The sequence below is a fragment of the Phyllostomus discolor genome, chromosome 14 (genome assembly GCF_004126475.2).
Source record: "Phyllostomus discolor isolate MPI-MPIP mPhyDis1 chromosome 14, mPhyDis1.pri.v3, whole genome shotgun sequence".
In the NCBI taxonomy this organism is placed as follows: domain Eukaryota; kingdom Metazoa; phylum Chordata; class Mammalia; order Chiroptera; family Phyllostomidae; genus Phyllostomus; species Phyllostomus discolor.
Genome location: NC_040916.2, coordinates 27,659,983 through 27,720,930, shown reverse-complemented (window position 1 = coordinate 27,720,930; position 60,948 = coordinate 27,659,983). Strand labels below are relative to the sequence as shown.

Genomic DNA, 60,948 nt, shown 5'->3' with positions numbered 1-60,948 from the left:
AAAAAAGAAGGGATAAATAGAAGGAAACATCGATGTGTGGTTGCCTGTCATGAATCCCCTTCTGGGACCTGGCCGGCAACTCAGGCCTGTGCCCTGACTGGGAATCAAACTGGCGACCTTTGGTTCGCAGGCTGGCACTCAAATGCGCTGAGCCACACCAGCCAGGGCCCACTTACAAATTTTTAACATATTCATTTAATCCTACTTAGGAAAGCAATTTTGTAGGGGAAAATGTGATTTCCTAAATTAAATAGTTTTAAAAACTGATCTCCTTTTGTAACTCAATGGGCCTTCCTTCGGCAGGTTTAAAGAGGATCAACCCTGGAGTTAGAAAATCATTGTAAATGCGATACACCAAAGAGCAGCATTGCTCTGTTGTTTAACCATTCATATAGTCTATAGAATAAGTTGGAGATCGTTTTCCAACCCATCGTTCTGTAAATGGAAGCCCAAAGAGGTCATGCGGCTTGGACGGGGTCACCCATTAGGTTGACGGTAATGAAACCCAGGGTTCCAGGGGCTTTGCCCGCTGAGAGGGAGCCTCCGGCGTCCTGGAGCGGACCGCCGAGAGCCCAGGCCGGGATTCCCGGACGTCGCCCCTCCAGGCGACTGCGGGCCCCTGTGGTTCGTCTCCTCTGACCTCCAAGAACCGGTGAGTCCACTCGCGCTCCCTTCTGCTAGGGTTTGGTGGCTCCCTTCTGCGGGTCCCCTCGACCTGCCCTACCCCCCACCCCGCCTCTCCCACGCGCCTGCCAGTCGCCCGCCCCTGGCCGCCCCCGGCCGCGCGACTCCCGAGACCCCGAGACCCCGAGACTCCCCTGGCGGCAGCGGCGCGGTCCTGCCGCGTGGAGGCCCGGCAGCTGAGGGGTACCTGGAGGTCGTCTGGAGGTGCTCTCGAGGCACTGATTTCGCCTCAGTGGAAAAAGCGTAGCTGAATGCTTTACTCACGAAAGCACCTTTCTTTTGGTGTCTGGCATTTTCTCCCGCTTCAACCTTTTTCTTCTGAAAAGATCACAGCACATGTCCCTCTTTCTTCTTGATAGTTTTTCTTTGAAATGAAAAATGGTACCTCAGCCCTGGCGCGGGGTTGGAGCGTCGTGGGGCACACCGCAGGGTCGCGCGCCCATGCTCAGCGGGGCGCGCGCGGGGGGGGGGGGGGGGGCCGACCGACTGATGTTTGTCTCTCGCGTCCGTATTTCCCTCTGTCCCTTCCTCTGCCTCTAAAAGCAATTGACATATCCTCGGGTGAGGACTTTAAAATTTTTAAATCAAAGGTGCCTGATAACAGCCCAGCTTTAAGATCATTTATTCAGAAAAAAATATATTTATTCTTTGTAGTTGCCTGAAGTCCATACCAGCAGTTCGGGGCTGTGAGGGGAATATTTTGGGGAAGAGAAGGGCACCTTGGAGCAAGGACAGGGGAGGGTAATTCAGCGTGGCCAGCCACCGACCAGAGGGGTTCTGCTGGGACTGGCAGGTGTCTCCCGAAGTGTCGGTGGAAATGGGTCATCTGGTAAGCCTTGGAGGGTGCAAGGTCCATGGGACAACAGACAGACCCACAACTGATTGTGGGGAACCTTCCCCACCCATCCACCTAGAGCAACAAATCAGAGGCATAAAAAAATGCATGTTGTATACAGAAATTGGAAAAACACAAGAAACTAAGACAAGTGATTATCTGTGGGGGTGGTAAATTGAAGGGGGATCAGAGAAGGAACAAGACATCCATCTGTGTCTTCATAGAGTGTTTGACTTTTTAATAAAAACCTTGGACAAATTTTTAAATAAAATGTTTAGTTTCTATACAAAAATGAAAGCATATTTCTACAATTGTCAACCAAAAAAGTTCCCAGGAAAATAGTCATTATGAAACATTTCTGTAGTAGCAACTCCACTTGAAATATATGAAATAGCTACTACATGTACAAAGCTGACTGAGAAAGTTTCCTCCGTTGAATTCTTCAGAGCCAAATTTGGCTGTCATGAGTAAAAACAAAACAAAAGGGAGTGTAGAGACAAGTAGATACGTTTAGTTTATGTAGTGGGTAAAGTTCTCATTATGAACAATCAAGATGGAACCACACATGATTTGGGACCTCATCACACTGTCAACACTGTCAAACACAGGACACTTGTTAAAGGTAGTCTTTATTATTAAACAGTCGTCACCCCAACATATAGGAGTTTTGACTAACAAAGTCATCTCCATTCCTCAACAGTGTCAAGATTTTCAGGTCATTTTCACAGCATGTACTTGTCTAAGCAGATCCTCAAACCCTGTGAACTATGCTGTCATGCCTCCTATCTTTTTTCCACTAAAATTCCTAAAACAGTTTTAAAAGGCATGAAAAGTGGGATTTTTTCCACTTGATATACTGCTTATAGCTCAACTAAGCAGCTTGTTTTACTGGATCTAATTTCATCTGAACATATACATATTTTTTTGCCCTCCTTTTAAATAGACTAGAGTTAAACTCATTTTAAAATTCACTTATTAATAAACATAACTTTGTTTTACACACAAGGGACACATCTAAGACTAGCAGCAAATTAATTATTTTATTTGAATTACACAATACTGACAGTTTTTTAGATAACATTTTCATCATAAGATGTCAGGGTGCTTACTGAATAAAATTTAAACTCCTTACTCTGGCACTGAAGGGTTCTACAATGTACCCACCTCTTCAAACTTGCCTTATTTACTAAATTTGAGAAACTCCTTCAGTCTTTTCAGCTAACATGTCACCTGTCCATGGAATAAACACAGATCAGAGCCAGAAGTGACCTTTCCCTCCTCTGAATTTCCACAGCTCGCCTGCCATTGTTTACCACTCACGTCATTTGTCGGCACTGCCTCATTTACTGCCTCACAGTGTCTTAGCACCGTGACCATACAGAAAGCCTAAGCTCCAGTGTGAGTGTGTGGGTGTGCATGTGCATGCACTTTACCCCTTTCATTGTCAGGAAAGCTGGTACTCAAAATTTTTCTACAACACTTCCCTTCTCTACAGAGAAGTGTTTTGTGCACAGAAGGGGCAGAAAGAATAAAATGAGGCACAGAGGTCCTTTGTTAACCTCAGTAAGTTATACTTGTATATTCCTTTCTGGTTTGTAAAAGGCTTTCACATATATCTTCACATAATATAAGAAATAAACACCAAAGAAAAATGAACAGTGTTTAAGATCAAAGCCATTAGCAAATATTTAGGAAAAATAAGGAGTTAAAAGGAAATGACTACTTTGTGAAGGTAACAAAAAAATGAAATTAAAAGGAAATTTTTAAAGGCTAGGAATGATTAAATGGGGAAAATCTATAGGGTTGTGAGAGGTAATGGTTCAAGTTGGACTGCAGGAAGGGGACTGAAGGCAAAGGTGGTAGGAATGGCAGAGAGAGAGCCTTGTGGTTTGCAAAGTCCCTGGTCAACCTGTGCTCTGGCAGAGCAGGAATCCAGGAAGGCAGCCGAACAAGACGTGGTCAGGGTTTCGTCAGAAGCTGAATCCATGCCTGGCAGAGCTGGTTGTAGCTGGAAGCAGGTGATAGGCACCCAAGCACCTAGGAGAAGACAGGAGTCTTTGAAGAACTCACAGAAGGTGATTGGGGTGAAAACAGGGATATCACAAAATTCTTACTGTGAGTAATCGCAGCATAGTCTTGACTTCACACATTGGCACCTGGATCCTGTGGAATGGATTTGGGCAGTCACAGTTCCCAGCGTGCTTCTCTGCTGCCCTCAGCCAGGTCCTGCCATTGGCTGTCTCCAGATCCATCTTCCTCTCCTCAACCACAGGACAGTTTTGAAAACATGAATGATACTGGTTATAAGTATTTGGTGCAAATCCTCTGACCTGGAGGAAGCTTAAGCTCAGCTGCCATAAGCTGTGGCACACCAATGGCTCCTATTTGGGAGGGAGGGATGCGGACAGTGTCCTGACACTTGGTTATGCACATGAAAAGCAAAGGCTGAGAAACATGCTGTTGAACATCATAGTTTGTGTCAAATTCATAGTTGTTTTGATCTGACTTGATAAATTGATCTTTATTTATCTGATTATGAACAGTTGCCCCCTAAAGAGCAACAAAATTAATGTGAACTAAGGTGACTGACATTGACTACAGAACAGAGTTCTGTGGCTAGAACAGCCTCACAATGTCTTAATGATAAAGAAGCTCTTTTAGACATTCTTGACTGTAAGTGAAGAGTATGCTGGTGAAGAAACATGGATTCCTCCTACCCAACTCTGATGATCCTACGTACTTGAAATAAATACATTAGATTGACCTCCAAATCTAGAACCTCAAAGATGTCGACACAAACACAGATGGCCATAGTAAGCAATTCCTCAGAATTCTAGACCTCAGACTTCCAGAGAAGCAAACATCATTTCACATGTAGCACCTACAGGCAAGGCACCATGGGGGGACAGGACGTCAGTGAGCCAACCGAGGCAGAACGAGTAGGCACGGCAGCTGCCCCTCAGTCAGAACCACCGACCCAGGGGAGGTGGTGGCCGAGGGGATGAGCCAGGCTGGAAGCCCCACAAGTCCAGTGAGTGGGGACAAATGTGTCAGGTCCTGCGTCTCCCAAACAACAATCCAGAGCCTCCTTTCAAATGAGGTTTTTGCAAAAAAATACCAGTCACCCTCTAGAAAGTGGAAGATCTAACACCTGCCTGAGGACGTGTGGTACACAAAGCCCCCGCCCACAGTTTCTGTGGTCAGGAAGGGCTCCAGGGAGGCTCCCTTCAACAAGGAAGGAGCAGAGACTTGAGCACCCAAGACACGGGTCACCGGACACAATTTTTTTCACAATGTGGCTTCTTTGATGTTGAACGAGGTATGAAGTTCGGCTGAAGCCTTTCCCACATGCATCACACTCGTGGGGTTTCTCACCAGTGTGGATTTTCTGATGCTCAATAAGGCTTCTGTTCCTCGTGAAACTTCTGTCACACTCACGACATTTATAAGACATGGGAGCCTGGACATCCCCCTCCTGGCTCACCAGCTTCCTGTGACTCTCCCGAATCTCTCTCCGCTCAGGATCCTGGACATCTCCATCGCCGTGGACCCTCTGATGTCTCAGGAGATGGGAATTCCTCCTGAAGGCTTTGCCACATATGCCACACTGGTACGGCTTCTCCCCGGTGTGGATTCTGTGATGCTCAAGGAGGCTGCAGCTCTGGCTAAAGGTCTTGCCACAGTCCTCACACTCGTAGGGCTTCTCCCCAGTGTGTGTTCTTTGGTGCTTGATAAGGTTGGAGCTGTGACTGAAGACCTTGCCGCATTCTTCACACGCATAGGGTTTCTCCCCAGTGTGGACTCTCTGGTGAATGACGAGGGCCGAGCTGCCGATGAAGGACTTGCCGCAGTCTTCACATGCGTACGGTTTCTCCCCAGTGTGGATTCTCCTGTGCTTAGTCAGACCTGAACTCTGAGCAAAGCTCTTTCCACACTCGTGGCAAATGTGCCGCCTTCTCCCACTGGTGTTTTTCTGCTTTCTCAGTGATCTGTCCTCCTGGCCACCGGCCTCTGAGTGCCGGGGTGACTGGGCAATGGCTTCACCCAGGTGGCACCGCATCTGCCCTGGCCCCTGTTCCGTCTGCTCCTCGGCTAGAGGCAAGTCTCTGGTCTTCGTCTGTATTTCACCACCTGAAATAACAAAAGGCCAGCAACTGTCAGTCACGCCCTGCCTCAGAGGAAAGCTCCCTGCTAGTCCCAGGGAGGCAAGAACAACAGCAGTCTGGCTCTGATGTGGACGAGGATTTAGGTACGAGAATCGGGATGGAGGCTCAGAGGGAGAACAGGGGTGCTGGGGGGAAGGAGACCTGGGCACAGGGATGGGTCCATCAGAAGAAGGGTACAGACTGAGAGTGGAGGGAAGGGGTGAGGCCCATGCTGGGCCCTAAGTTGTGGTGATGGTCAGGCAGGGCCTTGCACCCTGGACAGGAGAATAAAGGACTGGGCAGGATTGTATGCAAGGCAAGTGAACGGTCTTCAGAGCGTTCGGTACAAATCAGAGTAAGGAGCTCAGGAAAGCACAGTCCCGTCTGCTCGTCCCAGGCAGAGTTGGGGTCCCCACACAACTGGCCTCTGCACTGGGGAATCTGGGTTGGAGCAACACGGGAACTCAGAAGCCCCGCCTCCTGTGAGCCCCTGGGTCCTCATCTCTGAGTCAGGTTCCCTAGTGGTCACTAAGTGGCTTCTACCTGTGTGCCCTGGTCCCGTGGCCTGTGTCCTGAAGAGACCCTTCAGCTCTCCCCTCTCTGGGCTAAGCCACAGGAAAGGAATCAACTTGGACTGAGTGTCGGCTCCAAGCCAGACCTGTCCTGCCTCTTCATGCCAATCCACCTGACTAGAACACAGGATGATTAAGGTGCTAGTGGATGACAAGGGTTAGACACCGTGATTCCAAACCCAAACACAGCGGGTCCCAGTGGCTTCTAACAGCCCAGCTGGCTCTAAGGCACCAAGGAAGCCAGGAAACCTCATGAGCCACCGGTGCCCATCTTACCCAGGGAGGTCAGAGCGCCACAGGCCTCCTGCCAGTCATCTCTGCACAGGTTCTCCTGAGGTGACTCCAGCTCTGTCCATGCTGGGGAGACAGTCACAGCCACTCCTTCCATTTTCAGCAGCCCCTGAAACAACAGGTAACCCCCTAGCTCCTCTGCTCGGGATGGTCCCAGAGCTGGGCACATACAGGAATGCACATTCCTCTTTTACCAACTTAATCCTCGCTCTCATTGCATGTTTGTCAAGGAAACAACCGCTAAAGAAGGAAATATCTCACATTAGGGGAAGTGCTTTCCTTTAATCCTAAACAATCCAGGATGTGAAAAGGTTCAACAAGGGCCAGCACACTGAAAGCAGAGAAGCTGTATCCATACCTTTTCGGCTACAGGGTTTGGGGACCAAAAATACGCAGTATGTGAAATCCTCTCACACAGGCCCCTGCACTTGGCCCTGTGGAGGGCAGGCTTCCCTCCAGACATTTGTACCTAAGTTAGTTTCCAAGTTACCTTCTCAGGTGCAGCTCAGGTTTACCCACATCCACCACTGCCCTCCCACCCTCACCTACAGAGAAACTGCTCCTTGGTTCTGCCTGGGGGAAAGTGTGGTTCACATCTGGGAGAGCCCAGGAGCTGTTCTTAGTTCAGTGTCACTTATTTGGCCAGAGGGGAGTGAGGAGCCGCCCAGTGACCGCACTGCATCGCGCGCTCGTGGGCTGGATGGAAGTTTTGCTGTGCTCCGTTGAAGGTGCCATTTAAAATTTTATTTGTTATACGTCTTTTCTTATGAACTTAAGCTCTGTAATTTACACTTGGAATGTTAGGATCTGCACGGCCAGCGTCCGGCCAACCTGCCTGGTGGGGTTAACCCCTTGTCTTTTCAACTAATTTTTTAAAATATTGTATTTATTTATTTATGTTTAGACGGAGGAGGGAAACATCAAAATGTGGTGGCTTCTGGAGCGCCCCCTACTGGGGACCTGGCCCCGCAATGTGCCCTGATAGAGCAATTTTTATGTTTAAAAAAAAAAAAAAGGAAAAAAAACACATTAAAAAGTAAAGGAATAAAGAGCCTGAAGATGAGCAACTTGAAATGATTTCACTGTTAGAGCGCCGGGGAGCACTCCCTCCCAAATATTCTTACAGTTAAATGGGGGGCGGGGAAGTATTTATATATTTTTTCGCTAGCCTCTAGCAGAGATTTAGCATTTCCTTCCCTTATAAATGGAAGTAACAAAGCCAAGTGGCATAAGCACATCCGGGTATTTGCGAGAGAAATTGCAGGTGTTTTCGCGTCACGTTTCAACCCGGCAAATGTTCTCGCCGTCACTGAGGCTTGTAACCCTTTGAAATGACCAGTGATTAGGCCCGTCCCTGGACCTTGCTATTCAGTACATTCACTTAGAGAAGCGCGTACATAGCTTTGTCACACACTTACATATGCCCTGCAACTGCATTTCCACGTAAATGAGCTCTTCCGTGATCCGTAACAAGTTTAAAGATGTTATTGTGGGAGGGGCCCGGGGCTTCGCCTGCCCGCCAAGGAGGCTCCGCGCACACTGACTGCGGTTCTGGCGGGAACGCCCCCGCTCGGCGCGCGAGTGTCCGGCTCTCGGTCCCCGCGCCCACCCTCTACCTGCGGCTCGGGCTCCGCCAGCGGCCCCTGCAGATCCTCCAGCAGCGCCACGGCCTCCTCGCCACTCTGCGGGCGCCGCTCCCGCACCCGGGCGCGCAGCCCCGCGGGCAGGATGCGCAGGAACTGCTCCAGCACCAGCAGCTCCAGCATCTGCTCCTTGCTGTGCGTCTCGGGCCGCAGCCACAGCCGGCAGAGCTCGCGGAGCCGGCGCAGCGCGCGGCGGGGACCCCCTGCCTCGGGGTAGCGGAAGCCGCGGAAGCGCTGCCGCGAGCGCTCGGGGCCCGGGACCTCCTCTTCCTCAGCCTTCACGGCCAGGATCCCGGCCCCATCCTCGGCCGCCCGGGCGTCCAGGGCCGCGCTCTCCCCCGACTCTCTGGCCATCCTGGGCCCGGGCCACACTCGGGCCTCCCTGTACAGCAGCTGTTTCCGCAGAAGATTCCCGGTGGTGGGAGGTCGTCGTCCGCCTGTCACACGGCAGGGACACCCCTGGGCGCAGCTGCTGGGGTTTCTCCCGCAGCCGCGCCTCTGCAGCGCTGTCCTCTGCGCCCCACCCCGAATCCCGAGGATGCGCGCTGAAGTTGGAGCAACACCGGCTTGCGGGGAGATTGCCTTCCCGGGCTCTCTAGGAAAAGCCTCTCGGTGGCTGTTCCCAGATTAACCCCTTTGCTTCGTGGCCTCACCTCCACTCCGGGAGGAAGGGGGGGGGGGGCGGGGGCGGGAGAAAGAGTGACGAGTTCTGTATCACGAGAAACCCTCTGTAAGGATCCTGCTGGGTCCCCAGTGCTCGGACCTAAGCGTGAGTAAAGAGCTGGCACAAACTCGATACAAATTAAGAAGAAAGCAGAGCTTCCTCGGGGCTCCTGGCGTTCTGGGCCGGAGAACCTTCCTTCCCCCGAGAAACCGCACCAGGCAGTTGCTGTGAGGGAGTAGGGGTAGCCCCGAGGCCTTGCCCCTCCAGCCGCCTTTGTCTCTCCTCCCCTTGGAGGCCAAACTGCTTGAAAGAAAGCACACTCACCTGACTGTAGTCCTCACCTTCCACGTACCCTTAACACACCGTAGGCCACAAACTGCCAACAAAGCCATTGACACTGCTCCCTCAAAAGCAACGGTAGATCCCTCCACCCCCACCCCCAGCCGCGACCAGCTAGCTACCACTTTCTATTTCCCGTGCTTCTTTACAGGCTTCCCGCTTCCCGAAGCTCTACTCCCTGGCTTCAAGGACCTATTTTCCTGCCCCCTTTCTTCTGGTTTTTCTCAGACCTCATTCACAGTCTAACATTGCGGTTAGATCCAAAGACTCTCAAGCCAAGTTACCTGGGTTCATAAACCTGGTTTTACCACATTCTAGCTGGGTGACCTTAGTAAATTACTTAACCTCTTCCTGCCTGACTTGCTCAACCTATAGTAAAAGGGAATAGTGATAGCAGACAAAGATGTTGTGAGCAGCAGCTGGTTTTTTAATGTAAAGTGTTTAGAACAATGGCTGGCCTATAGTAAGTTAGGCCTACCCTAAAATGCAAGGAAGCCCTGAGATTTCTTTGAACCAGATGGGACTAGATTTTAAGCCACAGGTGACTCCAGTTATTTTGCGGGACCAGATATCAGTAAGTCGCCTTTCCACCCTATGGAATGAACTTCAAAAGAAGTTTTAAGTGGAAGAATACCATGCTGACAAGTTCCTGAGTTTTTTTTATTTTATTTTTCAATTACAGTTGACATTCAATATTATTCAGTTTCAGGTGTACAGCATAGTGGTTAGACAATCATATATAATACTTTGCAAACTGTTTCTCCTGATATTTTTAGTCCCCACCTGGCACCATTGTTATTACAATATTATTGACAATGTTTCCTATGCTGTATTTTACCTCCCTGTGACTGCTTTGTAACTACCAATCTGTACTGCTTAATCCCTTCATCTTTTTTCTCCCAGTCCCCCAACACCCCTCCCCCCCTGGCAAACACCAGTCTGCTCTTTGTGTCTATGAGTCTGTTTCTGTTTGGTTTGTTCATTTGTCTTATTCTTTAGATTCCACACATAAGTATTTTCATATGATACAAAATTTGTCTTTCTCTGACTCACTTCACTGAGCATTATACCCTCTAGGTCCACCCATGTTGTAGCAAATGGTAAGATTCTTTTTTATTGCCAAATAATATTCCATTGTATATACGTACCACAGCCTCTTTATACAATCATCTATTGATAGGCACTTGGGTTGCTTCCATACCTTGGTTATTATAATGCTGCAATGATTCCTGAGTTTTTATTCCTCAGTCTATCCCTCTGCAGTTCAAAGAATAACAGGAAGAGATAGAATTTAAGAAAATGAAAGGTCACACAGGCTGTCACAAATGAAAACTGTTAGAAAATATTTTTCTCTTGATGAACTACCACAGGTGGTAGCAGAGCACTACCCTGAAGTACTGATGGCGTAATAAGAGAGCATGAATCTAATTTAGTTTCTAGATACTAATGTCTGTGTATTGGTGACATACAGAAGCAAGTTAGCAGTTTCTAATAGTTACAGGACATAAGAATCGTTGGGGAGCTTTTTAAAACATCCTGAGCCCTGGCTGGTTTGTTTCATTGGGTTGGGCATTATCTTGCAAACCAAAAGGTTACTGGTTCAATTCCAGGTCAGGGCATATGTCTGGGTTGTGGGCCAGGCCCTCAGTTGCAAGAAGTAACTGATCAACCCTTCTCTTCCTCTATTTATCCCTCCCCACTCCTCTCTCTAAAATTAAATAATTTTAAAAAACCATCCTGATACGTTGGCTATAACCAAGATCAATTAAATCAGAATGTCAGAAGATAGGTGGGACTCATATGTGAATAACTTTAAAATTCCCTGGGTGATTTCAATATGCAGGTGAATTTGAGAATTAATGAGTTATATAATACTTAAAAGAAGTAATCAACCATTCCAAAATGTGGGACATTTTACAGGACAAAAGAGTTAGGTTCTTCATCAAATAAATGACATCTTTTTAAAAGGCAACAGAGGAAGGTGAACTATCATAAATTAAAAGAGACTGAATAGCTATATCAAACAAGTGCAACAGTAAACCTTGTTTGGTCCTGATCAGAACAAAGCAACTATAAAAAAGATGTATTTGAAAAACTAGAACACAATGACAGTAAATAATTACTGTGAATGTAGTTGCCCTATGATAACATGGTTAAGACAAGTCTTCATTTGTTGGAAATTCATAATGAAGTATTTGAGGGTGACATGACATAGTGTGTGGATTTGCTTTGAAATATTGTGAAAAAACTAGAGACACAAAAAAAATGGTACAAAAATGATTGTTGAAGTTGGATAAGAGGCATGATGGAGTCATTGTAATTTTCTCTTTACTTGCTTATGTTTGAAATTCTCCATAGTAATTTTTTCATTAAATAAAAAATTTGCCTTCCATTCGGCTTCAGTCCCAAAGCCTTCAGGTGGAGCCAGAGGAAGTGGGGGAGGAGGCAGCAGCCCAGCCCAGTGAGTCTGAAGCCCAAGTGGAATGAGGAGAGTGTGTTCACAGACGGGGGAGGGATGCTGCGGCAGTAAAACGACACTGAGACATCACCGTCATGTACTCCGCAGACCCCGTCCAAGTGTCACCAACCTTTGATTTGAGATGTCAGCCCACCCGAGCCCAGCCTTTTATCTGAGGTCTGAGCAAGAAGACATACAAGAAGGAGCCATGAATTAGGTAAATGTACTTAACATATTAGGGACCATAGTAGTGAACAAAGTGTGTAGGGAAAGTTTTTCCAAAACCACACTGTTTCTGAAAAAAATTAGCGATAGAGACATCTACAAGACGCAGTTGGATGCTTCCCTGATTCTGGGTAGAAAGTCTGTGAATTTAAGAATAAAATCATGACTCTGGCCCTAACTAAGCTAAGAGGTTGAGTTCAAATTTTGATTCCAAAAGAAGTCCTGGGGGAGCGAGGGGGGTCGGGAGTCGTTCCTGAACCGAAGTCCGCCGCGCGGCTGGCGCGCACGCTCCTCTCGGCGGCCGCCCGAGGCGAAGGGCCGGAAGTGGCTACGCGAGGAGCTAAGGGTGGGTTACAGAGGGGAGAGGGCGAAAATCTAAGAGGGATGTTCCCACACGGAGGGGCTCATTGGTGTGAATTCGCCTTCTTGGGTTCCCGCGAGGCTCGGGTTGGGCGACGTAAACCCCAAACACAGGCGCGGCCGCGCCGTGCCCTCCTCGAGGAAAAAAAACCCTCCGACTGCCTCGGCCCACAACCGGTCGGGACTTCGCCTGGGAAGCGGCCGGAAGCGGCCGGAAGCGGAAGCGGGACTGCGGCTGGAGCGCCTGCGCGAGCGGGAGTCATCGCCCGCCACGTTCCTTGTGATAACGGCCCCGCGTTGACCAGTTGGTCACCTGTGAAAGCGCGGCCCATGGCGCCAGTGTCCCGGTCTCGCTCTCCCGAGGACACCCCGGGCTCCCAGAGACGGCGACGCAGCTCGCCGGGAAGCAGCCGTTCCCTCTCTCAGACCCGCGGCCGTGAGATCCTCGGGCCTCCGTGCGGTAGGTCGGCCGGCGCTCCTTACCTCCGCCGTGACTCTGGGTCTCGAGAGCCCCCTGTGCTGCACAACTACGCTTTCTCGTCCGCTTCCTCCACGTACTGCGGAGGACACCGGTACCATCACCACAATTACGCGGGCGACCGGCAGTGGGCGGAGCACTACGACGTGAAGGAGAGCTACCGGCAGAGGCGGCTGAAAGAGAGGGAAAGGATCGGGGAGCTGGGAGCTCCTGAGGTGTGGGGCCTGTCTCCGAAGTACCCAGAGCCGGATTCTGATGAACACAGCCCAGTTGAAGGTGAAGATGTGAAAACTCAGAAGGTCAGCAGCAGTTCAGATTCCAGCTCCGAAGAAAAAAGGAAAAAGAAGGCCAGTCATTCAAAAAACAAGAAAAGAAAGAAAAAGTCCAAAAGAAAATATAAGAAATATTATGGTAATGGTGACAGTAATTCAGACTCTGACACTAATTGTAGCTCTGATGAAGGGAAAAAGAGAGCCAAGAAAGCCAAGAACAAAGAAAAGAAAAAGAAACACAGAGGCGGAAATTGCAAGAAAAAGAAGAGTAAAAAGACTGGAAAAGAACCGAATGACTCAAGTTATAAAGATTGTGAAGGGGAGTTGCCAGAAGATAACTGGATTGAGCACTCAGATATTACAGATACCATGGATCTCATCGGTCCAGAAGCACCTGCAATTCACACCTCGCAAGAAGAGAAGCCTTTGAACTATGGCCATGCGCTGCTCCCAGGTGAAGGCGCAGCCATGGCAGAGTATGTGAAAGCTGGAAAGCGGATCCCACGAAGAGGTGAAATTGGGCTGACGAGTGAAGAAATTGCTTCATTTGAATGCTCAGGCTATGTTATGAGTGGCAGCAGGCATCGCAGAATGGAGGCTGTACGACTGCGTAAAGAGAACCAGATCTACAGTGCAGATGAGAAGAGGGCCCTCGCATCCTTTAACCAAGAAGAGAGGCGTAAGAGAGAGAATAATATTCTGGCCAGTTTCAGAGAGATGGTGTACAGAAAGACAAAAGGGAAAGATGACAAATAAGGACTTTTGTTCTATAGCAAGACTTTGAACAACAATTTTCTATGACCAAAGTAGTATTTAAAGGCTTTATGGTGCTACTGTACCTATGTTAATAAATTGTTGAAGAAAAACCTGCTTTTTGAGGTCTCTAGCAATTTTTTATTTCAATTTAAAAAGTATTATGTGACCATGGTTTTAAACATATTCAAACACTACAGGAGAGTCAGTAAAATGTGTCTTCACTGAAGTCCCTGATCCTTCTCTCAAAAGTAACCAATCTCTCAATCTCTCCCTCCCGCCCCCCTCGGTGTATTCTATATCTGTCCATGAGTTCTTTGTACATACAGGCATAATGTTGCAGAAAAAAGATTGGAGCTAATAACCCAAAGGGGGTTTGTTTCTCTTGTTGCCCTGACTGCTGTCTGTGAAGATTTCATTTATTTGCCCCAAGGGGAACCAGAAAAACTCCACAAAGAAGAAAGGATTCAATCAATTGTATATTTTTAGTTGCATTTAACAGACTGAGTTTTTAAAAATAGAGGTCTGCTGACATACAACCGAAGTGTGGCAGGACAGTTTTCCTGCATGGCTATAATAGGACATTGGCTTCTTTCCTCTTTGTTCTCTATGAATCATTTCCCTCTTCAAGCTGGTTTCTCTCAGAAGAAAAGGTCAGCAAAAGCTCCTCAGTTAGGTTATATATTTCCTGGTCCACCTCTAAAAAGATAAAACATTTTTTTGTTTTAGCATTGCAAACAATCCTGAGATTCATCCTAATTGGATTAGGTTAGGTCACATGCCCATCATAAAAAAAATGTTGCTGCCAGGGAAATAGAATAGCTTACTTCTGGAGCTGTTGGTTTCATCTGTTTATGGGCTATGTGGGGAAGGAAAGGATTCCTAAATGAAAATCAGGGTAACATTGGGAAGGGGGATAGGCAACCAATAAGTGCCCACTACAATTTTGAATGATTTCTAAATATATTTTATTGGTTATGCTATTATAGTCCCATTTTTTATCTCCCTTGTGCCCCTCTGCCCTGCATCCCCCCTCCCACCAGCATTCCTTCCCCTTAGTTTATGTCCATGGATCATACATATCAGGTCTTTGCCTTCTCCATTTCCTATACTATTTTTTAAAAATATTTTATTGACTATACTATTACAGTTGTCCTGATTTTTTTCTCCCTTTTATTCTCTTCTGCCCTGCACCCTCTGTCCCACCAGCATCACCCCCCCCCCCTGCCCTTAGCTCATATTCGTGGGTCATACAAATAAGTTCTTTGGCTTCTCCACTTCCCAAACTATTCTTAACCCCCCTGCCTATTTTGTACCTATCATTTATGCTTTTTATTCTCTGTACCTTTCCCCCTATTCTCTCCCTCTAATAGCCCTCCATGTGATCTCCATTTCTGTGATTCTGTTCCTGTTCTAGTTGTTTGCTTAGTTTCTTTTTGGTTTTGTGTTTAGTTTCAGTTGTTGATAGTTGTTAGTTTGTTGTCATTTTACTGTTCATAATTTTAATCATTTCCTTTTTCTTAGATAAGTCCCTTTAACATTTCATATAGTAAGGGCTTGGTGATGATGAACTCCTTTAACTTGACCTTATTTGGGAAGCACTGTATCTGCCCTCCTGTTCTAAATGATGGCTTTGCTGGATAGAGTAATCTCGGATGTAGGTCCTTGCCTTTCATGACTTGGAATACTTTCCAGCCACTTCTTGCCTGTAAGGTTTCTTTTGAGAAATCAGCTGATAGTCTTATGAGAACTCCTTTGTGGGTAACTGTCTCCTTTTCTCTTGCTGCTTTTAATTCTCTCCTTATCTTTAATCTTTGATAACTTAATGATGGTGTGCCTTGGTGTGTGCTTCCTTGGGTCTAACTTCTTTGGAACTCTGAACCTCCTGGACTTCTGCAAGTGTATTTCCTTTGCCAGATAAGGGAAGTTCTTCATTATTCTTTCAAATAAGTTTTCAATTTCTTGCTCTTCCCCTTCTCCTTCTGGCACTCCTATGATTCAGATGTTGGAACGTTTAAAGTTGCCCCGTAGTTTCCTAAGCCTCTCCTCATTTTTTTGAATTCTTGTTTCTTCATTCTGTTCTGATTGAATGTTTATTTCTTCCTTCTGCTCCAAACTGTTGATTCGAGTCCTGGTTTCCTTCACATCACTGTTGGTTCCCTGTACATTTTCCTTTATTTCACTTTGCATAGCCTTCATTTCTTCCTCCATTTTGCGACCATGCTCAACCATTTCTGTGAGCATCCTGATTACCAGTGTTTTGAACTGTGCATCTGATAGGTTGGCTATCTCTTCATTGCCTAGTTCTATTTTTTGAACTTTGATTTGCTCTTTCACTTGGGCCATATTTCTTTGTCTTGGCAAAGAAATTGCCATTATAAGGTGCAGAGCCTTAGGTATTTGCCACGGTGGGACAACCCACCTCAATGCATTTTGGTGCTGTATGTGGGGAAGGGTTCCAGAGGGAACGATGCCACTTTCTCAGCTCTCCACTGGCTTTCAGTCACTTCTCTGCTACCTACAAGCAAATCGGGCCTTTCTGGTGCTGACTCAAAGGTAGGTAGGTGGGTTTGTGTACATTCTAGGACCCTAGGGGTCTCTCCAATGAACTCTCCTGTGAGGCTGGAAGTTTCTCCTGCTGCTGCAACCCCTGCAAGTTTTTTCAGTCAGAGGTTTTGAGACTTTATTTCCCCTCTCTGGAACCCTGGGTTGCTTGGTCTGTCTGACTCCCCAGTTGTTCCTTCTGGTTCGTCTGCATGCAAATGTGGGACCACCCACTCCACTAGCCACCACCTCACCCAGTCTGCCAGCTGACACCTCGTCCACCCCAGTCCTCCAGCTGCCACCTTGCCATGAGTCCTCTCCATCCCAGCTGCCTCTCTCTGCCCCTCCTACCAGTCTGGATGGATGCTCCTTCTTTAACTCCTTGGTTTTCAGACTTTCATACAGTTTGATTTTCTGGTAGTTCTGGTTATTTTTTATTTTTAAATTTGTTGTCCTTCTTTTGGTTGTGTGAGGAGGCAAAGTATATCTACTTATGCCTCCATCTTGGCCAGAAGTCTTGAATGTTTTTTTTTAATAGAATACAGTACATGTGCTGAATGCCAAAATTTTCCTGCTGATTTGCTTTGACTATTAGAAGCCAGATAACATGATTGAAGGGGGCAAAGGGTTTATCCATAAAAATAGATATGGAAGAGATAACATGAAGAATTAGAGTGTTTGTGTCTTCCAAAGAATAGATTAGGTGCCACCTAAAGAAGAAAAGAAAGGGGAAAAAGAGAGATGGTATATCTCTAGCTGGTGTGGCTTAATGGACTGAGCACCAGCCTGCAAATCAAGTTAGCTGGTTCAATTCCCAGTTAGGGAACATGCCTATGTTGCAGGCCAGGTCACCAGTTGGGGGCACTCAAGAGGCAACTGTGTGAGAGGCAACCAGCAGTGTATCTTGCGCATCAAAGTTTCTCTCCCTCTTTTTCTCCCTCTCTTCCTCTCTCTAAAAATAAATAAATAAAATCTCAGAAGGCAGTTGGTAGAGCTCATGAAAAGAGGACCAGGTCTTGAGGGACCACATGGATAAGACAGTTAGGTTTGAGATGCTGGCTCACACCAGTGCTGGGGAAGACTTTGGAGTGAATTTCACTTATATATAATCAATGATAAGGTCTTTGTTGTCACCCAGTGACATTTGCCTTAACACTTGAGATTTCATTTGAATAATCAATTTTGCAAGGCTCGAGGTCCTAGTAAGCCCATAGTGCTGAAGGTGATGGGGGTGGTGTTCTAGAATTTGTCAGGGCAGAACTATGTGAAAAGGCAACTTTACCCCAAAATGTGACTTAACTTACCTGTGACCACACTAGCTTCATATTTCCCCCCCAAAATTGTTGGGGAACACTGGTGAAAGCCACCTTGTTACATATGTATATTTCCGTTTTTAGAAAGAAACTATACCACACTATACACATGAATATGCACCTTGTTTTGCTTTTTAAGATTTATTTATTTATTTTTAGAGAGAAGGAAGGGAGGGAGAAAGAGAGGGAGAGAAACACTAATGTATGGCTGCCTCTCACATGCCCCCACTGGAGACCTGGCCCACAACCCAGGCATGTGCCCCAACCGGGAATCAAACTGGTGGTCCATTGGTTCGCAGTCCACACTCAATCCACTGAGCCACACCAGCCAGGGCTACACCTTGTTTTTTTCACTGAACAATACGTCTTGGAGATGTTTTATATCAATGCATATAAATCTACTTTGTTCTTTGTAGTGACTTTATCATATTCTATTGTATGGAAGGACCATATTTTATATTGGATGTTTGTTTTCTATATTTTGTGATTACACGATACTGTATTGAAAATCTCTGTGTGTGTATAAGTGTAGTATCTGTAGTATATTCATCTAGAAATAGAATTATTGGGTCAGAAAGAACTCTTGGGTGGAGGGGCTGGAACGGGAGTGGGGGGAGAAAACTGTACTTGAACAATGATTGAAATAAAAATAAATAAATAAATAAATAAATAAAAAGTAAAAAATAAAAAAAAGAAAGAACTCTTTGAGTATCTAATAATGGCCACCTAAAAGTGCAATCATGTAATCAAAAGGAAGATATTTCTATGGGCTAAGAACTAGGGCAGGTATTGGAGAGAAACCAAAGAACAACTTAGGCTTGATTCCTGCCATTATAGGATTTTACATATACTTTAAAAAGTGAGCAGACAACTATAAACTGTAGTGTATTATGAAGAAAGTAAGGAGCTGAAGACAGTAATAGGGGACATTTTTTGATAGGGTGGTCAGAAAAGTGTAGGAATGTCACAATCCAGCTGTATGTGCTTTTACATTTTAATAGATCTGCAATACTGCCTTCCAAATAAGATGAACCAGTTTATTTGCCTACAAAATTGTTCTTCTAAAACCTTTTGATATATGCCAATCTGATAGGTGAAAATGGCATTTCATTTTTAATTTAATTTTTTAAATTAAAAGTAGTTGATATATGAATGTTTTGTAATTCTTTTTTGTGTATATGTAAACTACCCTCATTATAACCTTTGTCCATTTTCTTACTGGGTTGTTGATCTCTTCTTACTGGTCCGAAGAACTTTTCACATAATACATTAGACCTTTATCACATATCATGCATATATTCCCCCTCCTGTTTGACTTTTGAATTGCTTTTTCTGGGAGGCACTTGATCATATTGCTATTTAAGGCCTAAAAATATTCCCTAACACTAGCCATACAATTCAATATATTTGTCTTTCTCACTTGGGAAAAAGCTGCAGCTAAGGAACCATGGCTTCTAAGTCAGCCAGGTTAAGGTTGGCAGGTTTCTTTTTCAAAAAGACAGAAGTTCTCATGGCAACATTTTGTGCTGCCATGATGGTTTAACTTGCTGTTTAATGTTGTTGTTAGGACATTGGCCAGTAAATCTGCCTTAAGAGAAATGTGAAAGTTGGAATTTGTGGATCGCTTTGTCTCAAGAGAGCTAATAAGAGTTAGAACTACTTTTTTAAAAAAAGTAGTTTTGCCCAGAGTGCATGGCTATATGGGTTGTGGACTACAAAATAGCACAACAAAAATTTTGTGTTATGTTTAGTTTTCAGGAAACCATCAAAATCACTTTTTTACTAAATTCTGCTCAAGGAGGAAATTGAACAGAATAGTTTTTCTTAACCACAAAAGTTACACTGATCTTTAGTCAGTGCTGAGAAACAGCCCAAGAAAACAAACTATTGAGGCTACTGCTAATTAATTTAAAATTGAAAAATTTTATAAAACACCATTAAAATACTTATTTCATGACTTTATGGAGTCATCTTTGATAGTATTTCACAAAATATAAAACTCCCCCACAGGTGTAAGGGATCCAATGGGCATTTTCACGGTACTTTTTAAAAAGGTCTGTAACACAGGGAAGGTATTTCTTATAACTCTTAGGGAGTGAGCAGCTTAGCTTAGGAAGTGAGAAATATATTTGGCAATATTGCTATCATTTTATTTTTAACAAATTCAGCTGGATTTTTATAAGAACACTTGTAAGAATTTCACCATCAAGCGTCAGGGACGCTTTTGGTTTCAGATGTATTTCTTTCTTTCCTGCCATATAAAGGGAGTGTCCATCTATTTCTATTTTATTAGGATTTTCCCCTTTTTAATCAGAAATGCATGTTGAATTTTATCAAATGACTTTTTAGCATTTGTGGAAATAATATGATTTTTATTAGCCTACTAATATGATGATTTAAAGTACAGATTTCTTAATATTAAACTATGGTTTAAGTTTATTAGATTTATTTGGGGCTTTTGATTAATTAGAATAATCACTGGTCACATCATTTTTCTATTTCAAAAATCAGAATAATGTATAAGGTCTTCCTGTATGAACGGAATTGGAGAGAATGGCAGAAAGCGTCGTTACAAAACGATAACTAACTCTGCATAACCACAGGGTAGCGTGAGTTGCATTGCTATAGTGCCTCTACTTAAATGCAGAAAAGAAAGCCTATGTTTTGAGTATCACCGTTTTGTTTATTAAAAATGGGAATACTCCTAAAATATGAAAACCTCCACTTTCAAAATTGATTTGTATTAGTAGTGATATTTGCTCTGTCCTGGCAAAAATGGTAATTTGATCTATTTTCACCTTATCTAACCCTATGCCTTCCAAAAGACACAGACTATTTAAATTAAATTTGCACACTTTGAATTGTTTTTAAAAACCCCTCTTTGTTAAACTGTATTAAGTGTTTTTATTTTCATGGGATACCCAATGCAATGCAAATAAATCAAAGCCTTCATAATACGAATGACATTTAAGACACCAGCCATGGCACAGACTTTGAAAAGGGAAGAAAATAAATTAGTATAGATTTACTTCCTTTTTAAATTAAATTTTATGTTTATCTCATATATTTTTGGGAGAGATGTCCTTCTTTAGAAAAAAAGAAAATCAGATATTTTTCCCTTCAAGACAGAATATTAAATTCTAATTAGTAAAATATTTGCATTGACTGGGTTTGTTAGCCTAAGGAAAAGTTTTAAAGTAAATATACTTAACCCTTACTTTTAAAATATATTTTCAAACTTTAAAATGTGAAAATGAAAAAGATAACTTTCCTTGTGATGACAAAATATTATTTGTGTTATTGTGGGGGGCACCACCCCTCCTGCCCCCAACTGCCATGGATGAGAATACGTCTACCAAGACAGGACCTGCTTAGGGAGGAAAGGTGGCCCATCTCTCAAAGGAGAAGGGCCAGGAGCCTATTCCTCAATGGGCTTTTATTGGGTTCAATTTGCACGGGAATACAGGTAAAGCTCATCAATCATTGTCAGACAGTAAGGATCAAACAATAGATAACATACAAAGAACTATCAAGGCTTATTCTGAGTCAGGGTCAGTTAGCTAAAAGGCTATAAACTCTGGGAAACAAACTCACCTCATGCTTGGAGCCTTATCAGAAAATTGAGGTCATTCTTAGCAAAGCAGGTTCTACAGGATTTTAAGAATTCTTTCTTAGGACTGATCTCAGGAAACCTCCTGTTCCTGCCCAGGGCTGCACCACCCTCCGCCCTCTGTCTTTGTTTCAGGGTTAAGTCAGGCGGGGGAAGTAAGGCAGCCAAGAGATTAGGAGACTTCTTGCAGACACAATGAGGACTCAGGCTATGTCAAAGCTGAGGGGTGAGGGTCCATCACCCCCTTTTTCTATAGCCCCTCCAAGTCCTTCCCTTGGCAACCTTGCCTGTCTTAGGTAGTCCCTCCCTTGAGGAATCTTACCTGTCATTGGCTAACCACTCATCTGCCTGGGGCCCAGCAGGGTTAAGTAAAAGGGGGGCAGAGGTGGTGCCCCAGCCAGAAAGATAAGCTTTGTCTCCTTAGTGACTTATGGTTCCAAGGTCTCTTTACTCAGCCTTAGCCATGGGGGGTTTACAGCTTCTGAAACTAGGCAGGGTGGTTCCCAACATGTTATCATTTCAATGCTTGAAATACTGGATAAATTACATGATAAAATGGTTAGTATGATATTTAATGAGGTTTCAAAACTGTTAAACAAAGTTTGTTCATATTTTTAAAGTATTTATTCTGTTCAAAGACTATAAAAATACAGTTTGTCATAAGGTAGGCAAAAGAGGAAATACTTGTTTTCTTCAAATTTTTGGAGAGAACTTATTTTGGCAAATTGATTATTTGATGCTTATCCTCCCTCCTCCAAGCAACATTCATTGCAAAGTATTGATTATTCTCTCCCACAGTAATGTTATTACCTTAAACTTTTTCAATACAAACGTATGCTCATTGTTCAATGTAATCTTCAAAATACTTTGACAGTTATTTTTGCCACTGGGTTTGGTGGCTTTTTAAACTGGGGAGAAATGGTAAACCACGTGTCTGTGTTTTAATAACGTGAGTGAGCGGATGCTGGGCTGTTTGTGATAATAATAAACTAGCTGGCTTGATTTTACATGAATAAAATAAATTTCGGCTTGAAAATGAAAACTCACCTAAGGCCGCGTCTACACGCGCGTTCCAACCTCTCCGCCTCCCCCTCCCACCCGCCCGGCGCGCTCAGTGCCCCCAGCTCCCGCGGCAGCCGCAGCGCCCGCAGCGCCCGCAGCGCCCGCAGCCCTCCGCTGACGCAGGACACCAACGAGCCACAGTCCTCCTGCGTTCCTAGAGGGGCGTTCCGAGAACACCGCTGTCCTGAATCTCAGATGGTCTGGTTGAGTGTTCGACTCCTCCGGGGCGTCGCTGCCGGGTAGCAGGCGACCCTGCTCCAGGCTGGGGAGGAACCGCGGGCCGGGGCGTGCGAGCAGCGCGTTCCCTACGGGCGCTGAGAAGCCTTCGTGACGGAGGGGCCGTGCGGACCGGTCGTCCGGGGCCTGTAAGGCGGTGGAGCTGTGGATGTTGTTCAGTGGACGCCGTGGTCGGCTGCAGCTTTCCGGGAGTTGAGTGCGATTTCACACGGGTTAAGGTAAGCCATAGAAGGTAATATTTGAGCAGAAACCTGAAGGAGCTGAGAAGACCTACGTGGCTTTTGGGCGTCGCAGCTTTCTGGGCAGAGGGAACGCCCAGGGCTAAGGCTCCAAAGCGGGAGCCTGGTTGACACATTCGAGGAAGTGTAGGGAGACCGGAGCGACCAGGGCGAGGTTTTCGGAGGATGGATGCAGAGATCGGGGGTGCGGGGAGGCATTGTATTGGGCCTTTCTTGGTGTGAAAAGAATTTTTGGAAAATTTTGAGCAGAGGAGAAACACCTGATTTATCTTTTAAAGACTCTATAGCTGGACAAAAGTGGAATCAGGGGAACTGAAAAGTTAGGAGATCATTGCAAGTAATTCAGGTGGGAGTAAAAGGTGTCCTGGACTAGTATTGTGGAAGACGCGGCTGGAAGTGCTCAGAGGAATGATCTACTTTGAAGGTAGAGCCAGCAGGGTTTGCTTTTGGATCAGATGTGGGTCGTGTGAGTATGACAGAAGACAGAGATAAATTTCAGGTTTTCAGCCTGTGGCTGCAAGAGATATTGGAGGAAAGACCTGAGGTTCAGCTTTGAGACCTTGATTATGTCATTTAAGTCTTCAACTCTCACTGTCTGGGTTTTCTTCTCTCTACAGTGAAGGTAGTAATAGTGTCTTCGTGATAGGGTTGCATTAATGCATGTAAAGCACATATACAGTTTTCCTGGCTTATTGTTTTACTATCCTGAGACATGAAGAGTCAACTAATAAGAAGAAAATTGGAAGGTTGGAGATGTTCCAGGCAGAGGAGTGAGAGTGGAAAGGACCCAAGAGCAGGAAAGGGTATTGCAAGTTTGAGAGACTGAAAGTTCATTACATCACAAGGAAATTTTAATCCTATTAGATGTTTTGAACTTGATCCTGAGAGTAATGAGCCATTAAATGTAATATGCACAGCAAAGACCTAATCGTATTTTCCCTTTAGGAAGATCACTGACTGCATTGAGAAAGCCATTTGCAGTAGTCGGGTAGGAGAAGATCGTGGCAAAAAGGATGAAGAGAAGTGGGTGGTTTGGGAGATGTTAAGTAGACTCAGTAGAACTTGATTGCCCCAATATATGATATATGAAAGGGGGCTGGAAAGGTCAGTTTTCAAATCGTCTATTATACATTATGTTAGACATATGTAATCACATCATAGAAACAAGCCACCACTAATTCACTATTCTACACTGCATATCTCTGTTACCCAGGTTCTCTAGAGAAGCAGAGCCAATAGCAATATATAGATATAGAAATACACATAGAAGAAGATTTATTGTAAGGGACTGGCTCACACAGTGATGGAGGCTGGCAAGTTCCAAGGTCTGCAAAGTGAGTCGGCAAGCTGCAGACTCAGGAGAGCTGGTGATTAAGTTCCTGGCTGAGTCCAAAGGCCTGAGAACCCGGAGATTCAATGATGTAGTTACAGTCGGAAGGCCAGCAGATTCAAGACCCAGGAAGCGCCGATGTTTCTGGTCAAGTTCAAAGGCAGAAAGAAAGCTGATGTTCCAGTTTGAATCTTGTCAGGCAGGAAGAAATCTCTCTTACTTGGGGGAGAGTCTGCTGGTTGTTTTTTTTTTTTTTTTTTACTTCTTTTTTTCATTCAGATCTTCAACTGATTAGATTGAGGGTGCCCACATTATGGAGGATAATCTGCTTCCGTCAGTTGACTGATTTAAATATTAATCTCATTCAGAAACTCCCAGAAAAATGTCTGGACCCCGTGGCCTAGTAAAGTTTTTAGATAAAAGTAACCATCACAATATCAAACTTTTATTTCTGGCTAATAACTATCACTCATCACTTTCTTGGACTTTTTCACTTCCATTTAGAATAGTAGTATTTGGCAGGGGGAAGAATAGTAGGATTTAGCTTTTTAAATTTTAAGTTCATTTTTGACACAGAAAAGCATACACCAACTGGGAGTGTTTGTATGTGCACATCCAGGAGTGTACAACCACAAGCTGCATTCAGAGCCTAGCCAGGCACAGCCACTAACTGAGTAAGCCCCCGTGCATGCTGATTCAAAGGCAAGTGTCAGCTGCCGGCACATGCGACTCCACAAATCCTTCCAGTCACTTTAGGAGAACTCCAGATCAAGAATGCAAAGACCCCATACACCAACAGCTTGCTCCAAAGGACAATGGTGACACATTGGGTTTGAGAAGCTTCTACAAGGTATCCAGGTGCCAGGTGACCAGAAGAAAATTTGAATGTGGCACTCTTGAGTTACCTGGGCTGGACAATAAGGAAATCTTTGGATAAAGATAGTAATCAAGTTACAAACACACCTGTCCTCTCCATTCCCCCTTCCCAGCTTCTGCCCTATTTTATCCTTCCATAAAATGTCATATTTTTTTGAAAAAGCAATTTTTGCCCATTGTTTTCATGTTCCCATTTTCCTGTGGCAGGCTGACTGCTCAGCCTAACCCACAACCTGAATTGCCTTCTCAGAAGTCAGTGACCTCTGTGTTTTTGTTGTTGTTTGTGTTTTGTTTTTTTTAAACTGCTTTATTAATTTCATAATATGTAATGAGCATCTTTCCATGCCATAGGTAAAACTTACCTTCTGACAGAAACTTACAAATTGGTCCAGATGCAGTATTTAGCTAGAAGCTGGTAATGGGAGATTCAGAGGAAACAAGTAACACCAGAAGGTTTACAAGGCACATCATGAACATGTCAAGTTTAGGGAGCAGGTGTGTCTCCCTGTTAACTTTAGGGAAAACATCAGGATTCAAGGCTCAAGGCGGAACTTGCGATGGTCGTGGTGAGGGGGATCAGTGCTGACTGCCTGTAGACTCTGCTCTCCCTCAGAGTTTCAGTCAGCTGTCTCATCCCCCCACCCTTACCACTGCTCTTGTCTCGTCCTTGCCTGTGGCCGCCTTACATGGAACCACCTACGAAGTCCTCCAGGCTCACAACATTCACCAGCTTCCAAACAGAGGGACCACGGCTCTCCTTCATTAGCATCTGGCTCCTTTTCATCCATTTTTTTCCTGGCATTTTCCATGTTGAGATTTTTTACTGCTTGTTCCTCTTTGGATGCCATTGCTCCTACCCCTATCCTTGCTGTCTGCTACTCCCGATTCTCGCCACAAGTGCACCGCCACAATACTTGAACCCAAAGATCTGCTCCCCTTCCCCTCCTCCTCCTACTGTTGGGCCACCACCTCCTACTCAGGGCCACTGCAAGCAGGAACTGAGAAGGGTGCAAGTGACCACTGGGCCTGATTTGTGTTTTTTAATTGATTGCATGTGTCAGATCCTAGACTCATCTACCTTCCTGTGACATTTCACACTCCTGAGCACTGTGTTGTCATAGAACCCCAGTTACAAATCAGTGAATTTGTGTCCTTTACAATTATCATCTCGTTCACCTCAAAACATCTCTGAACTAGGTGTTACCTTCATCTTTCAGGTGAGTAAACTAAGTCTCCAAGAGGATAAGGAACTTGTCCCAGGTCACTGCTGGCAAGTGACAGGGCTGGATCGGAACATGTACAGAAATGGCTCCCCCTGGCCTTTTAGACACTGTTCCTTCTCACCTCTCTTCTGTGTCGTCGGAGTTTCCTGGGTTCCAGCCACCACTAATTGTTGCATCGCCCTGAGTCTGCCAGGCTTTCTTTCCCCAACAGCTCTGTGCTCAGCCTTGGCTCTGACTGAAAAACCCATTCTCTGTTTTCTTGTCTGCTTCACTTTCACTTGTCTTTTAGGACTCAGAAGGACCTGCCTCCAGGAAGGAGCCTCACCACCGTGCCCCACTGATACCCTGTGCATCCCTGCGCTGTAGCCCAGCGTGCGCTGCTTTGTGGCCTCTTGAGAAGCAGAGAACAGAGGAGGCAGGGAGCTGGGTCCCTCTCTGTGTTTCTGGCCACTGAGGGTCTAGTGCATAGTAGACAGTCAGCAAGGGAGGTGAGCTGTGAAGACCATATCCTTGTAGTTAATCCTGATATTGGCTTTAATGAACATGTAAGCAGTTTTGTTTTGTGTCTTTTGTCCCTTAATGTTTTGAGACTTTTCAAATCTACAGAACAGTTGAGAGAACAGCGCAGTTGGTACTGTGGCCCCTCGTGCAGCAGCCGTGGTGAACTGCCCGCTGTGTGTGCTCGCTCACTGTGCACACGAACACACACTGCCCTCCTGTAACACCTGAAAGTAAGTTTCAGCATCATCTCCTGAGAATAAGGATACGTGACCATAAAACATTCATCTCAACTGAGCAAATTTTCAGTCGACACCTCGAAACTTTTTCTGTAAAGGGCCCATCAGTAAATGTTTTCAGCATTGCAGGTGAGATGATCTCTGTGGAAGCCACTTAGTCCTGCCAGTGTTGCGCAAATGCAGCCGGAACGAGACTGGAACAAGTGGGCGAGTGGGCGTGGAATTCCAGTAAAGCCTCGGGCCAACAACAGGCTCTGGGCTCCATTTGGTTCTTTGGGCTGTAGTTTGCTTATTTAGGCTTCTGAGTTCTTCAAACCATAATGTTGGTATCTTTTTAAAACTCCAGCCAGTTTTATACATTGCATTTTGCTATGTTGCTTTAATCTAGACCAGGGGTGTCAAACTCATTTTCACCAAGAGCCACATCAGCCTCGTGATTGCCTTCAAAGGACCGAATGTGGTTTTAGGACTGTATAAATGTAACTACCCTTTAACTAGGGGCAAGGAGCTCCTCGCTGCCGCTGGGTAGAAACAAAGTGGAGGCCCGGATTCAGCCTGCAGGCTTTGTGTTTGCTACCTGTGATCTAGACCCACACCTTGCTCTTTTCGTGAAATTGATTGTTTTGAAGAGCTAATGCCTGTTATAGATGAACTGCGTTCTGGATTCCCCTGAAAGTTGACTCATTATTAGGTTCACATTAAACATTTTCAGTGATGATACTATGCAGGTGGGAAGGTATAAGGTCAGTTGTCTTACTGTTGGAGCTGCTAGATTCTATCACTACCTTGAGTGTGTGATGTCTCCATTTTTCCTTTTGTCATTAATAAGTGGTAAATATGGAAGGTCATTGAGACTGAAAATGCACCTCACCCCCACCCCCGCAGCCCTCCTCTGCTTTCACCCAGTGACTCTACCCATTTGTGGTCCTTATGGAATCAATTATTTCACCAAGAGCTACAAAATGGGGAATTTTCAAATGTATTTTTCCTATGTCAGCTGGAAGTCTTGTGTAAAACAGAGTTTTTTCATTTTGTCTGTGTTCCTTTTTTAGGAATTAAAAAAAATTAAAGATTTTTTAATTTATTTTTAGAGAGAGGGGAAGGGAGGGAGAAAGGCCAGGAGATAAACATCAATGTGTGGCCACCTCTCAAGCACCCCATGATGGGGACCTGGCCCGCATGCCTTGACTGGGAATCAACCGGCCACCCTTTGGTTCCCAGGCCAGCACTAAATCCACTGAGCCACACCAGCCAGGGCTAGGGAATTTTTTCCAGCGGGAACAAAATGGATAGTAATTGTTGAAAATGTACCCACCCGACACAGGGGTGTTGCTATTGCTCTTGTTCTCGTTGCTACTGCTATTACTATTTCTGTGATTCTTGTTATTAAATTTCCAGGACTGTCCCTGAGGAGATAGTCCAAAAGAAAGTTCTCCAAGACAGAGAGCAGTCTAAAGCTGGAGATGACATCAGTATCGGTTGGTGCTCCTTCCCTGGCTCCTCTGAATCTGAAGAAGGATCCAGGAAGGCCAGTGAAGGACGATCACCACGCTGCTAGGGAGCAGGGATTCAGACGCCCAGGAAACGGCACCGGCCTTGAACGGGAGCCGCTGTGCAGACAGTTCAGGCAGTTGCGGTATGAAGAGACCGCAGGACCTCGGGAGGCGTTGCGCCGGCTCCACGAGCTCTGCCGGCTGTGGCTGCGGCCCGAGACGCACAGCAAGGAGGAGATGCTGGAGCTGCTGGTGCTGGAGCAGTTCCTGCGCATCCTGCCCGCGGGGCTGCGCGCCCGGGTGCGGGAGCGGCGCCCGCAGAGCGGAGAAGAGGCTGTGGTTGTACTGGAGGACCTGCATCCAGAGCTGCGGGAAACTGGACAGCAGGTGGAAAAGGTAAGATGAGTGCTCTTTTTCAGGAAGGCTGGATTGGAGACCAGCTGGAGAGGTGGAAAGGAGCTGAGTAGTGTGGCATGAGAATTGCCGAGTCCCCTCAGTTTTCCTGTCAGTTGGGCTGTTCGTTGCTGCAGGTTTCACCTTTTCTGTGCTGAGAGGAAACATGCTTTTTGTTGCCCCTGTGCAGTTTCTCTTTGCTCTCTTTTCTAATGTTGGAGTACTCTTCTGAACAGCAGTTCTCTCCTGTACCCGCTTGTACCCAATTGTCCCTAGCACCTAGGACAGGCAGAGCAACAGCACGTGTGTGTGGAAGACACAGTGGCTCTGAATGCTGCGCAGGCCCAGCAGGTCAGACCTGAGCGAGCAGACCCGAAGCCTGAAACAGAACAAGGTAAGAAACAGACCGTCTTCCTGGGTGTGAGAAGCCTGCACAGCACCCCTGGCATTTTGTTCTTTGTTTTTGTTTGGAGTCAGGTTTATTGAGGTATAGTGTACAGACTGCAGACCCACTCTTTGTAAGTGTAGAGTTCAGTGGGTTTCTCACACAGGAAGTAATTACAGTTGTCTAATCACCACCATAATGAAGACGTGAGATTCTGTCACCCCAGATCTTTCACTTTGGTCCATTAACGCTGAAGCCTCCTGTGAGAGGGCTGCTTCCTCCCCACGGCACAGAACCCCAGCCCCGCGCTGCGGGGCTCATTTCCTCTCACTGCCTTCCTGCCGCTGTGAGAGGCTTCTGTCTTTGATTTCTAAATGTCACCTGGATTGGGGGGTGTTGTTGTTGTTGTTTTGCTCTGCTCTGTTTTCTTTGGCTCTGAAATAGATCTTTCTAATTTTTGTCCCTTTCATTTTCTTCTTTCCAGTCTGATACAAGCCCTGCTTGTCATCTCGGTGCCTCTGTGGGAGCACCGTCTGCCCTTTCAACACATTCATTAATGTTGCTCCCTCCTTAAGTCCCTTCAGTTAGTGAGTGATGTTATTCTTTCAACCTTTTTTTTTTGATGTTTGAAAAATTCTGTAATGAAGAGTAAAATCAAGAAAAAAACCACCACTTTCAGTACCTTCCAATGGCTGTTAACAAAGGCGTCATATGCATATTCCAGCATCTGCTGACCTCACAGCCAAGTAATGTCAACTAACAACCAGCGTGCTCCACTCTGCTGGGCTTCGAGCACCGACTGTCCTGTGTTTTGGGAAAACCCCTGTCCCCAGGCAGATTGGGACAGTGAGTCACCCTCTGTCCCATCCTGCCCAGCTGCATTTTGTTTCTCCCTGAGTCTTCCATCTGGAATGGCTGTTCCTCACTCTCCCTAAGCCCTACCCACCCTCGGGACCTGGCCAAGACGCCACTTTCTCGGTCATTTCCTGCCTCCTCCAAGTCTGGGTGAGGTTCCCCACCAGGTGTTCTCCTACCACAGAGTTGATCCCATTATAGTGTAGTTGCTGGTCGGCGCCTCCTTTTTTCCTGCCAGAAAAATCGGCAGGGCCTTTCTTTTATTTCCTGAGCCTGTTACAGTTCCTGGCTTAGAGCTGGCAGTCAGTAAGTGTCTCCTTGGTGAATGGCTGGTATTGATTCTGAAGTCCTTCTTACCCACTGCCTCCTCTTTCAGTTTTGGATGTTGCTGCAAAGGTGTGCCTCTTCTGGAAAGTTTGAGGCATAATTTACATTTCTACACTTACGCAGCTAGTAAAATAAACATTTACTCAACATTAAAATCGGCACCACATCCACTTTTCTTCATTTTCAGTTAAAAGGCCATCGCTTTCTTATTGGCCCAGGGTCCTCAGTGGACCTTTCTTTTCCATTTTCCATGTGACAAGCCGTTTTCAAGAATACAGCCATTCTGTTTGAGACAGTCTGCCAGCGTGTGTGTGTGTGTGAGTGTGTATGTGAGTGTGTGTGATACAATAAAATTCAAACCATGCGAGTAGGCCACTTCCCACCACCACCCGCTCTCTCCCCCAAAGGCAGCCACTGTTAACAGTTTCTTCTGTGTCATTCCACATGTAATCTATACAAACACAAACAACCACAATATTTCCACTTTGCACACATGGCTGGATTTAAAATTTTTCCTACTAATTACAGATTTCTTTCCCCAGGCACCAAAAAACAAATCATTGTTGGCATATGTTTGATATTTCAGGTGAAGAGACAGCAACTGAAAATGAGATGTCAGCTACAGAGACAGACCCTTGCGGAGGATCAGAATCGACTGGGAGAGTACCTGAGCCCGGGGAGCCGCATCGTGAGGGCTCTCACTTGGAAAGGCAGCAGGCCAAGCCCAAGGGAAAAGCCGACCATAACCGCTCAGCGGGTGGGGAGAGATTCCTCCAGTGCTCAGACCCGGTTGGACATGAAGGTATGCACAGCGCAGGAAGGCTCTGTGGATCCAGTCCTCCCGGGCATCAGAAAATCCGCTCTAGAGAGAAAAGCCATCAGTGTCATGAGTGTGGGAAAGCCTTTCAGAGAAGCTCACACCTTGTCAGACATCAGAAAATCCATCTTGGTGAGAAGCCTTATCAGTGCAAGGAGTGTGGGAAAGTGTTTAGCCAGAACGCAGGCCTTTTGGAGCATCATAGAATCCATACTGGAGAGAAACCTTTTCTCTGTATCCACTGTGGGAAGAGCTTCAGGCGCAGCTCTCACCTGAACCGGCACCAGAGGATTCACAGTCAGGAGGAGCCCTGTGAGTGCAGGGAGTGTGGGAAGACCTTTAGCCAGGCCCTGCTCCTCACCCACCATCAGAGAACCCACAGCCACGCCCGGGGCCACCAGTGTCACGCATGCGGGAAGGCCTTCAGCTTAACCTCAGACCTTATTCGACATCACAGGATTCACACTGGAGAAAAACCTTTCACGTGCAACATATGCCAGAAAGCCTTCCGACTCAACTCCCACCTTGCTCAGCACATGCGGATCCACAATGAAGAAAAACCCTATGAGTGCAGTGAGTGCGGGGAAGCCTTCAGGCAGAGGTCAGGCCTTTCTCAACATCGGAGATACCACCACAAAGACAGACCAGCTCACTGAAGTGCCCTCCCGTCATGGGGTGTCTGGGATAGAACATGAACAAGCACGCCGCATTTTAGTAGAATTCCCTCTAGCCAGTCCTGGCATCAGAGGATCCTTGGGGTTGGCGGGGGGTAGACTTGGAGGCTATCTGCCCCCACTCTTCCTCCTTTCTTTTCCTTGAAGTCAGCTTTGTGCTGACTGACCAAGATGGCACTGGGGGGTCAGAGTGGAAAGCCTCTTTGACGGCAGGGCTCCTCAGAGCCTTGACCTGGTGCAGACGTGGTGATGCATCTCCAGGTAGCAGGGAACCTCATGACTGAGTGAGGGCTTTGAAGCTAGCAGCAATTCAGGTATCCACAGATGTACAGGCTGAAGCAGAACAAGAGCAGATGGATATTTTTTTGCATATGCTACAGCAAGAGACTCCTATAAAATAAAACAGGTGTCTTACAGTGCGAGTTCATGGTGACTGTGCCCCCCAGTGGCTTTACTAACCCCCACGCCTCCCACCCCCAACCAGCAGAGGCATTTTGGAAAGTCAAGATCCCCTAATTTTGCCATTCCACACCCCCATCCCTGCCATGACATCTCATTAGTTTAAGTTAGAAATTAAACTGCAGAAAAGATTCCTGAGTGATTTGAATGAACCATGTTGAATTCATGTAGTTGCTGTCCCTCTTCATAACTCCAGTGCAGGGTAGCAACTGCCGCCTAGACAATTTAGTAAATGTCCGATGCAATTTTTAAGTTTTGCTTGTTCTGGAAGTCTTTGAAAGTCAAATAATAAAAAGTTGGCTTGGAGATTATGATCTCTATGTTGTGAACACAACAACGTCATCGTCACGATGAAGAGCATTACACGTAGGGACTCCACTTCCAGACACATCACTTGTTGAGTAATAGCAGCTGCCTGAGCTCTGCTGTCTGGAAGGGGCTTCACACTCTGCCATGGAGTGGGAAGATTGGTTAAGCATCATGGTTTTCTAAGGATTTGGTTCTGCATATGGTTGAAAGACAAAAAGAGTAGGAGTGAGCTCTGGATAGTGTGGCTCAGTGGACTGGGTGCCAGCCTGGGAAGCAGGGGGTCACTGGTTCAATCCCTGGCCAGGGCACAGCCTGGGGTGCGGGCTGGGTCCCCAGTGGCGGGCACGTGGGAGGCAACACATTGGTGTTTTTCTCTCTCCCTTTCTCCCTTCCCCTCTAAAAACGAGTAAATAAAATATTTTTAAAAAGGTAGGAGTGACTTAATCAAAGTCTGTTTTTCTCCTAAATAAGAGAGGCTGGAGACGAGCAGTCCAGGATGGCAAGGTGGTTCAGTGATGTTACTGGGGCCCCTGGCCTCTGCTTTCCTGCACCGCCATCCTGGTACATGCTGTGGATCCTTACAGTCATCACATGACCCTCAGTGGCTGCTCTAGCTCCAGCCATCACATACAAAACGTGGACACAAGGCAGAAGGACAAAAAGAAGTGCCTCCAAAATCTGCCAGCTCCCTGTGAGCAGCCTTCCCACAGACACTGCCTCACTATGTCATAGGCCAAAACGTGGGACAGGGAGGATGGGAAGTGTGCGCGCAGCTGAAAAGTGGGCTTCTGTCACTCATGGTAAAGGGGGTGCATGCTGGAGTAAGCACTGAGCGGTCTGACCCACTCCTGTTCCTTCCCACTCAGGTGGGACTGGTGAGAGCCGCCAGGCCACCACAGTGACAGTTGACCGAATCTGTAGGAGAAGCAGCTGTAGCAGAAATGGAAGGAATTGCATAGAAAGTCAGCCACATTCCACTGCTTGGTTAGTCATAAAGCTATGTGGTTTTCATCCTGCCTTTATGAGTAAAGTTGATACCAAGTCCCCCCCCCACAGTGTTTGGGGGCCTGTGCAGTGGTCAGCACCCAAACATGTAGCTGTGCCTCATAGTTTAAACTTGTTTCTGTTCGGTTTAAGAAAGAACATGGAATATCTTCCTTCTCAGTAAAAAGCAAAGACATGACCCCGTCAGTGTGGCTCAGCTGTTAGGCATCGTCCTGGCTGGGTTGTCGGTTCTCTCCCTGGTTGGGGTGCACAAGGAAGGCAACCAATGGCCCTTTCCCTCTCTTTCTCCCTCCCTCTGTGTCCAAAATTAAAAAAAAAAAAAAAGCAATGACAAAAGATTCCAAGTGTGAAGAATTAAATGAATATATCCTTAAATGTCTGGAAAATTGATCTTGGCTTTTTCTCATGATTCTATAATACAGGTATTGTATGTATTCTAAATTAATTGACACCTCAGTACCCTGAGGGCAGACCCCTAACCACTTGGCACAAGCGTTGCATACAGGTATATGTAAAATAATATGTTTTTCTTATACCTATAAATCATAAAAACCTGAACAAAAGACGTCATACGAGATCTCAGTTAGTTTTGCTTGCATGTGTGACTCCATGGACACCCTAAAAGGTGAGTTACAAGTCTACTAAGGCAGAAACCCGGAGAAGATGAACTATTGCAACAGCACCTTCTGAGCAGGGTTCTGTGGGCTCACAAAACGTGAACAATGACTAAGAGTGAGCCGCTCCGCGTCACAGTCTGTGCAGCTGGAGTTCCTCTGCATGTATACTCTGTATGTTTAACTTAAAAAACAACACGCCGTTTGCTGTATTGTAATAGTTTATTCATTTGTTCTCCCACCCCTCCACCGCAGCAGCCTGAGACCCTGAAGACAGACTCAGTTTCGCCCTTTCCCTTTTTGGTTTCAAATGCAACGGTTTACACAATTGAGGGCCCTGCGGGGTCTGGGCGGGTGAGGGTCTTCCCGACACACCAGAGAGACGCGCTGCCGCGTCCTAGAGAGGCCCGGCACCGGGTGCGCAGGCTGCCCCCTCCCGCCCGGCGCCCCGACCACCCGCCCAGCCCCGCGGGCTCCTCTGCGCTCCCGGAACCGGTCGGAGGCCGGTCAGGTCCGGTCCTCGCAGCTCGCGGTCGCCCCGCCTTCCGCCCACTGGAGCGCCGGAGCCCGTCGCTGCGCTGCGGGCGACCGAAGGGAGGGTCGGAGGGACCGGCGCTCCCCGTACCGCCCGCCAGCGCCCCGGGCTCACCGAGACGTCCAGGTGCGCTGGGGCCCGGTAGGCGGGGGGCGCGGCGCTGGGGTGTGGTCTGGACCCACCGGGACACCCGCCACCCCGTGCGGCCTGGAGGACAGACTTTCCTGTCTGTTCGTGCGGGGTTTGGGGCGGCCTTGGCGCCGGGCCGTGGGCGGTGGCTGGGCTGCAGGGAGTCCCAGCCTGAGAGACCCGGCGCGCGGAGAGGTTTGCGCGGCGGGACGCGAGCCCCGCCACGCTCTCTCGGAGGTCGGGACTGTGGGTTGTGTTCGTTCACGGCTAGTGCGGTGCCCCCAGATACTGACGTGCCCAGTAAATGCCTGTTGAGTGACACACGCACCAGCAAAACCCAGCAGGGTCGGACCCGGCGGGGTTTGGATGTAGTTCAAGGAGCAGCGACTGAACCCCGGTGTTCGGGAGGGGAGTGTGTGGACTGTGGGCCCGGCTGTGCCGAAGGGAACAATGCGGGGGGCGGGGGGAGCAGCAGAGAAAATGGTCGCAGCGATGATTTTAGGTGGCGATGGCGGAGGGATCGTGCCGGGGCCTGCAGAGGTGCAGGGACAGCGAGCGCGGCTCCGAGCGGCTCTGGCGCCCGTGGGGCCGCCGGGTTGCGGTGCGGGCGGGGCGGCCCGGAGGTGTCCAGTGCAGGGTCCGGGTCTGCAACGGGAAAGGCAGGTTCACGAGGTCTTGGGATGGAGACACGGTGTAATTGCGAAGAATGAGATCACAGAAGAGGGAGGGGGACAAAATAACTTGAAGCTTGTCTGCTGTTTCACTGATCTATTGCTACATTAAAAAAAAACTGAATGAAAATCTCAGCTTTAGTGGGGAAACCTCCGCTGATTGCTTGTTGCGGCTGTGTGGGCTGCCTGAGCAGCCCTGCCCGCCTGGCCCGAGTGACTCCGCCTGAGTGACCCGGTGGCAGCGCCGGCCGAGCCTCCCTGGGCTTTGGCACCTCGTTCTCATCGCCTCAGCTGCCAGCTCCGGCCCCACAGGGCAGCGCAGCCCCTGGCCGCCCAGAGCTGCAGGATCACTGCCTCTTAGCGTGCTTTCTAATGTGTTCTGTCCTTCAAAGCTATCCCCCCTCCCTCTGGGCGCAGGTCGCCGGCACTGCGGACAAGCCGCCCACCCCTGCAGTGAGGGCAGAACATGCGTGTGTGGTCCGTGGCGTCCTGACACGCCTGCCACTTTCATGTTATGATCAATACCTGAAGCGTCGGTCACAGCTGAGTGAACCTGTTCTTAGCCTTCTTTGGTATGTTGTGTGTATTATCTACTACGCTCTTAAATAAAGTAAGCTAGAGAAAAGAAATGTTAGCAAAATTATAAGGAAGAGAAAATACATTTATAGTATCTACTGAAACTATAACACGCATCTTTCAAACTGTGTTCAAGGGTCACGGCCCATGACACCTTCCTGCGAATCCTAGCGCTGAAGCTCAACATGGATGAAGCTTTGTGGAGCCCCGCTCCTGAAAACAGGGGCAGTCCAGTGAGAGTCAAGGTGGAAGATTCCACGTGGGAGCAGGTGTGCAGCACACAGGAGCACGGCCTCCACGCTCAGGAGCTTGGCCGCCTGCGCTTCCAGTGCTTCAGCTACCAGGAGGTGACTGGACCTCGGGAGGCTCTGTCCCAGCTCCAGGAGCTCTGCCGGCTGTGGCTGCGGCCCGAGACGCACAGCAAGGAGCAGATGCTGGAGCTGCTGGTGCTGGAGCAGTTCCTGCGCATCCTGCCCGCGGGGCTGCGCGCCCGGGTGCGGGAGCGGCGCCCGCAGAGTGGCGAGGAGGCCTTGACAGCACTGGAGGATACAGGGACAGACACAGGAGACGTAGCACAGCAGGTGGGAAGAGAAGACTTTTATTTTTATTTTGAAGTTATTCATAACCTAGATAAGTGTTGCGAGAGTGGGACGGAGGACCCCGTCTCTCTTCCCCCACACTTCTTGTGCCAGCCTGTTTCCTGCGGAGCTCCGCCCCGCCCCTGTGTGCGTCTGCCCCCGTGGGCGCGCAGCGTTGAGATCAGTTGCAGCTATTATGCCCCTCTACCTCTAACACTTCAGTCTGTATTTCTGAAGAGCAAGGACTTGCCTCGTGTAAACAGAAATACTGTCATCCTAGAGGAAGTCTTTGTTCAGGTTTTGCCACATTATCGCAGTTGCGTTCTTTATGGCAGATTCCCCCCAGTTCAGGGGTACAGTCCAGCACCACAGGTTGCATGTGGTCCCCATGTCCCCTTAGTTCCCTTGAATGTGGGGGCGTGGCTCGGCCTTTGCTATGACGTCGACAGCTGGGTTTGTCTTGTGTTTCTCATGACGAGTCCCGGTTGTGCGTTTTGGCCCGAATGGCGCAGCAGTGAAGCGTGTCCCCAGTGCGCTCCGTCAGGCGGCACGTGGGCTGTCTCATTACTGGTGATGGCAAGGTGGCCTCTGTCAGACTCCTCACTAGGAAACTACCGCTTGCCCCTGTGTAATAAGTGGCCGGTGGGAGACGCTCTCAGATCCTGCCTATCACATTCCTCATGAAGCTTCCACCCACTGGTTTAGGCATCCCTCTGGGATTTTGTGTTTTGTTTAGTTTTTCTTTGCAGAAATGTCTCGTCTCTCTCACTTGCTGCAGGCATGCGTCCACCTGTGCTGAAGGAAGGAATGTCTCTGTCTTGTTCTGTGTCTTACCTGCTGCTCTAGCAGATTGAATAGCACTGTCTTGTGTCCCCTGGAGGATGTCCCTTACTGCTGTTTGGTCCAGTTCCCACCAGAATGCCTTCTTAAGGTGACCCTTTTGTCCCCAGGCCTCTGTCTACACTCAGGGACAGGACATGCACCTCCTGGTGACAGACTGTCAAGGCGCCTCTTTGGAGTGTCAGAGCCTCCACCTCCTGCCTGGGGCGACCACCGTGAAATGTGAGCCTCCAGAGTTTCCCGACGAGAACGTCCAAGCCGTGAGCCTGAGCGCCAGGGGTGAGCTCAGGTCACCAGCAGGTGTGTGGTCCTTTTGGTAAAAGTTTGTATGTCTGTGTCCTTGAGTTTTGTTTCTGTCTAACCCTGTATTTAAGCAAGCTTTTTAAATCACTTGAAACTGTAAAACATTACAGTGGTAAGGTCTTGTCCAACAGCCTCAGTTAATCATCAGGACAGCCAACGCTCGGGCTTTAAATGACTTGCCCGGGGTCGGCGGAGGCAGAGCAGCATCTAGAATTTAAGCGAAGGTCGCTTGACCTTCGACCAGAATTCTCTCTTCACCACATGTCTCTACTCTACACTCATGGGCATCCTAATACTTACTTGGTGGCTTTCCACAAATGTATCTTTCCCCCTGATAACATTTTCTAGAATATGCTCCCAGCCTGATCTGATCTTTCAGTCATTTTAAATGCAGCTTTAGGCTCACACAGTTTGTCTTCTTTTCCACGTGGAGCACGCTCACCATGTGTGAGGCTCTGTTGCTTTCCGAATCCAGGCTCCACCTCCGGGGAACCAGTCCCAACTCTCCCTTACTGGTCAGCTGTGGGCAGTGCTCTGTCATGGGACAGGACACACACCCAAATGCCGAGGGATTGAGGAGAACAGGCAAAAGCCCCTAGACAGTTCAAAGAGACAACTGCAAGGCAAAGGATCCCCGGTTCAATTCCCAGTTGGGGCATATGCCTGGGTTGCGTGTTCAGTCCCCAGTTGGGGTGCATACAAGAGGCAACCGATCAGTGTTTCTCTCCTCCCTTCCCCTCTCTCTAAAATGAAATAAATAAACTCATTTTAAAAAGAGAAGATCTTGGAACTGCATAGTGTAGTAACTTTCATGGTGAGGGTGTTACCACTCCCTGGAATTGGTTGAAAATTATCCTCACCTCCCTACAAAATCATGTACACTAATCCCCCCTTATCTGAAATTTCAATTACTTACAGTCAGTTGCAGTCCAAAAATATTGAAGGCAGGATTCCAGAAATAACTTATTTTTATTTTTCAATTACAGCTTACTTTCAACAATTCATGAGTTTTACATAGCAAGGTGTTCTGAGTAGCATGATAAAATCTTGTGCCTTCCTGCTCCGTCCCACACAGGACACGAGTCCTCCCTTTGTCCAATGTGTCCACTGCCCTTGGCTGTGGAGTCGCTGAGGAGTCAGCTCAGGCGACCATCCTGGTGTCTCAGTGTGACCCTTATTTTACATAGTCAGGGCCCCCAGGCGCAAGAGCAGTGATGCTGGCAATTCAGACATGCCAGAGAGAAGCGAAAAGGTGAGTGTGTGCAGGGAACACACAGTGCATACTGGCTTCAGCACCATCTGTGGTTTCAGGCACCTACTGGGGGTTTGGGATGTGGCCCCTGCAGTTGGTGGGGGCGGCTACTGTCCAGACACAATTATGCACGTGAGTTCAGAGGGCTCGTGATCTACCCCGTCCTTGTTTACCAGTCACTACATCGGCGATCTGTGAATATCGATGTTCTGACAGTGTGTACAGCATAGATTGTCCTGTAATAAATGGTAGCAGGATGTTAAAGGGAAGTGAAGTGTACAGGACTCAGACTATGAGTGATGTTCACCCATTGTGGCACAAATAGGACTTGGTATTTCCCTACTTTCCTGGCTGATGGTTCTGTCACATTTCTTCCATTAGGAAAAACCACCACCACATGAAGCCTTAAATGTTTTGTTTTTGTACAGAAGTTTAGAGGGGGGAGGGAGCTCTGTGGTCCTGGGGCTGGGAAAGGTTTCCAGGGTGGGGGGAGCCTGTGTGGAGACTGGAAAAGTGAGAGAGTTTGCGGTGCCCAGAGGTGGGGGGAGTGGTGGGGGAGCCTTCCCATCTGTCTGTGAAGTGATGAGCACATCTGCTCGCCCTGATTTCAGTTCCTTTGGACGGCAGGACGGGGGTTGGGTGGTGAAGAATGGAGGTGAGTCGACAGCGTGGCGAAAGCTTGCAGTGGTTGCAGCCATAAGATTCTTCAGCCTCAGTGGAGGCATGAAGAACTGCCTGTGGCGTCCCAGAGAGCTGGACTCCAGCACAGCCTGCGGGCCCTCTGAGCACCGCCAGAGACCCGCTGCCAGAGACCCGCTGCCGCAGGTGTGTGGTTGGGATGAGGGTGCTCGCTCGTCCTCCTTCTCAAGGGCTGCTCCTGTCCGCCTGGCCCCGCCCAAATGTTGTGGAGACGGCCTGCTAGTTACAACCCCAGCACCTGAGGCAGGTTGCCTAGAGATCCGTTTCCCAGGCTGTCGCTTCCCCACCCTGTGCTGGTGTTTTCCAGCTCATGGCTATCATCTCTTCTCTCCATGGCTGTGTGTTTGGCTTACTTTTGTAGGACAGGTGCAGGTTCACAGCACAGTTGAAAGGAAGGAACAGAGGTTTCCTGTGTATACCCTAATCCCACGCACGCACAGCTTTCCCCATTAGCCACTCTTTTTTTATATCTTTATTTCCTCTCCTTTCATTTTCCTCTTTTCTGCCTTCTGGTTTCCTCTTTGCCTCATCTCGCCATTCTCCACATCTTTTCTTCCATTCCTGTGTCTGGCAGAATGAAAACGGTAGTGCTGCTACATGTAGCAAAGAGAAGAAGGTCTGTGGGACTGGGTCGCCCCAGGGGCATTTGTCTCACTCTTGTCTCACTCTTGTCTCCCCCTTCACAGGGCCTGCTCCCCAAGGACCAGCTCCTCTCCAGGAAAAAGCCCCCAGAGACAAGGCACCAGCACCTGGATTCAAGTCAGCCACACCCCAGGTGAGCTGGGGGGCCCTGTGGGAACCTGCACAGCAGCCCCCCTGGGCCTCACCCTCGCCCCTTCTTGACCCTCACCTGTCACCCCAAGCCCTCCCCTCATCCCAGAGTGTCACAGGTAGCAGCCTCCTCTGAGGAGCAGGTTATGATTGCATGCTAGTGCCCCACTCAGCACCATGTGTAGGAGGCACATCCAGGTGTCAGGCGTGGGAGCGACAGGGGTGTCAGAAAGTGCCTGCAGGCATCGGCGCCCAGCGGCTGATGTTTTAGTCTCTGCAGGTCTCTGGCCGCTGTCCGGAGCCCGAGAACCGAGCTGCCCCTCGCAGTGCTCCACGTCCAGCGTTCCACTCACACCCAGTTGATACCTGGTGACGGAAATGGAGATTCTGTGTATGCAAGACACAGCCTCATGTCTTGGGTCTTTTGTTTTTGTTTTTTCTTTAAATTCTCTCAGTGGTTCAATAAATTTCCTAGCCCTTTAGTTAAAAGATAATTAAGTCTCCCATTTAAGCCCTCTGCTGCATCAGTTTTCTCAGGACGTGGTCTTCGTGGGGTTTTCTCCTCGCTCAGTCCTTTTCTGTGTCTGTAACTGGTTCTTTGTCCTGTCTGACCTGGTGCCCCCAGTTTTTAACAAATACTTTACCTTCTTATAAAGAATAGTAGAGACTAAAACCTTCTGGTACCTCTTCATAACCAACACAATTATCTTCAATGTAACATACTAGAGAAACAAAGAAAAAGTAATTTATTTGAACAGTGCTATGTGTTTCAAAGTGACGATAGACAAGATTACACCGGAACAGAGTAACTAAACATTTGCTCTGGTGTATAATCAATGCTTGAATTACGGAGAAATAAGATAACAGGAAAATGAAACACCAGAGTTGGGTGGACAATAGAATAGAAACAAATGTTGAGTCAAACCGTGAAAGACCTGACAGAAAAGGAGAAGCAGCCTCGCTGGAGGCAGGGCCGAGGTGGTGCCAGCTGGGCTGCCCAGGCCAGTGGGCCCTGACCCCGGGAGCCTGTGGGCATGACCTGGCGTGGGCGTGGACTCTGTAGACGTTCATGAAATTAGGTTGAGGTCATGTTGGGTTGGAGAGGGCCCCAAATCCAGTGCTTGGTGTCCTCTGAGACGGCCACGCAGCGACGGTGGCCGGATGGGAGTGAAGCGCCTTCAAGCCGAGGCAGCCTGCGGGAGAGCGAGGCCCTCGGAGGGGTTGACGCCACAGGTGTACGGTACGGAGCGAGACTGGAGTGAGTCCAGTTTCACAACTGACCGCTCACGCTCAGCACGGCGGAAGCTAAGAGGCTGCTCTTGTCTTTGTAGACATCGGTAAAGACGGAGGACGAAGCAGCCCAGACCCTCGTCCCGGAGGAGTGGCCACATCTGCGTCTGGCTCAGAGGACCCTCTGTGGCGACTCAGCTCAGGAGGTGACAGACCTCAGTCTGAGGAGTAAGGACAGGCTTCTGGCTGGTCCCCCTCTCTGCTCACCTTTGCCCGTCACTGACCGGAACCTGGGCCTGGTGAGCCCACATTTCCTGAGACCCTGACCCTCCCTGGGGGCCTCTGTCGTTGGCCTTCTCTCAGCCCCCGTCCCGCTGCATCCCTGCGTCCCATCCTCCTCTCCTGTCATCAGTTACTCACTCCGTCACCCGTTCCTGTCTCCTCCGATCCTCCCTCCCCGACTCCCTCCACAACCCCCCTCTGCTTCCCCTTCTCCTCCTTATCAAGGGTCCCGGGTGCTTTCTCATTTGCAGACGCCCCTTCATAGAAGGAAGATCCCTGAACTCCTGCTCACCCTTCTTTGCCTCAGAAAGGTCTCATCACTGAGAGCGCTACTGTCTATGTGTCATTTCTCCAGCTTTGCTTTGCCCGTGAGACCCTCTCCCTGGCTGAGTGACCTTTCTTAGCATCTTCCTGTACAGGACGCCTCTTGTGTGGTTGCTCAGTCCGTACTTCTGGGACATGTGTCAACTTTCTGTTTGTCGCTTTTAATTTGGAATATTCTGTCCCTGCTCTGAAGGCTGTTTTTTCTAAATTCAAACAATAGATGGCATGTAATTTATTACTGTATTGTTTTAGCTGAAGAAGCTGTAACTAAAGATGAATTGTTTAATGCAAAACAAGAAGCATCTGAAGAGATGGACCAAGGTGCTGAGGCCTCAGGAATACCCGAAAGGTGAGTGTCTGTGGTTCCATGTATCACGAACCCTACAAATGTAAGTAGAAATTTGAATGGAACCAGAGAAACCAATTGCCAAAATCCTGCTTTCCTGGAATAATACAGGAAGTGATGTTGGCAGGAAAGTGACAGAGTTTGCCGCTGTCACGGGGCAGAGCATTAGGGATCCAAAACTTCCCCTGGACGTCACAGGCTCAGGTGAGCTAGGCAGAGGGAGGGATTGAGAATTTGGTTTGGAGAAAAGAGTGACAAACTGATAAGGAGCAGGGACCAAGAGATAGTCGTCCTTCCTTCCTCTCACAGCAAGTGTTCTGTCAGCCCTCGTTAGTCCTGTGTGAACCCCTGCCCCCAGTAAGGGGTGCAGCAGGCAGGAAACAGCTGCCATGCTGTGGGCTTCCGTGGCGTCTGTGGGAGGGACCGTTCCACAGAGCCAGTTTTGGCCTGAAAAGTTCTGGTCTTTGGTGTAGAATAAGGGGTTGTGCCTGAAGATACCAGGAATTGGGCACAAGACTGGAAAAGAGTGGTGAAGATTTGAAATACGTGCTGTGGGGAACTGGGAAGGAAGGACGAGAGGAAGTGGGAAGGCTTTGGGGGCAGCACGGCGTATCTGACCGAATTTTGAGACCGTCAGTTTTAGCGGGTGTCTGCCTGGCTGTGCAAGGGCCCGGCTGTGCGAGGGCCTGATAGAACCTGGGGCAGCAAGGAGCGTGTCCCGTCTGCCCCTTGCTGCGGGAGAAGACGGCCCAGCTCCTTCTCCCAGATTCAACAGTTGAGGAGTGAGTGGGGTGGGGTGGTCTGGCCAAAGTCGCCCTCACGGAGATGTGCGTGAGAAGTAGGTGAGCCCCACTGAAAAGGACCGAGGTGCCCGTGAGGCTGTGCGCTGGCGAGGGACACCGAGTCTCAGAGCATGCGTTCCCTTCCTTCCCCAGAGATGGTGTGCCCGGGGTTGCGTGTGGCGCTCCTGTCGCTGATGCGAAGCCAGCTGCACATTTGAACACCATGAAGCATCGTCACGCAGGCGACCTGTGGGCCCGCACACACATCTCATCCCTGGAATATGCTGCAGGAGACGTCACCTGGAAAGGGAGGAAGAAAGACAAAGCTCGAGTGAGTGAACTGCTCCAAGGCCTTGCGTTTTCTGGGGACTCTGATGTGGAAGAAAATAATGAGCCAGAGGCCCAGCCGGCTCCCAAAAAGCTAAAGTCTTCAAGTGTGCCAGAGAGGACTTGGGCCCAAAAAGACATTAAACCCAGCTTTCCGAGCTGGTCAGTGCTGGACTCTGGCCTGTTGAATCTCAAGAGTGAAAAGCTGAGCCCAGTAGAGCTCTTTGAATTATTTTTTGATGATGAAACATTCAACCTGATTGTCAGTGAGACCAATTAAGTATGCCTCTCAGAAAGATGTCAGCTTGGAAGTCACAATTCAGGAAATGAGGTGCGTGTTCGGGGTCCTGCTGTGGAGTGGGATTGTGAGACGACCCAGAAGGGGAATGTACTGGGAGATCTCGGGTGCTGGTCAGAGCCAGGTCCGAGAGTCCATTACGAGAGACAGATTTGAACTGATTTTCTCATACCTGCATTTTGCAGATAATAGCCGCCTAGATCCAAAAGACAAGTTTACAAAATTGAGGCCTCTCATAAAGCAAATGAATAAGAGCTTCCTCCTGTATGCGCCGCTCCAAGAATACTATTGCTTTGACAAGACCATGTGTGAATGCTTTGACAGTGGCCTGTCCCTGAGTGGGAGGCCTGTGAGGATCGGCTACAAAATGTGGTGCGGCACAACCACGCAGGGCTATCTGGTTTGGTTTGAGCCCCATCAGGAAGAATCCACAATGACAGCAGATAAGGATCTCGATCTTGGTTTGGGGGGAAACCTAGTGATGCGTTTCGCTGATGCCCTTTTAGAGAGAGGTCAGCACCCCTACCACCTGTGTTTCGATGGCTTCTTCACAAGTGTCAAGATAGTGTCAGCCTTGAGGAAGAAAGGCGTGAGGGCAACAGGGGCCATCCGTGAGAACAGGATGGAGAAATGTCCCCTTGTGAATGCAGCGCACATGAAAACAATGAAGAAGGGGTATTTCGATTTCCGAGTGGAAGAAAAGGAGGAGATAATCTTGTGCCGTTGGCATGGCGACGGCGTTTCCAGCCTGTGCTCCAGTGCTGTTGGCATCGAGCCCGTCGGTGAGGTCAGCTGCTTGGTGGATGACGAGATCTCTCAGATAAGCCGCCCATCCATAGTGAAATTGTATAACGAATGCAGGGAAGGTGTAGCTAACATGGATCAAATCATTTCCAAATACAGGGTGAGAATAAGAAGCAAGAAATGGTACTCGGTTTTGGTGAGCTTCATGGTTGATGTAGCCGTGAACAATGCCTGGCAGCTGCACCGAGCCTGTAACCCAGGTGCCTCTCTGGACCCCTCGGACTTCCGGAGACGCATTGCACATGCTTACCTGGAGCCCAGCACTGGCCTGTCAGATCAAGGCCGATGAAAGAGACACTCGGTGGACAGTAATAAGACCGAAGAATCGCAAGCAAACATCAGTTTGTACTTTCCCAAAGCAAATCTGATGTAGGCAATGAAAGTACGTAACTAATATTTTAAAAACCAGAAATTCATATAGATTTTCAAAGAATATTGTAACAAGTAATGTATCTTTTAAAATGTTGAACTCCAGTGGTACCTTTGTGTCTAATTCTGGTGTCAGACATGTGGGGACATATTTACTTGTTGAATTATTTTGTGCATTGAAGGAATGGAGTACTGCCCTTTTGCAGTAATTTCCTCTGGAGAATGTCACTTTTTACATGCAGGCAATGCCATGCAAGTCATGGGCTTTATATACATGATGACATGCATCATGTATATTTCAAATGCAGCTACTTCTACAAAGGTATGTCTGGGTAACTACTTCCTATACTAACTTTGTTAGTGTATCACTTTTATTTATTATAGAAATATGCTTTTGTTGTTTCATCTGCTCATATTTCTCACTTGATTTCTGGTACCAGCAGCCACTTCCCTATTTACAGTATCATTCAGAGACTCTGGAATTCCTATATAGCAATATTAATTAATTTGCAACTAATTAGTTTGCATTGTGATAGATTCTTTCCTGTTTACCCCAAAGCCTTTGCAGGTGTATCCAAACCCCTGTTTTTCTCTCAGCTTCCAAGCCTTGGTACTTAGAGTAAATTATTTGTTTTACACGAATAAACCATATGCTTGAAGTATTTGACTGAATTCCTAAACTGATAAAAACACGTTGCATAGTTCCCAAACTTTCTTCACATACGAGTGTTAGTCATGGTTCTTCAGAGAAACTGGAAGATTTAATCCAAGGAGTTGGCTGACATAAGACATCTAAACATTTGCAGACAGTGAGGTGGAGATGCAGGAGAGCTGGCAGGGCAGCTGCAGTACACTTCATCCCTAAAGTATGTACTTTGACTTTGGTGGCTTATAAAAGTATCTTTCCGTGATAATATTATCCCTTTTATTCATAGGCAGATTCCATAGAATTCACAGATTCCAACTTCTGTTTATAGAGTCAAGTGTGTGTGCGCTGTCTGTCTCTGTCTCTGTCTCTCTCTGTCTCTCTCTCTCTCTCATGCACTCACACACTGGAAAACCTCCCTGGGACAATGCTGGGAGAGAGCATTGGGGATGCTCTCAAGTTACAGTAATAGTAATTTCAAAAAAGAATCGGTACTGCCCTGATTGGGTGGCTCAGTGGGTTGGGCATTGTGCTGCAAAGTGAAAGGTTGCTGGTTTGATTCCCAGTCAGGGAGCATATCAGAGGCAACTGATTGGTGTTTCTCTCCCTCCCTTTCCCCTCTCTAAATAAATATGTAAATATTTTTTAAAAATTAAAAAGAATTAGTACTATGATAGAGCCTGAGTGAGTAGCAATTTTTGCTTTCTTTGCATTTGCTGATTAGCCATCTTCAAGGACTACCCCAAGATTCGCATATATTTAAGCATATTTTTAATACATGGATCTGTATTTATTGTAATGATTGTGTTCTATGTGCTTCATTCCCTAACTAACACCTCCCTATCCATGACCACACACCCCTTGGTCATAGCTGAATGTAACAGCACCGCATGGTGGACCGCATGGGGGAGCAGCAGTCATGTGGTTTCAGCTGGCAGGCACTAAGGTTCCCATCCATGCGCCAGTCTTCTAGTTCAGTAGAACCATAGTGCCCTTCAGAGACCATCTTGCTTCTTCCAGAAAGTAGTTGATGTCTGCAACCCTTGTCGGTCTTCTGTGGAAGAAGGTACCATATTCTGAGTCCAACACCCATTCAAATGCTTGTAAGGCAGCTCGTATTGTTCCTTTTGCCCCTGATCCCTGAGACCAAAAAGGTGGTGGTGCTATCTGCAGAATCAGTAACTGGCTGTGAGCTTGCTCTCAGAGTAAATTCTAGACTGAAGAGGGGAAGCTGGACCCCAGATTAGCATAATACCCCTTCACCAGAGAAGCAGAAGGATGTAAGAATCTTCTCTCCTAGTGCTACGTGCTAGCTGGGTTTTATAATCATGCAATCTATATTTTAGGTTTGTAAAGTGTAACAAAGGTGAGTGTAGCATACAAGCCTTCATTGGATATTCATGCCAAGTAAGGGGGAAGGTCAGTTCCTCCTATTACTGTGGACTTCTATGCACACTCCAATCGAAATAAGAGAAAGGGAAACAGAGCTATAATTATCTTATTTAACAGTTATGATCACAGCATACCTCATTTAGGATCTTGGAACAAGATAGAACACACACATACCTGCATCATGGGCTCACCACTGCACAGCAGGTATCTGTAATAAAGAATTGTTACAACTTGACAGGCATGACTACATTGTACTGTTGCTATGGGTTAAATTGTGCGCTCCCAAAAAGATATGTTGAGACCCTAACCCCTGTTCCTACTAATGTGATCTTATTTGAAATGAGTCTTTGCAGATGTAAAATGAATGAAGATGTGGTTCTATTCACTTAGGATGGGCCCTAATCCAATACGACTGGTGTTCTCAGAAGAAAAGCAGAAGATGCAGGTGTGCAGAGGAATGCTGTGTGGCTCTGAGGCACAGACTGGTGGGCTGCCCCCAGGAGACCAGCAAACCACCAGAAGCTAGAAACTATCTCAAGGGTTGGAGGCCCTGCCCATACCTGCGTTTTGAATGTCCAGTCCCTAAAACAGCATGGCATTAAATCACTGCTGCTGTGTTAAACCACCTAGTTTGTGTCACTCTTAATGCAGACTAGGAAAACAAGACAACATGTGGAATTTATATTAAAATGCCTATGGCAATGTAATAAACACTTTTGTAGTTACACTGAATTTGGCATATCTTCTATCAGAACATACGCTTTCTTGCTTCAGATCACCAAGAACAGCAAGATCACTTCAAAACCAGGCCCTGGACTGAGTTATGAGTGATTTCATTGATCTTTCAGAAGTAACAGCCTCTTATGCATGGGAAATGACAGGATTAGACCCCTAATTTAGAAAGGTCGAGCTGGCCGCCGTGTGGAGGCTGGACTGGATGAGCCGGGGTCAGGAAGCAGAGGGAGCAGTGAGAGCACTGGTACGAGGTGGTGCTGGCCTGGGCTGAGGGGTCTGCGTTTGCAGAGCAGGGGTGTGGGGATCAGAGAGACACTGTGGTCAGTACTGCCCTGAGGAGGAAGCCAGACCAGTGCAGGAGTGTGTGAGTGCCCATGGGGAACCTGTCTCTCTGGACACCAATCAGAGAGCTCATTCTGCTGAAAGAAGACTATCTGCTAGACTCTTGATTTATCCAGCTCATAAAGAAAGGACACAGAAGGGAAGAGGGAGGGAGAGTGAGGTTGCTCACACATAGGGCAGAAGCTAAATGCTCCACCTCACCGAATCCTCTCAGCCACCCTGAGAGGGGCAGTTGCCCCATTTGGCAGAGGAGGAAACTGAGTTTACATTCATCTGCCTGAAGTCACAAATCTAGTGGGTGGTGGAGCCAGAAGTCAGCTCTGCACCAGTCTGGGACTCAGGCTCTTTCCTGGTAAGGAAACTGCCACCCTAGACTCCATTCTGAGCCTCTAGAAGCTCATGCCAGCTGAGGCCTCAGTGGGAGGGAACGCAGGCAGAAGCAGACCAGTGCTCTGGACAGAAGAACCGATTTTAAACGGCAGGGGGACAAGCAGGGATCAGATGTGGGGAAGTCACTGTTACAGGAATCTGGTGCTGGTTGTGCTTCTGTGAAGGGCCAAACCACCTCTTCCTCCCCACCTGCTCCCTTCCCAGCTGCCTGCCCAAGTCCCACCCCAAACACCAGTGGCGGTGAGTGTGTGGCAAGCTGGACCATTAGGTCATGTGCAGCTTTTCTTCAACTAGAAAAGCCAAAATTTGACCCAAAGCTGTAAAGACTGTGGATCACTGAATTTGTTAAGGCATTGTGTGTGCCTGCTCTTCTGGCCCATTTAGGCCTGGGTCCTGGACTTTGAACTATGTTAGAATGAGTCTTGTTCAGTTTAAATGCCTTTAAAATGCAGATAACAAATGTTCCTGCCTCATCTAGCAAATGGGAGCAAAAAACATGTGATGGGTCTAAAATAGGAAGTATATCAAAGTGAGCTTATTAGCAAGCCTGGATCCCCTCCCCTCCCCTCCTCAGGGGATCCCCTCCCTGGATTCCTGTTTTAGTCCAGAGCGGACAGAGCTCTTAAACCATTCAAATATGCTCTTTGCTGCCACCTCGTAGGAATTTCGGGAATAATACTTCAGTCGATGTGACTGTGAAAAACTATTCTCTGCTGCCCTCTCGTGAGCACCTTGAAAATAGCACCCGAATGGAGGGAAATCAGGAAACGCTCTTTTCTGCGGCTAGTGTGCACCTTGGGGATACGGGTGGAGCGAGGGCACCAGGAGAAGCTCTGCTGCCTTCTGAGCATCTCGAGAACCACACCCAAGGGCAAGGGGCCGGAAACGGGTTTCTCTGCTGCCGTGCGGGGTTCACTGGCGGACAGCCCCCGGCGGCCCCGCGGAGCAGGCTGCGCTCTGCTGCCGTCTAGTGGGCGCCTTGGGAGTAGCACGTGCGTGCAGTTCGCGGAGGAAAGCGCTTCCTGCTGCCCCGCGCGCGTCCCGCGCGGCGGGAGAGTCTCCGCCGTCCGACCGTGGGAAAGAACGACCCCCGCCACCGAGGCGCGGAGACCGCCGGTGTGGTCCACAGGAACGTGGCCGCCGGCCCGCGTCCTCCGGGCCCCCGCGGAGCCGCCCTCGGCCCGCGCGTCCCCTCTCCCCTCCCCGCGGCCGCAGGACCCGGGCGCGCCGCGCGGGCGAACCCGCGTGGGCGGAGGGGCGTCGGAGGGCTGCGGGGGCGCAGGTGCCGGGACCGAGGGTTGGGGGGAGCGGAGGATCTCGGTCCGCGAACCTGGAGGAGAGAGTTACCTGGACGCTGCCCGGTGCGGAACGGCGGGGCCGGGAAGGGGCGAAGCGTGGGCCCGGGCTTAGAAGGGGGCGCGGGCGGGGCCCGGAGGAGCCTGGGGCGGCGGAGGTGCGCGCGGGGTGCGTTCCCAGAGGGTCGGGGTCGGGGTTCGGGGGCGAAGCCCCAGGGAGAAGGGAAGGACGGGGCGTGTCTGGAAGGAGGACCGGGCCCTGGAGCGCGAGGCGGTGGGTCCCGGAGAGACTGGGGCCGGAGACTCCCGGGAGAGGTTTGAACGGGTTCCGTCGGGGGCAGGAGGGGGTGGGGCGCAGTATCTGGGTGTGACCGAGAGAGCTGAGGTTTTCACCGGGACCTGCGGGTGGGCAGAGGGGCATGACACCGTGAGAGGCTCGAGGAGGGTTTGGGGAAAAGGGCGACGGGGTGGGAGAAGGGACACGGGGACGCGCGCTCACTCAGGTTTGGGGGGTCCCTCTCCCCCGTGGGAAGGAAAGGAGAGCGGAGTGGACCGGCCTCACCGCGAACGGTGACGCTCACCCGGCCTCCGGCCTCTCACCGGCTGGGGGGCCGCAGGGCGGGTCCCGGGCTCGCGGCGTCGGAGTGGGCTGAGGGTTCGCAAGGATGCGCTCACAGAGGCTGCCCAGCTCACCCCTCTCTTTCCTGGTTATGAAAAGAAGAAAAAAACGGGAGAGTCGGCGTCCGGGGAGTGTGGTAGAGGAGCGAAGGACTTTTCCCGGTTTCCACGGTGCGAGAACAGGGAGAGGGTCGCGCTGCGCGGGACCCGCACGGGCGGCCTCTGGGCAGCAGGCTCGTCACACGCCTTCTTTTCTCTCCAGACCTTTCTTCAGCTGTTTAGGTGCCAGCAGAGGAGGGCCAGCATTTACACAGCAGAGATGTCCCTGGTGAGACAAATGTCCCTGTGCGAGTGGACACCGCCCCATGGACGTCTTGTGTGCTGGGCAAGGGGAAGGGCTGAGATGGAGTTTGGGGACAGTTCTGGTCCGATAAGTGACCTGACTAATGGAAAGGGTCTTCTTTGCTGTAGCCACTGTGACGAGTTGTCCCTAAAGACGCAAGTTAACATTAATATTGTAACAAAATTAGGCGGGTCCCATATGGACTGCAGGAATCAGATGGAGCGTGTCAGAGGAGAATTGCTGCCCCCGCCCTCCGTTGCTAAACTTGGGACTTTTATTGCCATGAGCTACTGAGTGTGGAAGCCTTCGGAGCTGGTGATGTTTTGTGACTTGCTGAGTAATTGAGACCACAGCGTTGGTGGCTTTCTTCCTTTTTTTCCAGTGGTGAGCAACGTGGACACAAGAACGCTTCATTTCTTCTGGGATCCATACTTTCCAATCATATTGTAACTGTTTAGGAGAAGTTATGGAATATGGAGCCCCATTTCTGCTGGAATTTTCCCAAATGTCATGGATCTAAGCAGGACGACTAGAAGGGGGCCCTGGGGCCGGCTCTTGAGCTGTGAGGTGCGGGCTGCATGGCCCCTCTGCTCTGGGGGGGCGCCCGAGCAGCCTTCATGTCTCACGTGGCCCTTGGGCACCCGTATGGGGTGGTGGCATCCCACGGACGCCCAGGACAGCTCTGTCTGGTCAGGAAGCATGTCGTGGATTCGTGTGGTGCCCTTTCCTTTCGCTGAGACGGTTTCAGTGGCTTCAGCAGCCCTGGGAGGGCGGTGTCTCTGAGGACCAGGAGGAACAAGTGAGGCAGAGGAAGCGTCAGTCTGCAGAGGACCAGCAGAGGTGAGCTCAGTGCGGGAAACTGTGGATTTTTAGGTTTTTGTGTGGTGTAAGGCAGTGAGAGTTTGGGTGAGGATTAGGTTGATGGAACTCAGGGTTATTTGTGTTTTGCTGCAAGTTATAGAGAAACTAAGGATTATTTGATACTTTTAGTAAACATGTCTTGTGGAACATTAAGAGATTTGTGCTGTGAATAAATATATCTCTGGAAGTGATTTAATTTGTTTGTAAATATCAATCTAAAGAATACTGGCATAACAGAATCCACAATTTCTTAGTTTTCACTAGAAATTAAGGCTTTTTTTCAAGGTTAAGAATTCTAATTAAAGGTACAGGAAAAAAGCAATGGAGAACAGAACTCTGTATAAGAGAAAAACAAGATATGTTTTGATTGAATACAAAGGTATGAGATCTGGGTATTTTTAAGAGAAAGGGAATTAATTTTGTCCTAACAGAGGCTGGTTACTCTAGAGTGAGGCAGAGGAAAAGTAGGACAAAAACGTAGAAGATCTGTGAAGGGGTATGCAGAGAGAGGAAGTTTTATATGTAGTTCAGCTGAATCAGATGGGAATCGGGGTGTCAAACTCATTTTCACTGGGGGCCACATCAGCCTCATGGTTGCCTTCACAGTGCTGAATGTAATTTTAGGACTTTGCAAATGTAACTACTTCTTAACTAGGGGCAAGGAGCTCAGTACTACTGCCGGATAGAAACAAGGTACTGGTCCGGGTGAAACAAGGAGGGCTGAATTCATCCTGCGGGCCTTGTGTTTGCCACCTGTGGAGTAAATGTAAGTAAGTAAGTGAGTGTAAATGTGAAAAGTAAGCTGATGTAGAAGCACAGTTTGGTTCTATTTTACTTTGTTAAAAGGACAAAGTTTTCCTGTATTGCGCAGCACCAGGTACTATAATGTGAGACATGTTCTGCCCATATAGCAAAGATACAATGTTTCCTTAAAACATGTTTTCGATTCGTATTGTTTTAATCAGGTCTTTGATTACTCAGGAAGACAATCTTTTTAGTCCTAAGAACCAAAGACATGACAGCCACATCTGGACCCAGAGCCGATGTGGCTGGAGCCTGTCCTCCCAGGTGAGACCCCTCCCGGCACTCACAGGATTTGGAGCGGCAGTGACAGGACCCCCCACTCTCACACACAGGACTTGGCGCCAACATCCCAGCAGCCCCAGTCTCTCAGGCTTGACTCCTCCACACAGTCCCATGACCCGGAGGTAATGTCCAAGGACGCCATACTCCTTCAGGTGGGTCCACATTCCACACTAAATGGACCCAGAATGGATGGGAAAGTATCCCCAACTCTAACATGAGGGAATTTGTCCCCATCATCAGAGGACTCAGAGGTAACATGACAGACCCCACTACTCAGGCGGGTCCCCTCCCCTAATAACAGGGCCCAGATCTGATGTGTCAGAGCCCCATACTCTCTCGGGTAAGACCCCTCCAGCACTCAAAAGAACCCAGAGCTGATAGGGCCCTCTGTGCTGGCAGAGTGGGGCCCATCGGCTCTCACAGCCTACTGCCCAGAAATGTTCTTCTCTGCTGCCATCTAGTGCACATCCTGGGAGTGGCAAGTACTTACTCAGCAGCTGCTATTACTGTTTTGCAAGGACACCCTGAAGCCTCAGTGCCCCTCACATCGTGGCTGCCTCATTTATGCTCTTCTGCGTGTGGGGCTTCTGACTCTCTCCTGCGAGTGAGGTTCTCCTGCCTGTGTATGTCTGACATTTGGCTATTTTCACTTGCTAATCTGTGTCATAGCTGTTGGATTATTAGACCAGCCCATAGATTCTTGAAGTCACAAGAAAGGTTTCCGCACCACATAGGCAAGTAGTGAGGTGTTTAATATCAGGTGAATTCAGGGAGCACATGTACGTCAACATTTACTTAAGTAAGATTTAACAATTTAAGTAAAGTAAGTTATTCTCAAAACTGAATGATTATGTCAGTGAAATATGGAACAATGTGCAAATGTACCTTGTGAATATACAACTTCTATTTAAAGTTTCAGAAGTGGTCATGAAGAGGGCCAGCATTTCGCACTTGGTGCACTGATGTTGAAGTGGCTGTTAAGAAAAGGAGGACTGAGAAATTACCCATGATTGTCATCCCATTTTTTTCCTAAGAGGTTAAGTTGCCAAAACTTGGTTTAGGAAGAGAGCATTAAAACGATCACCTCAGCTTCAGACAGTAAGACTCCTAGCAAGAGCTTGATGACCCTCTTACTGTATTCCTTGTGTCTTAAAGTTTTGGGAGTTGCCCAACAAAAATCAACTTGCCAGGTATGCTGCCTATTTTTTTCTTAATTACGTGCATGTCCCCCTTTTCACCTTTAAAATCTAAGGTAAAATCTTTTACCTCATTGTGTTTGGCATTCATTTTAATATGAATTCCCCTTGCCATTGTATTAGATGTTGAATACCTCCTGTTAATCAGATGATGTTAAGTTGGTTGTTATCCCAGATGTTAGAACTTAGCAGGTATGACAAAAATAATTTTTTAATCCCCCACAGTGTTGGCGAGCAGCCATGTGACATTCATGGCTGGGACACCAACTTCTAGAAAGCACAGCCTCCGAGAGATCATGCACATCTCTTGGCAAGAGTAAGTATTATTACTAGTAGTATTAGTATTAGTATTAGTATTAGTATTTTGCTCTGTCAGTCTTTTTCGTCTATTTCTGCAGGACTTGGTATAATTTAGTAGTGCTGGGAGTCATTTTCTTCTCTTGTAAACTTACATTGGTATGAAAAACCATTTCTGAGCCAGCTGCTCAGACTTTGAGAGTCAGGAATGTTCTTTATCAACTCCTGGCTCTGTTTACACTGTGAGGACTTGGTTCCACTCCTGCATCTGGCAATGGGACTGCATTGTCCAGCTCCAGCTCTGGAGTCTGGCTGAGGGGTCCTGATTACAGATCTGGGTTCTGTCTCCTGGGTCTGTGGCCTGGGGTTGAATCTGTGTCTGTGTGGGGGGATCTGGAGTCTCTTCAGGTGTAGCTTTGTGTTCTGGGTGGGTGTGTGGGGTCCATGTGCATCTCTGGCTCTAGGGTCTGATGTACGGAACCTGGTGTCCAGGGTTCTCTGTCAGCCTCTGGTGTCTGGGGTCTGGCATTCAGGGTCCATTGTCTTACTTGGGTCATGGGGACAGTTTTGGGACTGGAGCAAGGGTATAGGGTTCAGCTTTTGGTTCTGGGTCTGCTCCAGGGTCCAGGTTCTGGACTCCAGGGCTTGTGTCCGTATTTGGCATCTGGTGTCTGTGAACTGATGGTCATTGGCTCCAATTCAGTGCCGGTAGGAGTTCCAAGAGCTGGGGTGTGGGGAAGAAGGAAACTTTATGTTGTACAAATAGGTCTGTTTTCACACAGAATGACTGTGAGTGCAGCATGGTTGCTAAGACGCTCACTGTTGTTCCAGGTGAATCATGAAGCAGCACCGCTGTGGGTCAGCTTGGTAGTGCTACTGCTTAGTCATGAAGCATCAGGGCTGTAAGGAGGCCCTGAGTGAGGCAGCCCTGGGCCCTCTTCACCTCAGGCTGGGCTGCTCTGCCCATTCAGGTCTGGTCCTGTCACTTCCTCTCCATTCCACTGCATTTGCACACAAAGAAGCGCCCTTTGGAAAGGGGCCCCTCTGAGGAGATTGGGCTGGGTGAGCAGAGAAAAGGCCTCTGGTGTTGTCATCACAGCAGCCTGGGTTATTGTTATTTTAAAATTATGCCAAGTTTTCCTCTTGTACCTTTTTTTAACCCAAACTGAGACTGCCTTTCTGTTGTTGTTGTTGTTTCAACTTACTTAATTATACAGAAAAATAAAAACTAGTCAAAAATCCTACCTAAACAGGTACTAACTGTTGTTGTTTTAAGTGTTTACCCTTCCAGATATCTTGCCTTGCACGTTTCCATTCTTCTACTTTCCTGGATTTAATTTATTATTCTGGGCTTATGATATGGATGCAAAAGTTGTGAATTTTCAGCTGTTTTCCCCTAATGTGCAGATTTATCACTACATTTCCCCACAGGTTTTTAATGTATTTTTATTATTAATCAGTTCAAGTTATTTTTAACTCCAGTTGTGATTCATTTTGAAGAATATTTAGACGTGTATTTCATAAGTTTTAAATGTAAAGACTTTCTAGTTACATTTTACAACGGATTTATAGGTTAGCTACAATGAGAGCAAGAAACATCGTGTCCTTTCAATCCTTTGAATGTTTTTTGAAACTTGTTTCATTACAATATGGTGACTGTAAAAAATGTTCCAAGCATGCATCTCTGCTGCCATCTTGTGTTCATTTTGGGAATAACACCGTAGTGCGGGTCAGCAGGAAAACTGTAAAGTCGGTTGGCTTTACTGAATTTTGTGAGGTGGACTCTTGTTTCTGAAAGAGGTGTGCTCTATCTCGGATGAGAGAGGTTTGTTAAATCTGTTATGATTATAAATTTTTCTTTGTGTCTCTGTTTATATAATTTAAGTTTATGATATTAAGTACATGGTGAATTTGGATCTTCTGGGTCAATTAAGCTTTTTGAAGCACTCACCATCTCTAGTCATGCTTTTTACCTTGAAGTCTACTGCATATGATTATGTAATTTTCATGTGACTTATGTTTCTGATTAAAGCTACTTTTGCACCATCCTATGTATCTTTTCCCATTCTTTCACTTTTGATCTTCTGTTACCCCATGTTTTAGGTAATTCATATTTTCTCCTAGTTTGTGTATTTTATTTGTATTTTCTGAACAAGTTCTTTTTCAGAGTTGTCTTTAATTTTATGAAGTATATTTTATTAATATATTCGTTACTTAATGTATTTTGTTACATTAGTGTATTATGTGCATTAATACATAATAATACATAATATACATAATGTATTATGTATATAAAATACATGTATTAATGTATTCATTACATTAATGTATTTAATGTATGCATTAAACTGCATGTCCACAGGGATACTTGATTCCTGGCTATTTTTACTTAAATGTACCACTAAAAATCAAACCTATAGATGAGGAGCGGGGTCTGTCTGAGGTCACAGGCAGGACTGGGCTGGAGGTGAGAGGGAGGCAGGCCACAGATGTGGGTGGGGCTGAGTGGGAGGCGTATTTAGGCTGGCGGGCATGAGGAGCGGGCAGTTCTGGTGGAGAACTACGCGGACTGGAGTTTAGGCGCTGTTGGCCGCCAGGCTCTGTGGTCACGAGGTGACGCTCACAGGCTAATGTGATGCAAGCAACGCAGTACAGGGGCAGGAGGTGAGCTGCGTGGGGGCTATGAGGTGAAGGGTGTGGGGGGCAGATACAGCCACCCTGTGGGGAGCAGAAAAGGGGTCCAGACTGGGGTACACATCTCAGGTCCCAATTTAACTGACTTGTTTTGTTGCATCAGCACATCAAAGGGCACCCCTGGAAAGCTGAGTATTCTGTGGAGATGTGCCCCAGAAGCAGCTCTGCCTATGCTCACTCTTGTTGCTGTGATTTCACCTCTTCTATCTGAAGCCTTTTTGTTTGTTTGTTTCACTGTCCATGGGTTTAATATACATACTCTCAAGATTCCCTAGCTTTGTGTTGAGAAATTTTTTCTGCATGAAGTCAAGAATCTACATGTATGAGACCTTGCCAGAGCAAACCCGCCTTGGGTCTGGTAGCTTTTCGGTGACAGAATAACCAAATTTTGTGTATTCATTTACTTGTGGATGGACATTTGAATACTTTCTACCTTCTGGTTGTTGTTAACAGTGCTGTTATGAGTAATCATGTATAAGTTTGTTATAACATCTGTCTTCAATTTCTCAGGTATGTCTTTCAAAGTGGAGTTATTGAACACAATAGGGGAATTTTTTGAGGAAATGCCAAACCATTTTATATAGGACCTGCAATATTTTACATTTATGAAAGAAATGGTCAATCATTCTAATTTTTGCTTGTGATCATAAACATTTCTCAGCTTTGCTTTCTCATTACAGCCTTTGTAGTGTCTGGGAACAGGTACTGTGCTGTGATGTAGCCATTGAACATTTTCTTCATTATTTTTGTTTTTACTACTTCTATGAATGTCTTCTCATTAGAAGGGACTATTCAAGTTTTTTAAAAATATAGATGTCTGCCTGGGTGGTGTGGTTCAGTGGGTTGAGCATCGGCCTGTAAACCAAAGGGGTCTTTAGTTTGAATCTAAGTCAGGGCACACGGCTGGGTTGCAGGCCAGGTCCCCAGTAGGGAGCACGTGAGAGGCAACCACACATGGATGTTTCTCTCCCTCTCCTTCTCCCTCCCTCCCCCTCTCTAAAAATAAATAAATGTTTAAAATAATGTAGGAGTCTCTTCACTGATGAGTCATAAAGTTCTTTGTTGTGGAAGAAAGAGTCTGATTGAAAGTATAATGTGCAACCATTTTCTTCAATTCCGTGGGTCGACTTCTGACTCTGCAAATAGCTTCTCCTGCTACCTAGAATTTTTTAATCAAGAAGACATCACATTTACTCATTTACTTTCATCAATTTTGCTTTGGAAGGGTATGCCTTGATATGCCAGCAGCAGCCTCATGCATTTCAGGTCTTATGTGTGTCATCATTGCATTATTTAATTTGCTTGATTTAATCTAACTTGTTTCACAGAAACCTGCTTTATGGTTTTAGACATTAGATGCTTACATTTCAAGGGTTTACAGATTTCAATAGGAGGACACACTGTTCTCTGTGGTTTGATGTCCAGAGTCAGGCATCTGGAGTCAGGGACAGGCTTCAGGCACCCGGTCTGGTGTCTGGTGCATGGCATGGTTCGGGGTTAGGATTAGGGGTTGGGGTTGTTGTGGATACCATGATTTGTCTTTAACTTTATTGGAAACCATCATATTAGACTGTGTCATGACAGATGTCCTATCAGCGTGTTATAAAAAAATCTCAACACAAGTGGTGAATGTATGGTTGGCCATTTTCACAGTGAAGATGCATGAATATAAGCAATTTTTTTTTGGGTGCATTTGGCTTAGTCATTTCAAAGAAGGTACAAGGGCAACTGTAAGGCAAGAAAAGATCTGTGGTGTATATGGAGACGATGCTGTGACTGATGAAGTGTGTCAGAAGTGGATTGCAAAGTTTCATGCTGGAGATTCCTCCTCCCACAGGCAGGCAGACCAGGTGCAGTGGAGAGCCCTCAACAGCAGACGATCACTGAGGACAGAGCACGTCAGGCAGGCGGGAGACAGGCAACACGTTCAAAGTGTCCTAACCAGGCTTTGAAAACCATTTGCACCAGCTTGGTTATGTTAGTTGCTTTGCCATTTGGGCTCTACAGGCGTTAAGTGGGATGGTGGGGACCCTTCATGAGTGAATTTCCACAAGTGGTTCTCCACTGAAACGTAAGGAAAATGTTTCATTTCCATGAAGATTGTGTGTGGTGGGGGTCAGGGGGGGATGAATCTTTGCTGTTTGAGAACAACCTGGAATGGGAGAGATTGTGGGCAAACCAAGGAACCAGCACTCACCCCTCCCAAGGGCGGTCATCATCCAAAGGACGTGATGATGTCCTTGTGGTGAATTCTGGAGGGTGTCCTTCAGTAGGAGCTCCTTTCAGAAAGCCAGCAGGTTACTCGTGACAGGTACTGCTCCCTGTCAGACCAACTGAAAGCTCCGCCTCAGGGGAAGAGTCCAGGGAATGTGTCAGCAGAAGATACGGAAGGTTAGGATGAGGTGAGAGAGCGCATTTCTCTTTGGTGACCAGGAAAAACGCTTCCAGCCTGGCTGCGCAGTCCTGATTGCTCCACAGTGCTCAGGAGACCTTGCTCCTCCCCACAGCCATTTAGTTCATTTCTTTGAATTTTTCTTTGTGGAGAGAAATTCCCATGCCCTGGAAGAGTGCAGAAGACACCTGGAAGAGTTCTCTGCTCCAAAAGAGAACAGTGTTGTGGGACGATGGAATGGTGAAATGGCATGAAGGGGGCAGAGGGCAGAGGAAGAAAACGGTGATGGCATTGTGCATTATGTTGTGGGGAGACAATGAAAAGTGTGTCCGTCATTGCATCTCAGGGTAAAAAGCAAGGGAACTTTTCAGCCAGGCCAGCAGTAGGATATGCATTGCATCAGTCGGTGTCTGCTGCCATCTTGTGGTCATTTTGGGGAATGTCACCTTATTGCAGGTCCGCAGGAAAAGTGGGTGGGTATGCTGTATCATCTAGGAATGTGGAATCCAACATTATTTCGATGTGCATTTCATCACTTTTAAAAATAAGGATTTTTTAGTAATCTTTTGTTACTGATTTCTAGATTAACCAAAATTAGTGCCAACAATCAGCTTTACATAATTTCAATGTTTTGAAGTTTGTTGAAACTTGCTTTACAATACACTATGATCACTGAAAAAATGTTCCCAATGCGCCTCTCTTCTGCCATCTGGTGTTCACGTTGGGAAAACACTTTGGTGCAGACCAGAAGGAAACGTTGGGTGTAGTGGATCATCCCTAAATGCTGAATCCAATTTTGTTGCTGCATGTTAAGTTTATTTTTTAAAAGATTTTATTTATTATTGTTAGAGAGGGGCTAGGGGAGGGAGAAAGAAAGGGAGAGAAACATCGATGTGCTGATGTGTGTAAGAGATACATCGATCGGTTGCCTCACACACTCAAAACTGAGGATCTGGCCCCCAACCCAGCCCTGAGCCCTGACTGGGAATCCAACCATGACTGTTCAGTTCTCAAGTTGGTGCTCAGTCTGCTGATCCACACCAACCAGGGCTCATGTGAAGTTTTTATATCTCTACAGGGTTTTTGGGGGGTAAACAAAGCTACAGGTTTGATCCCTGGTCAAGCCACATGCAAGACTCAGGCAATGGCTCTCACTGGTGTGGCTCAGTGGGCTGGGCATCCGCCTGCAAACCAAAAGGTCACCAGCTCCATTCCCAGTCAGAGCACATGCCTGGGTTTGAGGCAGGAGATAGGAGGAAACTCCGGAGGTGCTCCAGGGACAAGATAAAGGGCATTGGTACAGGGCAGAGACTGTGTTCTGAGA

At 47.6% G+C, this 60,948-nt stretch overlaps 4 protein-coding genes across 13 annotated transcripts; 3 read left to right on the top strand and 1 right to left on the bottom strand.

Annotated features, from left to right (window-relative positions):
• Positions 1-2,312: 2,312 nt before the first annotated feature.
• LOC114489500 (zinc finger protein with KRAB and SCAN domains 4-like) lies at positions 2,313-8,813 on the bottom strand. Of its 2 annotated transcripts, XR_004900730.1 has the most exons (4): positions 8,144-8,813; positions 6,513-6,636; positions 3,634-5,650; positions 2,313-3,556 (listed from the first exon to the last, which is right to left on the bottom strand). XR_004900730.1 is itself a non-coding variant. In XM_036015656.1 (3 exons), exons 1-3 carry the CDS (start codon positions 8,522-8,524, stop codon positions 4,641-4,643), a joined length of 1,515 nt encoding a protein of 504 aa, XP_035871549.1. In that variant the 5' UTR covers positions 8,525-8,813; the 3' UTR covers positions 2,313-4,640. The 2 variants fall into 2 exon arrangements, 1 of the variants encoding a protein (XP_035871549.1); XM_036015656.1 differs by having other exon boundaries at positions 2,313-5,650.
• Positions 8,814-12,229: 3,416 nt separating this feature from the next.
• On the top strand, positions 12,230-14,694 carry NKAPL (NFKB activating protein like). The gene has a single exon (XM_028503488.2). It carries the CDS (start codon positions 12,241-12,243, stop codon positions 13,720-13,722), a length of 1,482 nt encoding a protein of 493 aa, XP_028359289.2. The 5' UTR covers positions 12,230-12,240; the 3' UTR covers positions 13,723-14,694.
• A 7,721-nt stretch (positions 14,695-22,415) lies between these two features.
• Positions 22,416-32,819, top strand: ZSCAN26 (zinc finger and SCAN domain containing 26). 9 transcript variants are annotated; one of them, XM_028503484.2, is made up of 6 exons: positions 22,418-22,703; positions 26,443-26,641; positions 26,760-26,884; positions 28,289-28,779; positions 29,053-29,170; positions 30,930-32,819. In XM_028503484.2, the coding sequence occupies exons 4-6, from the start codon at positions 28,354-28,356 to the stop codon at positions 31,814-31,816; spliced, it is 1,431 nt and encodes a 476-aa protein (XP_028359285.1). In that variant the 5' UTR covers positions 22,418-22,703; positions 26,443-26,641; positions 26,760-26,884; positions 28,289-28,353; the 3' UTR covers positions 31,817-32,819. The 9 variants fall into 9 exon arrangements, 8 of the variants coding, with proteins under 8 accessions (XP_028359285.1, XP_035871551.1, XP_035871553.1 ...); XM_036015658.1 differs by adding an exon at positions 26,148-26,227 and having other exon boundaries at positions 26,443-26,884; XM_036015660.1 differs by lacking the exon at positions 26,760-26,884.
• A 3,143-nt stretch (positions 32,820-35,962) lies between these two features.
• PGBD1 (piggyBac transposable element derived 1) lies at positions 35,963-45,583 on the top strand. The gene is given in 8 exon segments (XM_036015199.1): positions 35,963-36,128; positions 36,269-36,713; positions 37,661-37,829; positions 40,491-40,579; positions 41,907-42,033; positions 42,664-42,760; positions 43,693-44,143; positions 44,145-45,583. Coding segments are annotated over 7 exon segments (2,442 nt in total). The 5' UTR covers positions 35,963-36,128; positions 36,269-36,317; the 3' UTR covers positions 45,258-45,583.
• The last annotated feature ends 15,365 nt before the right edge of the window (positions 45,584-60,948 follow it).

Coding starts and splice junctions, on each gene's coding strand:
- LOC114489500 (XM_036015656.1), bottom strand. CDS start 8,524: ATGGCCAGAGAGTCGGGGGAGAGCGCGGCCCTGGACGCCCGGGCGGCC. Junction 6,637..8,143: donor TGGCGGAGCCCGAGCCGCAG/GTAGAGGGTGGG, acceptor CTGTTGTTTCAG/GGGCTGCTGAAAATGGAAGG. Junction 5,651..6,512: donor TGGCGCTCTGACCTCCCTGG/GTAAGATGGGCA, acceptor TTGTTATTTCAG/GTGGTGAAATACAGACGAAG.
- NKAPL (XM_028503488.2), top strand. CDS start 12,241: ATGTTCCCACACGGAGGGGCTCATTGGTGTGAATTCGCCTTCTTGGGT.
- ZSCAN26 (XM_036015659.1), top strand. CDS start 28,354: ATGACATCAGTATCGGTTGGTGCTCCTTCCCTGGCTCCTCTGAATCTG. Junction 28,780..29,052: donor CTGGACAGCAGGTGGAAAAG/GTAAGATGAGTG, acceptor AATTGTCCCTAG/CACCTAGGACAGGCAGAGCA. Junction 29,171..30,929: donor GAAGCCTGAAACAGAACAAG/GTAAGAAACAGA, acceptor TTGATATTTCAG/GTGAAGAGACAGCAACTGAA.